The following is a 72,089-nucleotide window of genomic DNA, read 5'->3' as shown; positions in this document are numbered from 1 at the left end:
GCTGGTTGCGTGTGTGTCACTCCCTCACGTTGTGTGTATGTGTCTCTCTCTCGCTCTGTATGTGCATGTCCCCCCTCGCTGTGTGTGTGTGTGTGTGTAAAAGTGTGTCTCCCTCCCACGCTGTGAGTGTGCGGGTCCTCCTCGCTGTGTGTGTGTGTATCCCCCTTCGTTGTATCTGTGTGTGTGTGTCCGTCCCTCCCTCGCTGTGTGTGTGTGTGTACGTGCCCCCCTCACAGTATCTGTGTGTGTGTGTGTTCGTCCCTCCCACGCTCTGTGTGTGTGTGTGTGTGTGTGTGTTGCAGTGTATGCGCATGTCCCACCTTCGCTTTGTGTGTGTGCGTCCCTCTGGCTGTGTGTGCGCGTGTCACTCCCTCGCTCTTTGTGTGTGTGTGCATCCCTTGTGTATGTGTGTGTGTCCCTCCATTGCACTTTGTGTATATCCGCCTCACTGTGTGAGTGCATGTCCCCTCTTGCTGTGTGTGCGTGTCCCCTCTCAATTCCTGTATACATGCCCTCCCCCTCGCTGTGTGTGTGCTTGTCCCTCCTTCCGTGTGTGTGTGTGTAAAAGTGTGTCTCCCTCTCACGCTGTGAGTGTGCGCGTCCTCCTCGCTGTGTGTGTGCATATCCCCCTTTGCTGTATCTGTGTGTGTGTGTTCGTCCCTCCCTCGCTCTGTGTGTGTGTGTGTGTGTGTGTCCCTCCCTCGCTCTGTGTATGTGTGAGTTTCCCCTACTTGCTGTGTGTGGGTGGGTGTGTGTCCCTCTTGCTGTTCGTGGCCCTCCCTCGCTGCATGTGCATGTGTCTCCACCTCGTTGTGTGTGCGTGTAGCCCTCTCTTCCTCTGTGTGTGTGTTTGTGTCTAATTCTCCCTCGCTGTGTGTGCATGTCCCTCCCTGGCTGTGTTGCGCGTGTCCCTCTCTTGCTGTGTGTGTGTGTGTGTGTGTGTGTGTGTGTCCCTCCCTCGCTGTGTGTGCATGTCCCTCCCTGGCTGTGTGCGCGCGTGTCTCTCTCTCTCACTGTGTGTGTGTGTCTCTCTCTCGCTGTGTGTGTTTCTGTTTGTGTGCCTGCGCATGTGTGTGTGTGTGTCCCTCTTGCAGTGTATGTGCATGTCCCACCCTCGCTTTGTGTGTGTGTGTCCTTCTGGCTGTGTGCACGCGTGTCACTCCCTTGCTCTTTGTGTCAGTGTGCATCTCTTGTGTATGTGTGTGTGTGCCCCTCCATTGCACTTTGTGTATATCCTCCTCACTGTGTGAGTGCATGTCCCCTTTCGCTGTGTGTGCGTGTCCCCTCTCAATTCCTGTATACGTGCCCTCCCCCTCGCCGTGTGTGTGCTTGTCCCTCCTTCCCTTTGTGTGTGTGTGTGTGTGTCTCCCTTGCTGTGTATGAGCGTGTCCCTCCCTCGCTTTGTGTGTTTGTGTATGTTCCTCCCTTGCTGTGTGTGCATGTCCTTCCCTCATTGGGTTTGCGTGTCTCTCCCTCGCTCTGAGTGTTTGTATGTGTATGTGTGCGCGCGCGTGTACCTCCCTTGCTGTGTGTCTCTCGCTCGCTGTGTGTGTGTGCGCGTGTGTGTGTCTTCCTCGCTGTGTGTGCGTGTTCTTTCCTCAGTGAGTGTGTGTGTGTGTGCGCACGCGTGTGTCCCTCCTCGCTGTGTCTGTGTGTGTGTGTGTCCCTCCCTCGCAGTGTGTGTGTGTGTGTGTGTGTGTGTGTCCCTCCATCGCTCTGTGTGTGTGTGTGTGCGCGTGTCCCTCCATCGCTGTGTATGTTCCCTCTTGCTGTGCATTTGTGTGTATGGCCCTCCCTCGCTGTGTGTGCATGTGTCTCTTCCTCGCTGTGTGTGCGTGTGTCCCTCTCTTGCTCTGTGTGTGTGTGTGTCCCTCTCACTGTGTGTGTCTGTGTTTGTGTGCTTCCTCATGCGCGTGCCACTCCCTCACTGTGTGCGCGTGTCCCTCCCTCGCTGTCGGTGTGTGTGTGTGTCCCTCCCTCGCTCTGTGTATGTGTATGTGTGTCCCTCCCTCGCTCTGTGTGTGTGTTTGTGTGTCCTTCCCTCGCTGTCGGTGTGTGTATGTGTGTCCCTCCCTCGCTCTGTGTGTGTGTGTGTGTCCCTCCCTCGCTCTGTGTGTGTGCATGTGTGTCCTTCCCTCGCTGTCTGTGTGTGTATGTGTGTCCTTCCGTCGCTGTCGGTGTGTGTATGTGTGTCCCTCCCTCGCTCTGTGTGTGTGTGTCCCTCCCTCGTTCTGTGTGTGTGTATGTGTGTCCTTCCCTCGCTGTCGGTGTGTGCATGTGTGTCCCTCCCTCGCTCTGTGTGTGTGCATGTGTGTCCCTCCCTCGCTGTCGGTGTGTGTATGTGTGTCCCTCCCTCGCTCTGTGTATGTGCATGTGTGTCCCTCCCTTGCTCTGTCTGTGTGCGTGTTCTTCCCTCGCTGTGTATGTGTGAGTTACCCCCTTGCTCTGTGTGTGTGTGTCTCTTGCTGTGCGTGTGTGTGTGGCCCTCCCTCGCTGTATGTGCATGTGTCTCCTCCTCGCTGTGTGTGCGCGTGTCCCTGTCTTGCTGTCTGTGTTTGTGTTTGTGTGTGTCCATGTCCCTCACTGGCTGTGTGTGTGCGTGCCCCTCTCTCGCTTTGTGTCTGTGTTTGTGTGCTTGCACATATGCGTGTTCTTCCCTCGCTGTGTGTACGTGTCCCCCTCTTGCTGTGAATATGTGTGTCCCTCTTGCAGTGTATGTGAGTGTCCTTCCCTCACGCTGTGTGTGTGTGTGTGTATATGCATGTGTGTCCCTCCCTCACTGTTTTTGTGTCAGTTTCCTTCCCTGTATGTGTGTGTGTGTGTATGTGTGCGAGTCTTGCTGTGCGTGTGTGTGTGTGGCCCTCCCTTGCTGTGTGTGCATGTGTCTCCCCCTCGCTGTTTGTGCGCATGTCCCTCTCTTGCTGTGTGTGTGTGTGTGTGTGTGTTTTTGCGTGTGTTCATGTCCCTCCCTGGCTATGTGTGTGCGTGTCCCTCTATCGCTGTATCTGTGTTTGTGTGCTTGAGCATGCGCGTGTCCATCTCTCGCTGTGTGTGCGTGTCCCCTCTTGCTGTGAGTTTGTGTGACCCTTTTACAGTGTATGTGAGTGTCCTTCCTTCGCTGCGTGTGTGTGTATACGTGTGTCACTCCCACACTGTGTGTGTCTGCGTGTATTTGTGCGTGTGCCCCTCCCTCGCCATGTGTGTGCGTGCCCCCTCTCAATTTCTGTGCACATGCCCTCCCCCTCGCCGTGTGTCTGCGTGTCTCTCCTTCCCTGTGTGTGTACATATCCCTCCCTTGCTGTTTATGTGCGTGGCCCTCTCTCGCTCTGTGTGTTTGTGTATATCCCTCCCTCGCTGTGTGTGTGTGTCCGTCCCTTGAGTGTGTGATTGCGTGACCACCTTGCTGGGTGCGTGTGTCCCACCCTTGCCATGTCTGTGTGTCCCCTCTCGCTGTGTGTGTGTGTCACCTCTCAATTTCTGTACACATGCCCTCCCCCTCGACATGTGTGTGTTTGTCCCTCCTTCGCGGTGTGTACATGTCCCTCCCTTAAAGTGTATGTGCGTGTTCCTCCCTCACTGTGTGTCTGCGTGTATTCCCCTCACCGTAAGTGTGTGTGTTTGTCCCTCCCTCGCTGTGTCTGTCTGTGTGTGTGTGTGTCTTCCCTGCGTGTCTGTGCGTGTCCCTCCCTCGCTGTGTGTCCCTTCACTGCATGTCTGTGCGTGTCCCTCCCTTGCTGTGTGTGTGTGTCTCCCTCGCTGTGTGTGCGCGTGTCCCTTCCTCGTTGTCTGTGTGTTCCCCTTCGCTGCGTGTCTGTGCGTGTCCCTTCCTCGTTGTGTGTGTGTGTCCCTCCCTTGCTGGGTGTGCGCGTGTCCCTCCCTCGCTGTGTCTGTGTGTTCCCCTTCGCTGCGTGTCTGTGCGTGTCCCTCACTCACTGTGTGTGTGTCCTTCCCTCGCTGTGTGTCTGCGTGTATCCCCCTCACTGTGTGCGTATGCATGCCCCCCTTTGCTGTGTGTGTGTGTGACCCTTCCTCGCTGTGTGTGTGTGTCCCTCCCTCGCTGCGTGAGTGTGTGTCCCTCCCTCGCTGTGTGTGTGTGTCCCTCCCTCGCTGTGTGTGTGCGTGTCCCTCCCTCGCTGTGTGTGTGCGTGTCCCTCCCTCGCTGTGTGTGTGCGTGTCCCTCCCTTGCTGCGTGAGTGCGTTTCCCTCCCTTGCTGCGTGAGTGCGTGTCCCTCCCTCGCTGCGTGAGTGCGTGTCCCTCCCTCGCTGCGTGAGTGCGTGTCCCTCCCTCGCTGTGTGTGTGCGCGTGTCCCTCCCTCGCTGCGTGAGTGCGTGTCCCTCCCTCGCTGCGTGAGTGCGTGTCCCTCCCTCGCTCTGTGTGTGTGTGTGTGTGTCCCCCTCCCTCGCTCTGTGTGTGTGTGTGTGTGTGTGTCCCTCCCTCGCTGTGTGTGTGTCCCAGCCTTGCTGCGTGTGTGCGTGTCCCTCCCTCGCTTCATGTGAGCGTGTCCCTCCCTCACTGCGTGAGTCCCTCCCTCGATTTGCGTGTGTGTGTCCCTCGCTCTCTGTGTGTCTGCGTGTATCCCCCTCACTGTGTGTGAGTGCATGTCCTTTCCTCACTGTGTGTCTGCGTATATCCCCCTCACTGTGTGTGTGTATGTCCTTCCCTCGCTGTGTGTCTGTGGGTATCTCCCTCACTGTGTGTTTGTGTGTCGCTCCCTTGCTCTGTTTGTGTGTCCAATATTTGCACCATCAGTGGATTGGCGATCATAAATTGACTGTGGTATTCAGGAATGTGTGGTTTAAGTAAGTTCATCACGAGAAATGCAGGGTTTAATGTACAGGTCAAGGGGTGGGTCTGGGTAGGATGCTCTTCAGAGGTTTGGAATGGACTGGTTGGGCCGAATGGCCTGGTTGCACACTATGGCGATTCTGTTCAGGTTATTGTCCAGCCCTGTCAACCATCCCCGTCTCTTACACCTTGCCTTATCCCCAATATTCTCCTTAACACTGTCATCTCCTCCAGACTCTAAAACACTCCTTGGCGATGTAAGCTTCTCCAGTCCTTGCAAAGAACGATATGTCTGTCACCTCTTCCTGCGTTTAGAACCCTCGCTATAACTATTACCATTTGGTACAGCACTCCCAATCATTGTTCCCTCTTGAAACTCCCATACACATTTGTATCTCTGAAAACTCATCTGGACTGTCTCAACTTTATGGGCGGCACGGTGGCACAGTGGTTAGCACTGCTGCTTCACAGTGCCAGAGACCCGGGTTCAATACCCGCCTCAGGCGACTGACCGTGTGGAGTTTGCACATTCTCCCCGTGTCTGCATGGGTTTCCTCCGGGTGCTCCGGTTTCCTCCCACAGTCCAAAGATGTGCAGGTCAGCTGAATTGGCCATGCTAAATTGCTCGTAAGGGGTAAATATAGGTGGGTTGCGCTTCGGCGGGGCGGTGTGGACTTGTTGGGCCAAAGGGCCTGTTTCCACACTGTAAGTAATCTAATCTAATCTAAAACTTCCCTTTGACAGTTACGTGCTCAGACCTGCTCTATATCAGTGAAGTAATTAAGTCTTGGCAACACTCACTGTTATAACCTCCCTCCAGCTTTACAGCACTGAGGATCTGTAGAAACTCTTTTCAACCCGACAGCCATTTCTGTAATCTCCTCCACTCCCCATAATACATTCTCTCTGAGCTCCTCTGTAGTCCAGGAAACACTCCCTCACACTGTCTGTATCATTGTAACCTTCTCCAAAAACACAACCTTCTCTATCTGTGTAAATCCCTACACCGGTCCCTATCCCTCTCTGCTCCGTCTAACAATACAACCCTCCATGTCTGTGTATTCACCTTCAGTCCCTACTCACCTCCCTATCAGTGTAACCTTCTCCATGCATTTTTGCTTCAGTCTCTTCAACTGTCCCTGTCAGTGTAACCTCTTCCAGACGCGAAAACGCTCCTCTTTTTGACTTACTCAGACCACACAACCCTCACTATCTATAACCTACTCCTGTCTGAGAAACCTACCTCTGCAAATTGCTCCAACTCTTCCACTCTCCATAAGCTCTTACATCCCTCCCTATCTACCAAGTCTCTTCCAGTCCCTAAACACCAACAGTCTGTGGAGACCCGACCACATCCCTATCAGTGTAATCCTCTCAGGTCTCTGCAGTATTCCTGATCTGTCGAACTCACTCCATGCCTGTGCCTCTCCCAATCCAGTCTCTACAAATCCTACTATCTATTTAACACCTTCCTGTCACTATCACCCCCATGTCAATGTACGCTCCTCCTGTGTCTCCACCATCTACCCACCTTCATAACCTTGTCCAGCTCTTACACCACTATCTGTTTAAACGTCACCCTCCCCTACAACTTCTTCCTGTTTGTGCTATGCTCCGTTATCTGTGAAACTGTTTCTGACCAAAATTGTTATCCCAGTCTCTGAAAAGTAATCCAGATTCCACAGCCTCCATAACCCCCAGAACCTAAGCCTTCCTATGTCTATAAACATCTTCAGTCATGACTACCCTGCATATCTCTGTTTGTTCTTCCAGTCGATACAAACAACTTTATCTCTGTAATCTGCTCAGCTCCCTAAAACAGTCCCTGTCTGTGATCCAGCCCTGGCCTACAAACATCCTTATCCCTGTAAACTTCTCCATCCCTCACAACATTCCCATCTCCATGAGCCCGTCAGCCCTACAGCTCTCTACATTTCTGTAACCTCCTGTGGGTCTATGGTCCTCCCTCCCTGTGAAACCACCTCCAGTCCCCACATCCCTCCCAATCTGGGTCCTCTGCTCCAGATCAGACCAGCGCTGTCTCTGTAAACACCTCCACTCCTGACAACTCTTCCCATTTGTGTAACCTCGTTCAGATCCCATACTCTCCAGCTTCCTGAATCCTCTTCCTGCATTGCAACCAAAACCACGTGTTTATGTAATATCCACCAGTGCTGTACACCCTCCCCAACTCAGTAACCACTTGCAGCCCTAACAAAACACCTAAACTGTGAAACCTCTCATTTCCATAGAATCCTCCCTCCCTCCTCAAATGCCTTCATCACCATGAAACCTCCCAATTACTGAAGCCTCCTTTTGGCACTGCAAACCTCCTAATGTCTGCAAAATCCTCCTGTCCTGATATTCCTCTCTATCTCTCTAATCCCCACCACCCTCCAGTGCCCTTCTGGGGAACATGGCAGAGGAGGGAAGATTTGTAAAGTCCGAGCCATGTTACAGAGATAGAATTCTTTGAATTACAGATTTGGTCGAATGTCTGTGGTGTGCAGATTATTTGCGAGGACTCTAAAGACAGGATTTATGACTACTTGGAAAACCATTGTTAAATTAGCCACAGTCAGTATGGGTTTGTGAGGGGTCAGGTCATGCCTCACAAACCTTATTGAATTCTTTGAGGATATGGCAGAATATGTTGATGGTTCATTCAGAAAAGAAGGAAAATTGGGATACAGGAAAGTCTGTCTGTCTGGATACAGGATTGGATGGCCCAGAGAAGACAGAGGGTGGCAGCAGATGGACAATATTGAGCCTGGAGCTCAGTGACCAGTGGTGTTCTGTAACAATCGGCTCCGGGACTCTGCTCTTTGATTTTTGTAAATGACTTGGATGTGAATGTTGGAGAGTGGGTTAGTAAGTTTGCCAATCGCCTGAAGGTTGGTGGAGTGATGGGTAATGTGGAGGGCTGTTGTAGGTTGCAATGGGACATTGACAGAACGTAGAGCTGGGCTGGAAGTGGCAGATGGAGTCCAATCTGGAAAAGTGTGAAGTGATTCATTCTGGAAGGTCGAATTTGAATGCAGGGTGAAAGGCAGAATACTTGGCAGTGCGGAGGAACAGAGAGATCATGGGGTCCGTGTCCATAGATCCCTCAAAATCACCACGCACGTTGGTAGGGTTGTTAAAAAGGCATATGTTGCATTGGCTCCCCTTAGAAGGGGATTGACTGTAAGAGCCGTGAGGTTTCACTGCATCTTTATAGCGTCCTGGTGAGACCACACTTGGAATATTGTGTTCAGTTCTGGTCCCCTGTTTACAGGAAGGCTGTGAAAGTTTTAGAGAGCGTACACAGGAGATTTACCAAGATGCTGCCTGTAATGGAGGGCAGTTCTTACGAAGAAAGGTTAAGGGAGCGAAGGTTTTTTTCTTTGGAGTGAAGAAGGGGGTGGGGTGACTTTGTGGAGGTGAACAAGATGATGCGAGGCACAGAGTGAGTGAATAGTGAGAGATTTTACCTCCTATGGCATAAATGGCTATTACAAAGGGGTGTAATTTTAAGGTGAATGGAGGATGGATAAGAGGATAGAGAATGGTAGGTGGTTGGATGGACTGCCAATGATGGTAGTAAAATTAGACACATCTGGGACATTTAATAGACTCTTGGACAGACACATGGATAATAGTAAAACGAAGGGTATGTAAGTTAGTTTGATCTTACAGTCGGATAAAAGGTTGGCATAGCATCATGGCCGAAGGGCCTTGGGCTGAACTGTTCTGCGTTCTGTGTTATGTCTGGTAAACTGAGTAATAAGCTCAGATCAGTGTAAAAAGGATATGGCATTCAGGAGGAGCTAGTGAACTGGATACAAAATTTGCTTGATGGTTGTAGACAGAGGGTGGTGGGAGACATGTTGTTTTTCTGACTGGAGGCATGTGACCAGCGGTGTAGTGGGTCCCCTGTTGTTTGTCATTTGGATAAATGGTTTGGATGGGAATATTGGTTTCCAGGTAAGTAATTGTTTTGGGTGACACTGAAATTGGTGGTAATGTGGACAGTGAAGAAGGTTATATATGATACAACAGGATGAACAGTACTGCTGGGATAGTGGGCTGAAGAATAGCAGATGGAGTTTAATTAGATAAATGTGAAGTGTTCCATTTTGGTGAAACAAACCAGGGTGGGACTTGTACAGTTAATGTTCGGGCCCTGGATAGTGTTGTCAGTCAGTGACCCAGTGATGCAGGTACACAGTTCTTTGAATGTGGTGTCACAGGTAGACAGGCTGGTGAAGCAGGCGTTTGGGATGGTTACCTTCACTGGGGAGAGCATTAAGAGTAAGATTTGGGATGTCATGTTGTGGCTGTAAAAGACATTGGTGGGGCCACCATAAAAACATTGTTGATCAGTAGGAAGAACTCATCTAGTTCACTAACCTCCTTTAGGGAAGGACATCAAATATTCTAACCTGGTCTGGCCAACGTTTGACTCTAAACCCACGAAATATGGCTGACTCTGAGCTGCCCTCTGGGAAATTATCAGTTGGGTCAAAGAATGTTAGTCCAGGCAGTGACACCCACATCCCATGAATGAATAAATAAAAATACCTTTGTCCCTCCCTACCTCTGCAAACCCCTCCAGCTGCAGCAATCCGTCCTGGCTTTGTAACACCCTGACCACTCTCTGTAACACTCTCACCACCTCCAGCACCTTCAGCTCTCCCTGTTCCTATCGTGTCAATGAACCCTGACCGTGGCTTCCCTTCCCACAGCCCTCCTCCTGTGAGCAGACCCAATGCAATCCATTAACATTTACTCCTAAAACTCTCTCTGACGTCAGGATTTTAAGTATTTTTTGGGGATCTTCTCAGCCCATAATCTAGTATGATCCCTTTTGTCCTGCGTGCGGGATCAGTGGAGATTTCTTGCTGAGGTTTATACTATTTCAATGGAATGTCCTTCTGTTGAGTGTTTTAAACTGTTCCTTCAAATATTTTCTGCTGTCCATTTACAGACACATGTCTCAGTCTGTTTAGCCTGTTTACCTTGGTCAGGTCTCCTCTCACACACATGTAACTGGCTATTTTTGATTCTAGTTGTAGCTTGTCCTCTGTGAATCACTTTAAAACTTTATATTTATTTAAACTGCACTTTATCACAATTCCCCGAAGGATCTTTCCCGGTGACATTACTCATTCACTAAGTTTCATCACATGGTCGCTCTGCGATAGTTATGTCCCTTAACAGTTGCACAATTTGTTTTTCAAAGAAACACTGAAAAGAAAATTAACCGAAGTCCTCTTCCAATATCACTGTTGACCGTGTGTTGTCCCAGATTATATAAATATTGAAGTTTTCCAAAATTATCACAATGCCTTTGTTAAAAAGTTCCAATGAGTCCCTGTGTAATGCAATGATAAGCAATGGAATACGGTTCAGTGGCTAAAACTGTTCTGCTGCTTGTGTCTTTGGCAAGTAGTAATTTACATTCAGACTGACTCCACTTCATGATGTGCAGCCAAATGCTTTCTCTGTAATGCCTTTGTTATCCATTATTGTTAGCGTTGCCCATTTTGCCTGAGTTTGCACTGAATATTTTTGTTCACCCTGTATCCATGTCTCCCTGGTGTCTAAATCTCTTTTATCTCTGTGTCACAAATCCATCTACCTTATGACAGTGACGTTGTCCATTTAAAAAAAAAACATAACTTACTCTTTCCCACAATTTTCTGTCACAAATCTTTTCGCTGATGTACAATTTTAGTTAAACTCTGTCCCATCCGGTACCTTTCTGCTTGTCTTCAGCCTCATCCCCATGCTGTTCCATTGCTTCACCTTTTCTCTTTGGATTTGGAAAGTGCCTTTCACCTGGACCCTGTCGCTGCATCATCTCTGTCAGTTTAAAGCCCTGTCCATAAACCTACCGACATGATCGGCCAGGACCCTGGTCCCAGCACGGTTCCAGTGGGACCATCCTAATGGATTATTTATTAAATCAGGTATGGGATGTGGGTGTCTCTGGCTGACCAGCCTTTCCTGCCCAGTCCTAGCTGCCCTTGAACTGAGTAACTTGCTTGGCCTTTGAAGAGGGTAATTGGGAGGCAAATACTTTGCTGTGGCTATGTCGTGCAGACCACGTGAGGATGGGTAGATTTCCTTCTCTGAATGACATAGCAGCCTGAGATACCTGCAGCGGTGTTTGTGCAGTCTGTCCAGGAAGCTTTTCTAACTCAATATGTAGATTGCCCGACCAGAGGGGAGGCCATATTGGATTTGGTACTTGGTAACAAACCAGGACAAGTGATGGGCTTGTTAGTGGGTGAACATTTTGGTGATCGTGACCACAATTCTGTGAATTTCATCTAGGTTATGGAGAGAGATAGGTGCGTGCAACAGGGTAGGTTTTACAATTGGTGGAAGGGTAAATACGATGCTGTAAGACAGGGTCTGAGGAGCATAAGTTGGGAGCACAGGCTGTCAGGGAAGGAGTTCATGGAAATGTGAAACTTTTGCAAGAAACAGATATGACATGTCCTTGATATGTATGTACCTGTCAGGCAGGAAAGAAATGGTCGTGTGAGGGAACCTTGGTTGACGAGGGAGGTTGAATGTCTTGTAAAGAGGAAGAAGGAGGCTTACATAAGGTTCAGGAAACAAGGTTCAGACAGAGCATTGGAGGGATACAGAATAGCCAGAAGGAAGCTGAAGAAAGGGATTAGGAGAGCCAAGAGTGGGCATGAAAAATCTTTGGCGGGTAGGATCAAGGATAACCCCAAGCTATTTTATGCGTATGTGAGAAACATGAGAATGATGAGAACGAGGGTAGGTTCGATCAAGGACAGTAGTGGGAAACTGTGTATTGAGTAGGAAGAGATAGGAGAGGTCTTGAATGAGTACTTTTCTTCAGTATTTACAAATGAGAGGGACCGTATTGTTGAAGAGGAGAGTGTAAAACAGACTGGAAAGCAAGAAGAGATACTTGTTAGGAAGGAAGATGTGTTGGGGGGCATTTTGAAAAACTTGAGAATAGACAAGTCCCCCAGGCCTGACGGGATATATCCTAGGATTATGTGGGAAGCAAGAGAGGAAATTGCAGTACCGTTGGCAATGATCTTTTCGTCTTCACAGTCAACGGGGGTGGTACCAGGGGGCTGGAGAGTGGCGAATGTTGTGCCCCTGTTCAAAAAAGGGAATAGGGATAACCCCGGGAATTACAGGCCAGTTAGCCTTACTCCGGTGGTAGGCAAAGTAATGGAAAGGGTACTGAGGAATAGGATTTATGAGTATCTGGAAAGACACTGCTTGATTAGGGACAGCCAGCATGGATTTGTGCAGGGTAGGCCTTGCCTTACAAGTCTTACTGAATTCTTTGAGGAGGTGACCAAGCATGTGGATGAGGGTAGAACAATGGATGTAGTATACATGGATTTTAGTAAGGCATTTGATAAGGTTCCCCATGGTAGGCTCATGCGGAAAGTCAGGAGGCATGGGATAGAGGGAAATTTGGCCAGTTGGATAGAAAACCGGCTAACCAGTTGAAGTCAGAGAGTGGTGGTAGATGGTAAATATTCAGCTTGGAGCCCAGTTACAAGTGGAGTTCCACAGGGATCAGTTCTGGGTCCTCTGCTGTTTGTAATTTTTCTTAATGAATTGGAAGAGGGAGTCGAAGGGTGGGTCAATAAATTTGCAGATAATACGAAGATTGGTGGAGTTGTGGATAGTGAGGAGGGCTGTTGTCGGCTGCAAAGGGACTTAGATATGATGCAGAGCTGGGCTCAGGAGTAGCAGATGGAGTTCAACCCTGCCAAGTGTGAGGTTGTCCATTTTGGAAGGACAAATAAGAATGCGGAATACAGGGTTAATGGTAGGGTTCTTAGTAAGGTGGAGGAGCAGAGGGATCTTGCGGTTTATGTACATAGATCTTTGAAAGTTACCACTCAGGTGAATAGAGCTTGTAAGAAGGCCTATGGTGTATTAGCGTTCATTAGCAGAGGGATTGAATTCAAGAGTCGTGAAGTGATGTTGCAGCTGTACAGGACCTTGGTTAGGCCACATTTGGAGTATTTTGTGCAGTTCTGGTCGCCTCACTTTCGGAAAGTTGTGGAAGCATTGGAGAGGGTGCAGAGAAGATTTACCAGGATGTTGCCTGGAATGGAGAATAGGTCGTATGAGGATAGGTTGAGAGTGCTAGGCCTTTTCTCATTGGAACGGCGAAGGATGAGGGGTGACTTGATAGAGGTTTATAAGATGATCAGAGGAATAGATAGACTAGACAGTCAGAAACTTTTTCCCCGGGTGAAACCGAGTTTTACAAGGGGACATAAATTTAAGGTGAAGGGTGGAAGGTATAGGGGGCATGTCAGGCGTAGGTTCTTTACCCAGAGAGTGGTGGGGACATGGAATGTGCTGCCTGTGGGAGTGGCAGAGTCAGAATCATTGGTGACCTTTAAGTGGCAATTGGATAGGTACATGGATGGGTGCTTAAGCTAGGACAAATGTTCGGCACAACATCGTGGGCCGAAGGGCCTGTTCTGTGCTGTATTGATCTATGTTCTATCTATGTTCTATACATTTCATTGAGTACTGGAGATTTCTCCACATTTATGCCTGTGAAAACATTTAATACCTCCTCTTTATGGATCTGAACATGTTCTGGAACCTCAGCATCCCAACTGAAATCCCCGGCTACAATGCCTTTCTCCTGTGTGAATACAGATGGGAAGTATTCATTGAAGACCTCACCTGCTTTCTCTGGCTCCATGTACCGATTGTCCCTTTGATTTCTCACAGGCCTCCCTCTTTCGCTGGGAATCCTCTTACTCTCATGATGCTGATAAAATACCTGTGGCTTTTCCACAATCGTATCTGCCAAATATATTTCATGACCATTGTTTGTCCCTCATTTTCCACAATCCCCTTGCACTCTCTATACTTGTGAAGGGCTTCACCTGATTTTATTGCACTGTATTTTCTTTATCAAACTCACGATATCACTTGTTCAGTATTCCCTGGACTTGCTGCCTTTAAGGAGCACACTGGCCCTGCGTTCTCACTGCATCACTTTAAAATACTCCACTTTCCTAACATGGACCCAACTGCAGGGAGTTCCTCCCAGTCTCTGTTTACCAGATCCTCTGTAATGATTGTGATACTGATAGGAGACTCAGTTGTGAGGGGGACAGACAGGAGACTGTGTGGCTGCAGAAGAGACTCCAGGATGATGTTCTGCCTCCCAGGTACCAGGGTGAAGGGTGTCTCTGAGCGGTTACTGAACATTCTGAAGGGGAGGGTGAACAGCCAGAGGTCATTGTGCACATCCGTCCATATGTCAGAGGTAGACAAAGGGATGGGGTCCTGTGAAATGAGTACAGGGAGTTAGGTGAGAAGTTAACAAAGCAGGATATTGACATTAATGATCTCCAGATTACTCCCAATGTCAAGTGCCAGTGAGGATATAAATAGAAAGATAGGCCGGATGGATGTGTGTCTGAGGAGCTGGTATAGGGGGCAGGGTTTTCAGTTCTTGGGTCATTGGGATCTCTTCTGGGGTAGAGGTGACCTGTACAAAGGGGATGGTTTGCACTTGAAGCAGAGGGGCACCAGTATCCCACGGAGGAGATTTCCTAGCGTTACCCAGGAGGATTTAAACTAGTTTGGCAGGGAGTTGTGACTCTGAGTAAGAGAGGGACCATCGAAAAGTCAGGGGAAATACATCATCCATCAAGAGCAAGTTATCTATTCAGGATATCTGGGGCACAGTCAAGGGAGGGAAAGATATCTGGTTTAAAGGGCATTTATTTCAACACACGAGCCCTGACTGGTAAGGCAGACGAGCTCAGAGCATGGATTAGCTCTGGGGACTGGGATATTATAACCATAACAGAAACATGTCCGAGAGAAGGGCAGGACTGGCAGCTCAGTGTTCCAGGCTACAGAAAGTACAGGCGTGACAGAAGGACAAGTAAGTGACGAGGGGGAGTTGTCCTTTTGATTAGGAAGGACATAACAACAGTGCTTCCAATCAATACTGTTAAGCAGTCATCAAATGAGGCCATATATATAAAAGTTAGAAACAAAAAGGGGATGGTCAGTCTGCTGGGATCATGTTCTAGACCCTCAACTAGCCAGTGGATATGAGAAGAGAAAATGTGTAGTGAGTTTGCAGGTACCTATAAAAATAATGGATTAGGATTGGTTGGAGATTTTAACTTCCCCTGTATTGCCTGGGCCACACAGAGTGTAAAAGGCCCGAATTTGTCCAATGTGTTCCAGAAAGTTTCCTAAATTAAGACGTAGAGGGCTCTATGCTACTCAGGCGGATGCAACACGAAACCTCTCCTCAGAAACCGAGGTCAGACAACTGACTGAAGTATCAGTCGGAGAGCACATTGCGTCCAGTGACCATAACTGTCTTTGTTTTAACATAGTTATGGAAAAAGATCTGATGGGTTGACAGATTTAGGTCTTAAACTGGAACTGGGCCAAAATTGGGGCCATTCAGCGAAGGTAAAAATCACACAACACCAGGCTATAGTCCTGATGGTTTACAGAGGAACCTCGATTATCTGAACGAGATGGGCGGGCACTATTTCGTTCGGATAATTGATTATTCGGTTAATCGATTCAATGCCTTTGCTCTGGGGCTCGGAGTTTTCAGTCCAGTCTGCTCCCTGTTCAGGTGATTAGACAGCAGCAAGCTTTGAGCAAGCCCCCACACCCTGACAGCCCCCCAAAACACATCCCGCTCGACTCCAAACCCATCCAATTCTGTCCCCACCCGACCCTCAACGTTGCCCCCCATCTGCCGCAAACTCACCCAACAGCGACCCCCAAAACCGTCCGATGCAACCTTCCACCCGCCGCCTGCCCCCACCTCCCAAACACGTCCGACATCACCCTCAGCCCGTCCCCAAACCCCTCCAATACCGCCCCCCCACCACACCCACCGTCTAATCCATGTCCACGCCCATGCCCCCGTAAGTGTTACACATTTAAGCGGATAGTGAAGAAGATGATTGGTGTTCTTTCCTTTATTGGTCAGAGCATTGATTATTGGAGATTGGAGGTCATGTTGCAGCTGTACAGCACACTGGTTAGGCCACTTTTGGAATATTCCATGCAGTTCTGGTCTTTTTCCTATTGGAAGGATGTTGTGAAGTTGGAAAGTGTTTAGAAAAGTTTTACAAGGATGTTGCCCGGGTTGGAGGATTTGAGCTATCGGGAGAGGCTGAAACGATGGGAACTGTTTTCCTGGGAGCGTCAAAGGCTAAGGGGTGACATTCTTGAGGTTTATAAATCATGAGGGGCATGGATAGGATAAACAGACAAGGTCTTTTCCCTGGGATGGTGGAGACCAGAGCTGGAGGGTACAGGTTTAGGGAGAGAGATGAAAGATTTAAAAGGGACCTAAGGGGCTACATTTTCACGCAGAGTGTGGTTATGTATGGAATGTACTGCCAGAGGAAGTGTTGGAGGCTGGTACAATTGAAGAATTCAAAAGGCATCTGGATTGGTCTATGAATAAAAAGGGTTTAGTGGGATATGGGCCAAGTGCTGGCAGACGGAACGAGATTAGGAAAGGATATCTGGACGGCGTGGACGAGTTGGACCGAAGGGTCCGTTTATGTGTTGTATGTCTCCAGCACTCTCTAGCTCTAAATGCTTTCCACTGTTCATTTACAGACTGACATTTCAGTCTGTTTCCCCTGTTTATCTTGGTCAGTTCTCTCTCAAAATCATATAATGGGCTTTGTTACTGATGCTCGGGTGCATTCTGGTCACTTTAAAATGTCATAATCATTTTGAATTCCGGTATAATTTCTTGGAGGATCTCGATGTGATGTTACTCATTCACTCAGCTTCATCACCCAACAGTCGATCTGAGGTAGTTACATCCCTAGCCATTTGCACAATGTGTCATTCAAAGAAACACTGACTAAAACATTCAAGGAGGATCTTGGATAATATCACTCTTGCCAATGTGTCTGTCCCAAATTAGACAAAGATTGAAGTCTCCAAAAATTATCACACCACCTTTGCTACAATTTCTCATTAATTCCTGTTTAATGCCGAGATGAGCAATGAAATACTGCAAGGCAGCATAAAAAAACTATTGTCCTGTTTGTGGTTTTGACACATAGCACCCAGAATTTACATTCAGGCTGAGTCAGCTGCATAATCCGAGACCAAATGTTTTCTCTGTAATGCCTTTTTTATCCATTAGTATCAGGGTTCCCATCTTGCTTTTCCATTCTCCCTGAGATCCTGTAAGGTTGTTTACTGTTGAATATTTATGTTCCACCTTTTGTTCAACTTGTAATCGCGTCTGTCTGGTGACTAAGTCTCATTTATCTCTGTGTCACAAGTCTATTAACTTATTGTAGATACTTTGTCCATTCCGAAAAAAAGTAACATTATAATTTCCTCTACCCCACAATGTCCTGTCACAAACCGATTCATTGATGTACAGTTTTAGTTAAACTTTGTCCCATCCTGTTCTTTTCTGCTTGTCTCAGTCACATTCCCATGCTGTTCCGAGGCTTCACATTTTCTCTTTGGATTTGGAAAGCTCCTTTCACCTGAACCCTGTCCCTGCATCCTCCATGTCAGCTTAAAGCCCTGTCCATAAACCTACCGACATGACTGGCCAGGACACTGCTCCCAACAGTGTTGATTTTAAATCACTCGTGAGATATTGCTGTCTCTGGCTGGCCAGCATCGCATGCCCACCCTGACCAGCCTTAGAGCTGAGTGGCTTGACAGAACATTACAGACGGTATTTGAGAGTCAATCCCATTGCTCTGGGTCTGGATTCATATGTCGGCCAGACCGGCAGCCTATAACAAATTTCCTGACTGAGAGGGTATTAAGCAGTTAGATGGGTATCCCTGACACCGGCATTAAATTCTGGATGAACAGTCTAGTGAGAGTAACACGAGGCCATTGCCTGGCCCACTGATGGCTCCCTCATCCCTGAGTACTGATCCCAGTGCACCTTCTTCCTGACCGTGGTTTGATCGTGATGCCTTCCTGCACTCTGGTGATATCACTCAGTATCTCTCCATGTGTTATGTGTCACTGTGAGGGTTTAATTGCTGCCAGTGACTGCACCTTTTGCCGCTACTCCAGATCCTGAGCCAACAGAATTCTCCAATCCAGAGAGACACAGCAGCACAGGCCAGGGATGGAGACTGGGATTTTCCAGATCTCTATGGGACTCAGTGCCATTCTCCATGTTTAACACTTGATGCATCAGTCTAGTTTCCCATTCTGCCTGTTTCTCTGTCTCCTGTAGGTACTCAGGATGCTCCAAACTCTGCAGAATTCCCAGTTCCTGTTTCATTCATCACCACATTGAAGAGAGTTGGTCAGCCAGAGAGATGGAGAGTGAGATCTGGAGCCTTCACTAAATCCTGCAGTGAGGTAACATCACTCACAGTGAACAGAGCAGAGTGTATTTAAGGGATCGAACTTTGGTCCGGAAGACATGACATAGATACAGTGTTGAAGTACGAACACACAGCATGATGGTCCCAGGCTGAAACCCCACCGTCTTGTTTACTTTCATCTCTGCTGTACTGAGCCTTCCTCTGTCAGTATAGGAAGTTGACAGTTATCAATCCAGGCCTGTGCTGTCTTAGTGAGGATCAGTACAACAGAGGGGAAAGCAGGTCTCCCTCAAGGAGATTGCATTGAAACCTGGGATCTTTCTGTTCTATATTCACCCCTCACGCTGTCTGCTGTGTGATACAGACAAACAGCAAGGAAACATGTCTTTTGGTCCAACTCATTTGTGCCAGTGAATGCTTGTAATTCCCAGAAAAGTTTATATTTCTATAACCTCCACCCCTCCCATATTCCCGCTGTATATTTGAAACCTACTCCGATGCTGACGACTCTCCCTGTGTGTAGATTGCTCCAGTTTCGATAACATGCCCAATCTCAATAATCTCATCCTGCACCCAGTACAATAATTCATATTTCTGTAGTCTTCCACAATACTTACAGTGCCCCCATCTCTGTAAAAGCATCCACCCTGGAGCAAAATACCCACCTGTGTACCTTCCTCAAGCCCCAGGAGAACATGTAACCTTCTGCAGGCCCTATAACACACCTGCCTCCTGGCCGAAAGCACCACACGACCTCAATAACCTTCTCCCATCCCGACCGACCTTCTTATCTGTATGATCACCTCCAGACCCTTTTCAAACCACAACAGCACTCCACATCTCTATTTGCTCCTCCACTCTCTACAGTCCTCCCAGCACCTCAAATATTCTCTCTCTGCGTAATTCTGCAATTTGGGGCAGCACGGTGGCTCAGTGGTGAGCAATGGTGCCGCACCGCACCAGGGACCCAGGTTCGATTCCAGCGTTAGGTGATTGTCTGTGTGGAGTTTGCACTTTGTCCCTGTTTCTGCGTGGGTTTCCTCCGGGTTCTTCGGTTTCCTCCGACAGTCCAAAGATGTGCAGGTCAGGTGAATTGGCCGTGCTAAATTGTCCATAGTGTTACATGCATTGTCAGAGAGAAGTGGGTCTAGGTGGATTACTCTTTGGAGAGTTGGTGTGGCCTTGTTGGGCCGAAGTACCTGTTCCCATGCTCTAGGGAATCTAATCTAAACTCTCCCTCTGCATTCCATATTACTGTCCCTAAATATATCCCTCTATCCATAAACAGCCCCAAACCCTTCAAACCTCCAAGTCCCTGTGAACTCCCACTGCTTCAACATCCCGCCTTAACTGTGTAACCTCTTCCAGTCCTGAAACACTAAAAATGTGGACATCCTACAATCCTCCCGATCTGCGTAATCCTCTCAGGTCCCTGCAACACCATCGATCTGTGGAACCAGCTCCAATGCCTGTGACTCTCCCAATCAGTTTCTACAAGACTGGCTATCTATGTAACATCCTCCTGTCGCTATCACCCACCCTGTCAATGTAAGCTCCTCCAGTCTCCCCACCAATCTAACCTTCTCCAGCTCTTACACCCCTATCTGTGTTAACGTTACACTCCCCTACAACCATCACTAAAGCATAAACCTCCTCGAGTGAGTGCAATGCTTCCTATCTGAGTTTGTGTCTCCAGGCTCTATTGCTGTTCCTGTGTCTGTAAGTTCTGACAGATTGTCCAGCTTTCCGGTCCATATAATTTCCAGAACCTCAACATCCGACATCAACAAATGTCTTCATTAACTACAGCCTTCCTTATCTCTGTTCATTCCTCAATTCTATACAAGTTCATAATCTCATAAATTAGCAACATTCCACAAAATTCTCCCTGTCTGCGTAAACTGCCCCAATCCTACACTGAGAAGCCTCACTGTCCTTTTGATCATCTGTAGTCCCTTCAGATCGCCCTGTATCTTTCCTGACTCCATTGAATACAGCTCATCTCATGTTATAACTCCTCTAACTCATACGTTACTCCCCATCTCTGTGATATTCTTCAGTTGCTGCAATTCTCTTTCTTTATCTCCAGATCTTCCAATCCTCCTGATCGATGTAAGGTTATTGATCCTTGCAGCATGTTTAATACCTATAGCAGCCTCCAACTCCTCAATGCATCCTGTCGCTGTAACCTCCTCAAATACTACAGCTCACTGTCTTTGTAATATCTTCCAGTATCTGCAACCCTGTTGATTTCTGTAACCTCTTCCAGAACAGCACTCCACATCCCTGTGTAACTGATGGGAATGCTGCCAACCTCCCTTCACAGTCCTCACTAACTCTCTGAACTCCTGCAGCCCTACAACCCTCAGTATCTCTGGTCCCTCCAATCCCTACACTTCTCCCTGGCTGTATGAACTGATCCAGCCCCATCAACCCTCCCTATCTCACTCACTCCTGCAGCTCCAACTGTTGTGCATGTCAGTGTAATCCCCAACACCAATAATCATCCATTTCTCTATAAACTCCTGTAGCTCCAAATACCACCCAATCTGTCTAATCTCCAGTGCCTACAACCTTCCCTTTCTTTAAAAGCTTCTTTAGCTCAAACTACTACCAATATCTGTGTAATCTTCAGTCCCCACAACCCTCCCAGTCTCTGTATCTCCTGAATATCCAGTGACCACCCCTATCTGAGTAATCTCTAGTCCCTGTATTCCTCCTGATCTCTGTAACTCCTTCAGGACTGATAACCCTGTAACTCTCCTTGACATCTTTCAGCCCGACAACCATCTGATCTCTAACCACCAACAGTGATCTCAAACCACCCAAACTCTGTAACATTCTCCAGTCTCTACAACCCAGCTTTTCTCTGTTAGCTTCGCTGGTGTCTGTATTCCCCTTTATCTTCAGTTACAGATCCTTGCTCAGGAGAAAATGTCTCAGTACCGAATCTGTAAGAACACAAGAATCTTTGGTGTATCAATAAATTTGCCTCATTTTCTAAATTGTAACGACTGCAAGTTCAACCTTCTCCACCTCTTCTCATCAATATCCCTCCATTTTGAAGAACAGCCTGGTGAACCTTCTCTGGGCTGCCTCCAATGCAAGGACATTTTCCCTCCAGATAGGGGACCAACCTGTTCACAGTATTCTCAGTGCGAGCTGACAGGAATCCTTTATAGTTGTGATAAGCCTTCCCTATTTTTATTCTCCATTCCCTTTGGAATCAATGCCAGCATTCCATTTGCCTTCTCTATATCCTGCTTGCCCTGTATGCTACCTTTCTGAGATTTATACACAAGGATTTCCAAGTTACTCTGTGGTGTAGCTCTCTGCAGTTTATCTGAAACCAAGAAGTGACATCAATAATCAGGAAGGTGCTGGAATGTATGGTAAACGATATGCCAGAAATGATAACTGCACACTTAGAAACCTAGGGAAAAAGTGCAGTCCATACGACCATCATTTATAGGAGTAGAATTAGGCTATTCGGTCCATCGGGTCTATTCCACTATTCGATTATGGTTGAATTGTTTCTCAACCTCGTTCTCTCACTTACTCCCTGTAACCCTTGATCTCCTTACTCATCCAGAACCTAGCTATCTCTGAATCACTTCGCACCCACAGCCTCATGAGGTAGTGAGTTCAACAGATCCATTACCCTCTGGCTGAATAAATCCCTCCACATCTGTATTCGAAAGGGTCGTCCCTTCACTCTGAAGCTGTGCCCTTGGCCTCTAGTCTCTCCTGCTCATGGAAACATCTTGCCCACGTTCACACCATCCAGGCCCCTCAGTATTCTGTAAGTTTGAATGAGATTCTGCCGCCGCCTCTGAAACTTCATCAAGTGCAGACCCAGAGACTTCACCTGGTCCTCTTTAGACAAGCATTTAGTCACTGGGATCTTTCTTGGAAACCCATTTCTCGTACCCCTTCACATCCTTTGTCCAGACTCTGAATGAATAACGTGTAGAGTGTAGTCCCAACACTGACCCCTGCGGAGCTCCCCTCATCACCAGTTCCCATCGTGAAAAAGACCCCTTTCTTCACACTCTCTGTCTTGTGCCAATCAGACAAATCCTCTATCCATGCTAAGCATGTTGTTCTGAAACGGAAATTTCATTTCACACCCACTGCAGGATTTATTTTTCTGTCTGGCTGTAAACGGCAGAGTTTCACCATTACATTCCCATCTGTAATTCCCTGGAGAAGGTGGTGGTGAGCTGCCTTCCTGACCCATTGCAGTCCTTTGGGTGTAGGGACAGACACAGTGCTGGGAGGATGGAGCGTGGCTTGAAGGGCACCTTGGAAATGCTGGTGTTCCCGTGCAGCTGGATCTCCTGTCCTTCCAGGGTATAGTGGTTGCGGGTTTGGGAAGTGCTGTTGAAAAGGCTTGCCTGAGTGACCTCAGTGCTACTTGTAGATCTTTTATTCCTTCATTCATTCACGGACATGAACTTTGATGGCTGCGTCAGCAGTTCTTGTTGATTTTGTGTTGTTCCTGAGAAGGTGGTGAGCTGCCTTCCTGAGTCACTGCATCAGCCGTTGGAAATTCTGATCACCTAAAATCTCTCCCTTTTTAAATTTGTCACCCCTTCAGCTTCTGTAACTCTCCATATAACTGTAATCAATGACAGCACAGATTCCCTTCCTAAATCTCTATAATTACAATGGTAGTGTGTGCTAAATTGGCACTTTTCGTCCTCTTTATCCATCTCATGACTTCCAGCCCCTACCATCCCACTATTTGGAATGCTTCCATTCTCTGCACCTCTTCATGTCCTGAGGGACCTTGAACACCACCAGTGCTTGAAAGTTTATATTCCGCCCAGTTACTGCGAGTCTTCTAACTCTGTAACATCCAACAGTTTCCAGTACCATACAACACTTACTGGCTCTCAATTTGCATTTGTTGAAGTCTGCACATCTCTGTAAGCAGCTCAGAAAAAGCCCTTTAGACTCTACAAAGCTCCATCATGAACAAGCCACAATCTTTCTATTTCCTTTGACTTCTTCTGTGTCTTCAACTCTCACTCTATCTTCCAGTAAACCTCTTTAGTTGCTGCAGGTCTCCCTAGCTCCCCAGATAACCTGTTCCATCCCATACAGCTCCCTCAATCACTGTAACACCCTCTGCTCTGTCTAATCCTCCTCTTTCCCACTGTCTTTCAGGCACAACAGCGATCCAGTAAGAGTGCAGTGCGGAACGGGCTGTTATAAATCTCAGCTGAGGCTTGAGACCTACCATTACCTGGGAGTCACAAGGGGAGAGACCCTGAGAGAGAGCAGTAGAATATGAATCAGCATCGAGGATTGAGGCCAACTGGGACTTGGAGTTGGAGAAACAGCAGAGCAGGAGGCTCGAAATCAACAGCGAGTCACAGAGGGAGTGACCATGTGAGGGAGCAACATGGAGCCAGAGCTTGAGGCTCACTCACGTCTCGGAGGTGAATGCACCAACATGGGACGATATAAATCAGCACTGAGGATCGAGGCCTAGTCATGCCTGGGATTCACAGAGACGATGACGCTGTGAGTGAGCAGACTGGAGGGGGAGCTGGAGGTTTGCACGCCCCTGGCAGTCACAGAGATGGTGACACTGTGAGGGAGCAGAATGGAGTGGGAGCTGGAGAATTACACGTATCTGGGAGTCACGGAGAAAACCTTCTGCTGCTGGGACCTGCCTGCACCGAGTTTGAATGAAGTGCAAGAGCCATCACAGAAAAGGCTGTATGTTCATTGGCTGATAAAATACACCGCTATTAGTGACTGTCCGTTAATTGCTGTAAGTCAGCAAATTTATTTTTTAACTTCTGAAGTAAAGATTGATCTCAGAAATATGAGGGGGATGTGAAATTCTGAGCCAGTATAATAAATTACGCTCAGTAAGCCACAGTGGAATAAGGGACTTAACCATATTATGATGTCCCTGATGTTAACTTAATTCTAAGTAATTAAGTAAGTTACTCTAGACATGTTGCATTTTAAGACATGGCAAGGCATGTTTGTCAAATGGAAAAAGTGTTCTGTTACATTGGGAAGTCAGAGCGCCTGCTCGTGTCCTCGATGAACACTGGGTCGTGGAGCTCAGACAGTGACTAGAGACTCTGCCATGCTGAGAGTTATGGGTATAGCACACACACAGAACAGACCACCCTGCAGACATGAGAGCCTGGAATAAGTAAGGGATGGGGTCTAGGCAATCTAAGAGAAACAGCCAGGGAATCCATGTATAGCCTGACGTCTCCCTCCCAATTCAGTTTACCATTTCGGAAGCTGATAAAGGTGCAGTCAGACCCATGTCTGTGGCCCCACAAGCAGCCTGACTGTACAGGAGAGGAGGGAGAAGGAAGGAGGAGCAATAGTCACAGAGGAGTCAGGAAAGTGAATAAGGTGTCAGCGTGTCTGTAATTCCAGGATAGTGGGGTTAAGAACGTTACTGTGTCTGCACGACAATCGTCTGGTGGCCAGTTAGCAGTCAAAGGTCATGTCCACGTTGGTAGGGATGGCATGGGTAGGAAGAGTGAAGTGGTCTGGGAGTCAGAATTTAGGGAGCTAGGTGGATGGTTAGCAAATGGGAACTCAAATATATCAATCCCTGGAATACTCGCAGGGTCGTGTACAAGTGAGAACAGGACTCGGAGTTTTAGGTAGATGAGTGTGTGACTGGAACGATGGTGTAGCAGGAAGGGCTTCAGATTCCTGGGTCATTGGGACTGATTCTGGGGAAGGCAGAAACTCTACAAACTGGATGGGCTAACGTGACTGAGCTGGGACTAATTCCTTCTGGGGTGTGTGGGTGGAATTGAAAATAACTTGGCGTGTGTATGGGATCCAAAAAGGAATAGTGGAGGAGACTACCAGGATTCTCAAAATAATGGGAGATATAGTTGGTACTAATTTACAACAACAAGTTTATCAGTGGAAGATGGAGTGAGAAAGAAAGCCTTAATTTGAGGTATTCTGCATGGACATGAATACTCGGAATGTGGGGAGTTCCAGATGCAGATTGGTGTGTGGAAATCTGATATACTGATCACCGAGAGCTGGCTCAAGGAATAGCAGGACTGGGTGTTAAATATTGCTGGGGATAAAGGATTCCAAAATGATAGAAGGGAAGAGAAAGGATGAAGGTAGAAGTACTGGTTGAGATTAGCGTTAGTTAAGGAGTCCAAGAGACAGAGGATCCATCCAAGGACAGAATGAATTTGGCTGGAGCTACAGAACAACAAGTGTACAATGACACTGTGAGGTACAGTCTGTCAGCCAGCAACCATTGGAATTGATGGAGAGAATAAATATTCAGGGGCATTTGAGAGCGATGACAATACTACAGATTAGTTATACTGAGAAACTTAATTTATCCAAATATTGACTGGGTTATTGGTGGTGCAGGGTCATGAGGGGCAAGTATCCCTGGATTATATGGAGGAGAGCACACTTCAGGTGTATGTGTCCAGCCCAAGAGAGCACGTACTGTTGGACCTGGTCCTTGGGAAAGAGATGGGGCAAGTGGATCCAGTGTCAGTAGGGGAACGTTTTGGGGGTGCAGCGATCATTTTTTTTGTAAAGTTCAGAATGATGGTAGAGAATGATATGCAATAATTGAGAGTGAGAAATATCAGTTGACTGAGAGCAGCCTTCAATAAGGCAAGAATGAAGCTGGGAACTTGTCAACAAGGCCAGTGAAATTGTAGCTGTAAATAGCTAGGTCAGATGGAGCTGGGATTGTGGAGATGTGGCTGCAGTGTGACCACGACTGGGAACTGGATAATCAAAGGTTTCCCCATTTCTACAGGAAGGATAAATAGGCCAACACAGTGAAGTAGTATTGTGTATAAAGGATGGGATCAGTATTATTGTGAGGCTAATCAATTCACACACTGCTCCTCCCTGTCGTCATCCCTCATCAATGCGTATTAACCTTTGAAAACTTCAGAAAATAGCACAGTATAGAGGAGATGACTCTGTCCACTGTCTGCATTGGACAAGATGTAACGTTTGTTAAAGCCCTAGTTCTGTCTCCCCGGACAGTGTAGGACTTCAGGTGCAGATGACGGCACCTTTTTAAAATGGTTTGAGGATTTCTGCATGTACTCCGCTTCCATGTGTGACTCCCAGGCCCCTACCATACTCTGGGTGAAATAACAACTTTCCTCACCACTTCTCTAATATTACATCCAATTACATTAAAGATTCACCGCTGGTAATTGAGCTCTCTAACAGCAACAAGATGTTGTCTCCCTTTCTACCCATGTCCCTGACAATATGTGCACCCCAATCAAATCTCCTCTCAGCATCCTCCGTTCCTATCTTTCTTCATAACTGCACTTCCCTGTTCACAGGGTGGAGAATCTCCTCTGTTCCCTCTCCAGTCCAATTCCATCCTTCCATGTGATGGAGGGACCAGAAGTACACACAGTCCCCAAGCTGTGACTGAACTCATTATTTATACAGTTCCTGCATAAGCGTCCCGCTCTGAAGTTCATTATTTTGTCTGATAGAGGAAATAATGCCATTTGCTACATTAACGAGATTATTGATGCTTCAGCTACCTTCGTTTATCTGCCCACACTGACCATATTCTCATTTTGTTGTACATTCCTCTCTATTGTCGATGTCCCCAAATGCCTTGCCTTGCACTTCTCTGGGTTGTTCGCTCCATTCACCTGGACCCCGTACTTTCTGTTTTTAAACAGTCTACCATGGGCTCTCTCGTTAAATCCAAGTAAGTAACATGCAGTTACAGGCTAGTGCCTCAAACCAACACACTCAGATTAATTACACACGATCTTCCTTGAATAAATCCAGACTGACTGTGCTGGAGTCCCTGGGACTTCCTCAGTGACCATTTATCCACTGTCTCAGAATTCCAGCCTCGATATTTTCAGTCAGTCCCTTGCTCCACTTTAAACAAAGCCGTTAGCCGTTCTCCAGTCCTCCGGCACCATCCCTGTATCCAGCGAGGATTGGATAATGTGGGTAACGATAAGGAAGCAAATTTTCCCCGGCTTCTTTTAACAGTCTGGAACATTGTGTTACCCCATTTTAAGGATTTGAATGTCCTATATAATTCTCCGCTCCAAGTTTGTCGCTCCCAATGTTTCACACTGCACTCCCTATTTTGATTCAGACAGACAGAGGCCTAAACCATTTTATGATTTGGTCAAGTCTCATTTTAGTCCAGGTTCATAGAGAGTTTCTCTCCACAAGGTGAAGTGCATTTTCTCATGATACAATCCGCAATCTGCCTCAGTAACTACCCGCGTGGTTATCCTCTCAACTGACACTAACACGATGATTTTCCCCTTCGTCATAACAACTGCCCACTGCCTGGATATCCCAGAATGCACCAGCCTCCCTGTCCTAGGTGCCATTATTAAAATGACAGTACAATCTTAGATTGGCAAGCCAAAACTGGCTTGGACATGGCAGACACGGTAAACCTGGGGCCCCACTTTGTGGCCAAGTCCCTGAGGTCCTGGCTGATTGCATGGTGCAGAAGAGGGACATTCTCTTCCTCCAGGACTGGCAGGGGAGGCCACAACACCAGACCCTGCCTGCTTGGTCCGAAGCTGACCCCTGGGTCAGTGAGGTGCCAGCCTTCTGGGTGAATGCCCAGCAGAGTAGGAAGGAGGTCAGTGACCTTCTCCCCTCCACCAGGGTAAGTGCAACCATCTGCACTTCGTGCCCTCTCCCTCACTCTCTCTCTGTTACTGCACCCACCTCCCACCAAGGTGCATGTTCTCCCACTCTCCCTAAATGCAGCACCTTCTGTCGGTCTCTCTCTAACCTCTTCTCTGTCTCTCTGCCCAACTCTGCCGGTGTCTGTGCTGCCCACTCACTCACTCAGGGCACCTCCCCACCTTTCCCTCAGCTGTCCCAGCACTAACAGCTGTACCAAACTTTTCCATCTCCCTTAATACCTCTTGCTAATTTTCACATTCCAGATGGAACCATCCCACAATAGGAGAGAAAGAGCCAAGAGGATTAAGGGTCTCTCCAATATTCAGCTCCTCACCCCCTCACAGGGGATGTATCCTGACCCTAACAACCACGACAGGCTGACTGACCGTGTCCAAGCTCCCGGACTGGGATCTGAGATCTCCCCTGACTCACTGTGCTGGGCACCGTGACTGACTGTGGACATCGATATCAAGCTTCCTGGTTTGTGTCTGTGCTAAACACCAAGACAATACAGCAGGCGGGTGAGCCTGGTAGCTCTGGCTGAGGGGAAACACTACTGAGAGCAGCGTAAGGCAAGGCAATAATTCCGTGAGTATTCAAGTCAGCTCAAAGTGAATATGAACGAACAAGAACTGAGCAGCCCATGAGCTGGGCGTGTGTCCCTGAGCACAGTGTCCTTGCAGCAGTATTGAGTGTGTACAAATACTGAGTGAGCAGCCCAGAGGGCCAGCCCATGAGCTGGGTGTGTGTCCCTGAGCACAGTGTCCTTGCAGCAGTGTTGAGTGTGTACAAACACTGAGTGAGCAGCCCAGAGGGACAGCCCATGAGCTGGGTGTGTGTCCCTGAGCACAGTGTCTTTGCAGCAGCATTGCAATGAGAGTTGTCAGTGCACCCTGAGCTGCAGCATTGAAGTACACGTGTACTGTCAGTGGGTCGGAGATGTGCTGAAATGGCATGGTGAGGCTGGCATGTGTCAGATGCCAACGTCGGGGATGTGGCATATGTGCAGCTTCTGTTAGTAGAGTGTCCCTTCAGACGTTGGTGCCCAAGATAGAAGACCGTAGGAGCGAGGCGAGAGATGGAATCACCAGTTACCAGCTCGGACTTTCACGTCAAATTCTCCGTATTGAGTTTCCCGAAAGTGGAAGGGAGGACATAAACCTGCAAGCTGATGAGGAGAGATCAACAATATTGTGGTTATTGATCATCAGTAATCATTCACTGAGCATCTCGCCACTGCTGCACACAAATCTTGACTTAACGAACAGTCCAGCACAGGAACAGGCCCTTTAGCTCAGCAAGCTTATACTGACACATGATGCCCTTCTAAAGTTAAAACGAAAGATTTTGCTTCTACACATACTATGTAATTCTATTCGTTGCTGTTTCTATTCTGTGTCAAGGTGCCTCTTAAACCTTGCTATATTAGCTTCTTCCCCTCTTATCAGTGTATTCCAGGCACTTTCACATTCTATCTGGAAAAGCAAAAAAAAAACTTGCCGAGTATATTTCCTGAACTTTCTCCTTCACTAAAACCTACGGTCCTGAGTAATTGATATTTCTACTCTGGGAAAAAGTCTTTAACTGTCCTTCTCTCTGTCTCTGATAATTTTGTAAATCTCCATCACGTAGCCCCATAGCCAATGATGCCCAGCTGCACACAAACCATGTTTGTTCAATTTCTCCTTCTGGCTAGTACCCTCCAAACCAGACAACATCCTGGTAAAACCTTTCCATACCCTCTCCAATACTTCCACATCGTTCTGCTGGTGTGGCAACCAGTACTGTACACAATATTCTAAATGTTCCCGAACTAAGTTTCTCAACAGCTGCAATGTGACCTGCTAATTTCCATATTGTATGCTCTGATGCTTGTCTGCAAGTTTGCCATCAGACTTCTTGATCACCCTATCCATCCGTGTTGCCACTTTCTGGGAACTGTGGAGCTGTACACCTCGGTCCCTTTGGATGTTGATGCAGCCAGTAGTTTTTCCATCCACTTTATACTTCTCTCCTGATTTAGACCTTCTAAAATGCATCACGTCACAACTGTCCAGATAAAGTTACATCTGTGTTTTCTCTGTCCAAGTCTGCAGCTGACCTATATCCTGCTGTATTCTCTGGCAATCATCCTCACAATCTGCAACTCCACCAATCTATTTACAGATCTCCAGTCACAAAAACACTGTTCCACCACGACACTGTCTTCTATGACCAAGCAGTTCTCTATCCATCTTACTAACTGACCGCTGATCCCATTTCACTTCACCTTCTGTATGAGCCTGCCATAAGGAACCATATCAAAGGCCCCATGCCCTCATCAATCGATTGTCTCACTTCCCAAAAATAATCAGGTTTGTAAGACAGGATATTCCCCACAAAACTGTGTTGCCTGTTGCGAGTAAGTCCATTTTAGAGTACTGTTGGAGCTGCACTCATTCAGACAGGTGTTTATTCCATCACATTCCTGACTTGAACCTTGGAGATTAGATTAGATTCCCTACAGTGTGAAAACAGGCCCTTCAGCCCAACCAGTCCACACCAACCCTCAGAAGAGTAACCCATCCAGACCCATTCCCCTGCACGATATTGAACCCTGACTAATGCACCAAACACTATGGGCAGTTTAGAATAGCCAATTCACCTGACCTGCACATCTTTGGACTGTGGGAGGAAACCGGAGCACCCGGAGGAAACCCATGCAGACACGGGGTAAATGTAAAAACTCCACACAGACAGTCATCCAAGGCCAGAATTGAACCCAGGACTTAGGTGAGGCAGCAGTGCAAAGCACTGAGTTCTTGATGTTTACTGTACAGTGGGAGGAATGCCGGGCCGTGATGGTTACTGTACAGTGGGAGGTATGTCGGGCCGTGATGGTTACTGTACAGTGGGAGGTATGTCGGACCATGATGGTTACTGTACAGTGGGAGGTATGCCGGGCCGTGATGGTTACTGTACAGTGGGAGGTATGTCGGACCGTGATGGTTACTGTACAGTGGGAGGTGTGTCGGGCCGTGATGGTGACTGTACAGTGGGAGGTATGTCGGACCGTGATGGTTACTGTACAGTGGGAGGTGTGTCGGGCTGTGATGGTTACTGTACAGTGGGAGGTGTGTCGGGCCGTGATGGTTACTGTTCAGTGGGAGGTGTGTCGGGCCGTGATGGTTACTGTACAGTGGGAGGTGTGTCGGGCTGTGATGGTTACTGTACAGTGGGAGGTGTGTCGGGCCGTGATGGTTACTGTTCAGTGGAAGGTATGTCTGGCTGTGAGTTTGCAGGCTGTATGAGCTGTGCAGAGTATGATTCTAGTCCTGCCGATGGCCTACTGCACCTCAAGGATGCATCATTATTTGTTTCTCAATCGGTTTTAAGTCTGTACAATTCACTGCCCGGGGGCTACATATCATGGTGAGGGGAGTCTGGACAATGTGAAGGTAGCCCTTGCTCCCCATAAGGACTGTGCAGTGACCATTCTTACTGATGTATGAAATGGAGTGGTGTATCTGCAGCAGGCAGATCGGTGAAGATGTGGTCAATTATATGTTTCCCTTTTATTGATTCCCCATAACTTGCCACAGAGCAGTCTCGCAGGCACAGGATCCAGCATCAATGCTGAGCACTGTATTGACTATATACCAAGGAGCTGCCCCCTCAGCCTGGCTGTGTCCTGTCAGTGGGACAGACCCCACCAGAGAGGGTGGTGATGTTGCCTGGGACATATCCTGTTCACAGAATCCTGCTTTACAGACAATATCTGACTGTTGCTTGATGAGTTTGTGGCAAAAATACAACAGGTCACTTTTTCTTTTTGTACAATGAAGAGTTAATATCATGTTGTTTCTTACATATTTTAAAATAAACCAAACATCATTATTTTTCAGTTGAAAACAATTGAAGTGAACAATAATTGAAATACCAGAGCGCACACCTAACAATTCGGTAACTGTAGTAAACAGCTGATTGATGTACAGATCAGTGAACACACCATCTTGCAGGCAGCAAAGCTGTTGAAAAAGACTTTGAGAAAAAGCCTGAATTCAGACACAGTGTTACTGGGCCTCACCATGACATCCAAAACACTGGCCATCTCCAAAATCTGTCCAGAGAGCTTGCAAACTGGAGCTGGACATTTACTGACATAATCCCTCACAATGGACTGGTTAGAGACATACCTGAACATCGGGGAGATGTGATTGGGGAAAACTGGTCAATGGACTAGGAAATGGCGCTGGTCTAGACCCAGTTCAACATTTGTAACAATGACCTGTAAACAGCCATGTCTTGCAGGTATATCTCTTCTGGTATGGCACCTAAACTCTGTAGTTCTGTACCTTGGACCTGATCCTGAATGAAGGTGTTTTACAGGTGCTGGGCTCCTGCAGCACATTGCACCTTACATTGGATCCCTCATAAACCATATCCAGTGTTATAATATCCAATATCCAAACAGAATTGTGCAGCTCCATTGACGGCCAGTATTATCTCAACCCACCGACGTTGTGTGTGACTTAAGCTGGAAATTTCTGTGTAAATGTTTACAGCATTGTTCTAACCATTAACAGCAAAGACTCTTTACTGAATGTACGATAACCTTTCATAATACCAACTTTTAGATTGTCCAATAAGCACAAAATCGCCCCATTTATTCTGTTCACTTTTATAACAACAATATGATGAAAACAGTGCCCAACTCATAGTAAGGAGCATTGAAATGTTGAGGCTCATTACCACACCCAAGACCAAATGATTATTAAGTGCAAGAACTTTGAAAGAATGCAATTATTTTCCCTTGTATTAATATTGTGAACTAATAGTCGACTTTCCTGCTCCTCAGATGCTGCCTGAATGGCTGTGTTTTTCCAGAACCACACTTTTTGGCTCTGATCTCCAGCATCTGCTCTCCTCACTTTCATCCTGCACGCATAATAATTTTCGTAGCAACAATATCACTGTGTTTAAACATGTTACAGTCAGATATGAGGATATTTTCAATTGCTTCTGTCTATCTCAGAGCTCAGTAATGTGTGGTGTGATTGTCAGTGTCTGTGTGATGCTCGGTATGTAGGCCATGCGTCTGAAAGACTGACAGATTATTCCAAACAACATATCCCTTCAGCTGTTCACAACAAGCAAGGGTCTGTCTGGACCCAACCAGCCTGAGCTCCAAAGCCCAAAACTCAGGGTCCAGCATTGGGCAGGTCTGGACAATATTTTTCATTTTAATTTCTGCATGGAATATGATTGTGACGGTATTTATTGCCTGTCTCGTATTGCCCTTGAGAAGGTGGTGTTGAGCTGTCACAATGACCCGTTGCAGTCCATGTGCGTTAGGGAGGGTCATTGAAACAGTGACACTGAATGAACAGCAATATACTTCCCGATCAGGATGGTGGGCGGCTTGGATCGGAACGTGAACATGATGGGGGTCCCATGTATCCGTTTCCCTTGTCTCTCTTGATGGTCGTGGTTTCAGAGGAATGTTGTAAGGAGCCTTGGTAAATTTCTGCAGAGCACCGTGCAGATGGCAGATATTGATGCTACTGAGTGTCAGTGGGTGAGGGGAGAAGCTACACTCACACAGGCAAATGGAAGTATTTAATCACACACACATTCAACATGTGTCTTATAGATGGAAGACAGGCTTTCGGAACTTTTCAGGTATGTTATTTCTGCAGGATTCCACCCCCCGACATACTCTTGTAGCCAATGAGTTAATATGTGTCAAGGTGTGGCGCTGGAAAAGCACAACAGGTCAGGCAGCACCTGAGGTACAGGAGAGTCGACATTTCAGCATAAGCCCTTCACAGGAATGGGTAATGTAATTATATGGTCAGTCCAGTTCTGGTTAACGGTAATGCCCGGGATATTGCTAGGTGGGTGTTCAGTGATGTTGGTGGCATTGAACATTAAATGATATGGTACACTTTTCTATTGTTAGAGGTAATCGTTGTCTGGCACGTGTGTAATGGAAATGGTACTTGTCACTGTTAAGCACACACCTGCATAGTTCCAGGAACTTGTTGCATTTGGACAAGGACTACTTCAGTATCTGAGTTAATCACGAATGGTGTTGAACATTGTCCAATCATTGGCAAACATCTCCACTTGTGACTTTAATGTACAGGGAGGGCCATTAATGATTGGTCCTAGGGCAGAGAGCACTCTTACAGCTCACTGATGCTTTCCCTCTCTCTGAGTTAAGAAGCTGGCTTCTAGTTCAACCTGCTCCAGAGGTGTTTAGCAACATATCTGAACGGATTAATATTACAATATTTATCCCAAAGAGCAGAGCGAGGACTTGGTTAGCTCAATCAGTTGGAAGGTTAGTTATTAATGCCAACAGTGTGGGTTCAATTCCTGAACTGACTTGGGTGACTAACGGACTGTCCTACTCAACCTCTCCCTTACTTGAGGCATGATGACTGTCCAGTTAAATTGCCACCAGTCGTCTCTGTCAAACAAGAGAGCTTCCCTATTATTCTGTAGGAGTATGGTGGCTTACTCTTCCATTTCTGATCTACATGCTTACCCAGAAACTCTTTCCTGGAGAACTGCTGCAGAGCTGTCCTGGAGCGGAGATGGTTGCTCTCCACCAACCCCAGCCACCTTCCTTTGTACCAGGTATAACTTCAGCCAGTGCAGACGATTCCTATTTGTGGGCGGCACGGTGGCACAGTGGTTAGCACTGCTGCTTCACAGCGCCAGAGACCCGGGTTCAATTCCCGCCTCAGGCGACTGACTGTGTGGAGTTTGCACATTCTCCCCGTGTCTGCGTGGGTTTCCTCCGGGTGCTCCGGTTTCCTCCCACAATCCTAAAGATGTGCAGGTCAGGTGAATTGGCCATGCTAAATTGCCCGTAATGTTAGGTAAGGGGTAAATGTAGGGGTAGGGGTATGGGTGGGTTGCGCTTTGGCGGGGTGGTGTGGACTTGTTGGGCCGAAGGGCCTGTTTCCACACTGTACGTAATCTAATCTAGTCTAATTTGCTCCAGGTTTGCCGTTAAGCCTGGATACGACGCTTGGTCAAATGCAGTTATGATCATGTTAACTGAAACTGTCACCTTACCTCTAGAATTCAGCACTGTGTTTTCTTGTTGGACATCGTTAACCAAGGCTTCAATGAGCACAAGGGATGAGAGACAAACTGAGCTTCAGTGAGCAGGTTGGTGCTGAGGAAGTGCTGCTTGATCCAACTGTGAGTGACATCTTCCACCACTTTATTAATGATAGGGATTAGAGCAATGGGGCAGTCATTGATTGTCTGATGTTTTGTCTGTGTGTACAGGACACACCCGGATAGTTTCCCACATTGTCAGGTAGGGTCCAGTGCAATATCCCTGCAGGAATAATTTGAATGGAATGTTATCAGGGCCCACATCCTTTGCATTATCCCATCCCATCAGCCGTTTGGATTTACCACACACCGTGTATCAAATTAGCTGATGACTCCCATCTGGAGAAGACTAAAATAGATCATCCCATCGACACTTCGGTCTGAACATTGTTGTGAATGTTTCTTCCTTAGCTTTTCTATTGTTGTGCTGGGCCCTTCCATCGTTGAGGAAGGTGATATTTGTGGATCCTACTCTTCCAGTGAGTTGTTTAATTGACCACACAATTTACGCTGATTGCATATGACAGAATTGCAGAAATTAGGTCTGATTTGTTAGTTAGATCTGTCTGTCATTGGCTGTTTATGCTATTTGGTGAGTAACTGGTCCTGTTTGGTAATGTCACCTCATTGTGAGGTATACCTGGTGCTGCTCTTGACTGGCCATCCTGTGTTCCTCTTTGAATAAGGCGTTATCCCCTGGCCTGATGGTCAGGATATTGTGCAGCACATGCCAGCCAGTGACAGTGAAAATTGTGCTGGAGTACAATTCTGCTGCTGTTGGTAGTGACCCGAATCACCTCACACAGGCCAGTGTTGAGTTTTAGGTCTCTTTGAAATTTGTTCCATTGAGCATGGTGATAGTATCTCTCACATGTGCTCATGCGTATACACACTCTCTCACACTCACTCTCTCACACTCACACTCGCACACTCTCACTCTCTCACTCTCACTGTCACTCTCACTCACACTCTCACTCTCTCACTCAGACATCACACACTCACACACTCACACAATTCACACACACACACTCACACAATTCACACACCACACTCACACACTCACGCACTCACGCAATTCACACAATTCTCACAATTCACAATGTAAAAGTGGGACTTTGTCGATAGAAATACTGTGTGTGGTAGTCACCTTTCCCAATACGGTCATTGATCAATGTGCCTGCAGCCGGGAGGTTGGTGAAGATAAGGTCAAGAATGTTTCTCCCTCTCAGTCGTTCCCTTCCCACTCCGTGCAGTCCCAGTCTTGCAGCTATGTCTGTTTGGACCCTACCGTCTTGATGAGCAATGCTGCTGCTGAGCCCCTCTGGGAGGTGGTTTTGAAATGGCCCACCCAGTATACCTTCTCCAGCTTTGTCACTCTCGGCTTCCATCAGAGGGACACTGATCCATCAGCTGAGGGAAGGGAGTCAGCAGGAGGTTTCCGTGTCAGTGTTTGATCTGACACAATGAGGTTTCGTTATGACACATTGTTGCTTGAGGAGGCTATTGGTGCCTCTCCCACATCTAGCCCTAGCCCCCAGATGTTAGGAAGGAGGGATTTCCAGGGTCTACAGGGCTTTTATTTTTTGTCACGATCAATCGAAGGGCCTCTTCTGTGCTGTATGACACCCACTCTATGACTCTTGTGATTGGACAGTCCAAGGTCTCACTCCTTCAGTTCCTCCAAGTGCCTTGTCTATTCCACAGATTTCTACAATATTTTCTCCATAAAGACATTGCATAATTCCGTTTTTAGACTATCTACGTGTATTTCTGTATCTTTCCCTGTCATCTCCTCCAGCCGCAACATCCATTTGTATCTCAGTAACCCTCCGTATCACTACAATCTTTATCTAATACTCCAGTCCCATCTATCGCTGTAAATTCCGCCAACCCCTACACTCCTCCCTGTCTCTCTAATCTTCAGCTGCTTCATCTTTCCCATATTCTGTAAATGAATTTAAAAATATCCCGCTAACCTATTCTAGCATGCACAGGCCACGCTATCTCTGTAACATCTCCAGCCTTGCTTTCCTATCTCTCTAACATCTCCAGCCTTGCTTTCCTCTCTCTGTAACATCTCCAGCCTTGCTTTCCGCTCTCTGTGTAACACCTCCAGCCTTGCTTTCCTCTCTCTGTAACATCTCCAGCCTTGCTTTCCGCTCTCTGTGTAACGCCTCCAGCCTTGCTTTCCTATCTCTGTAACGTCTCCAGCCTTGCTTTCCGCTCTCTGTGTAACGCCTCCAGCCTTGCTTTCCTATCTCTGTAACGTCTCCAGCCTTGCTTTTCTATCTCTGTAATATCTCCAGCCTTGCTTTCCTATCTCAGATTTCCTTCACACCTCAGTGATTTGGTTTTTACGCACCTTGGTGAATTGGTTATATATCTGCCCCTGTACTTTCATCTTCCTGGGGCTCTATAAAATATCCCCAGCAGTGTGTCTGTCATCATTTGGGCACTAACCTCGACCCTATAAAGCCTCATTTGAAGACACGCCCAAGATATCGTCCCTCCTTACTGCAGTAACTGTTCCTTAATTAATAACGCAATACCACCTCTCTTCAACACCCTCTCCTGTCCTGCCTATTGTTCCAGTACAACAGAATATTGAGTTGTTAGCCCTGACCTCCCACAAACATGTCTCTGTGATGGCAAAAATGTTCCTCCTCTATATGTCAGCTCATGCCATTGTCACACCAGTCTGTCCGATAATACACCCTGCATAATCGTAAGGTGGAATATAACACCTGGAGTACTCTGTACCTCGGACTTCCTCAATCATTCACTATTTGTAATCAGGCTGCCCAAACCATGAACCAAAATTGTAACTCTGGGACCGAAAGGCTATTTGTTGAATTGTAATTTCTTTTTTTAAAAATGTGTTTATCAAGTGCATCTTTCCAGACCTGAGCAGTCAGCTCCACATACAATGAGTCCTGATGGTTAATTTCCTGCTCAGTGTGTAGAGGGGACAGCCCTCAGTAATGGAGAAAGTGAGGACTGCAGTTGATAGAGATCAGAGTCGAAAAGTGTAGTACTGGAAAAGCACAACAGGTCAGGCAGCATCCGAGGAGCAGGAGAATCGATGTTTTGGTCGTATGCTCTTTATCAGGAAGGCATTGGTGCCTTCTTTTCTTTTAATTCTGTGATTCGCAGGACGTTGTGAACCATACTTGCTCAGGACGGAAGCACTGTCTATTGCACTGAAATGGAAAGCAGTCAATCAGTTGGTTGGACAGGGTGTAGACAAATTGAGGGGAAGTACAGACTGATTGAAGTACAAACATAAGGATAGATAAATCCCGTAGGCCAGATGGGGTATACATGAGGTTACTCCAGGAAGTGATGGAAGAGATTGGTGTGCCTTTGGTGATGATCGTTGTGTCTTCACTGCCACTAGAATGGTGCCAGCTGATTGGAGTGTGCCAAATGTTATTCCCTTGTTCAGGGAAGGGAATTTGGATAACCCTGGTAATGACCGAACAGTCAGTTTTACATCAGCGGTGGGAAAAGTATTGGAGACGCTTCTGAGAGACAGGATTTACAATTACTTAGAAAACGATAATTTGATTAGAGATAGTCAGCATGGTTTTTGAGAAGCTGGTCATGCCTCACAAACCTTATTGAGTTATTTGAAGATGTGAAAAAAACATGTTGATGAAGGTAGACCTGTAGATGTGGTGAACACGAATTTTAGCAAGGCGATGGATAAGGTTCCCCATTGTAGGCTCATTCAGAAGGTAAGGAAGAATGGGATGCAGGGAAATTTGGCTCTCCAGATACGGGCATGGCTGGCCCATAGAAGACAGACGATGGTAGCAGATGGAAAGTATCCAGCCTGGAGCTCGGTCACCTGTGGTGTTCCACAGGGATCGGCTCTGGGACGTGTGCTGTTTGTGATTTTTATAAATGACTTTAATGAGGAAGTGGAACGGTGTGCTAGTAAGTTTACCGAAGACATGTAGGTTGATGGAGTTATGTATAGTATGGAAGGCTGTTGTAGGTTGCAACAGAACATTGACAGGATGCAGCGCTGGACTAATAAGTGGCAGATAATGTTCCACCTTAAAAAAGTGTGAAGTGATTTGTTTTAGAAGGTTGCATTTGAATACAGAATACAGGGTAAAAGGCAGAATTCTTAGCAATGGGAAGAAACAGAGGGATCTTGGGGTCCATGTCCATAGATCCCACAAAATTGTCACCCAAGTTGATAGAGTTGTTAAGAAGGTGTATGCTGTGTTGGCTTTCATGAGCAGGGAGATTGAATGTTAGAGCGGAGAGGTTAATGCTTAGCTCTAAAAAGCTATGGTTCAAACACACTTGGAATATTGTGTTCAGTTCTGGTTGCCTCTTTATAGGAAATATGTGAAAGCCTCAGAGAGTGTGCAGAGGAGATTTACCAGGATGCTGCCTGGTCTGGAGGGCATCTCTTTGTGCAAACTTTGAAAATCTTAGGAAGAAAATTTGAGGGAGCTAGGGATTTTCTCCCTGGAGTGAAGGAGAATAACAGCTGACTTGATAGAGATGTACAAATGTTGAGAGACAAAGATTGGATAGCCAGAGTCTTTTCCCATGGCAGAAATGGCTATCCACAAGGAGCGTAATTTTAAGGTTGCGGAGGTGGGGTGAGGTGGTTGGAGGAAAGTTTCGGGGGGCTGTCAGAGATAGCTGCTTTACAGAGTATGGTGGGGTTGGAATGCACCGCCAGTGATAGAAAGAGAGTCAGATACATTAGCGATAATTAAGAAGACTCTTGAATAGGCACATGGAAGCTAGTGCATTGAAGGTTATGTAGGTTAGTCTGATCTTAGAGCAGGATAAAAGGTCGGCAAAACATTGAGGGCTGAAGGGCCCTTATTGTGCTGTACTGTTCCATGTTCCAAGTTTCTCTCAGCTGGTGGATTCACAACAGTTGGTGAATGTGTGAGGGAGTGAGGTGTGTGAGGTCAGGAAGCTGGAAGGGGCGTGAGGCCAAGACTTCCAGTTATGGTATGCATGGTTACAGTCAACTGAGTGCCAGCGCAATATGTGTGGTTACCTAGACCAGACAAAATACACCAAGTTTAGTTAGTAAACGGATTTTTGGTTTGTCATTAGCTCCTGGTTTCTTCAGATACATTCTGTTGGGTGACCAATATATTAATATCTGACCATCCACAGACATGTACAATTTTATTTTCATACTGGTAAATGTGAAGGTACATTTAGTGGATATAATTTCAGAGGATTCACTGTGAGGCACAAGATGCTGCTGAAAGCTGTCAATTGTGAACATTTTCACACAGCTTCTGGACCAAGGAGCAGATGTAGGAGGTATGGGAAACATGCCAGTTGTCAGCACCGTAAGCAATACCATGTGCTTCTGACACTCCATGTCCAGACAATGCTCTCTGGGTCATGCTCTGACTGAAGATGAATTTGTAAGACCTATTTCCTGATCAAACATTGCTATCTAATTTAGACAGTATTTGTAACTACACTGAGAGCATTGATAGGTAAAAACAAGGACTGCAGATGCTGGAAACCAGAGTATAGATTAGAGCGGTGCTGGAAGAGCACAGCAGGTCAGGCAGCATCCGAGGTGCAGGAAAGTCGACGTTTCAGGCAAAAGCCCTTCATCAGGAATGATGACTGATAGCCTGTTGGATAGGTTCCTCCTGCCAAGGTGGAATTCAAATGATTTCCTTTGAAGGAATGTTTGAATGATTGCCCTGAGGAGAAAGTGAGGACTGCAGCTGCTGGAGATCAGAGCTGAAAAATGTGTTGCTGGAAAAGCGTAGCAGGTTAGACAGCAGCCAAGGAGCAGGAGAGTCGACGTTTCATGCGTCTCCGCCTCCACGCCGACCTCCTGATTGTCCTGACCCAGTTTGGAATCTTTCGGTCAGATTCTGGAGCAGGCCAGTATCTCACTCAGTGTCACAGGCAGCTGTGCGGTCCAGTAGCACGGTGCCTGAATTCAGGCCTTTTGTAATCCATTTTTAATGTCGGTCATTATTGCAACGTGGTGGGTTTACTGACCTGAACAATGATCAGGAGTTAGCCATGTTTGTGAATTTGGCAATATTGAGATATGAACTACAATTATTCAACTGAACAATAATTGCATCATCTCTGAAAACAATTAAGTTTGTTCTATATTGATGAAAGTAAAATGCAATCACCTAACAACATTTTATGATGAAAAGTAAAGAGTGGGCATTTTGTTTTATACCAGAAAGAAAATGTTGTCTGATTATTCTTGCGATCACAATTACACATTGAATGCCAGTATTCAAATGCATACATTGTCGCTATATCATTTGCAAAGTGGTTGACCTCTGACTGATTGCATATTCAGACTGAGCAAACGATTGAACAATCGATAGAATTATCATTCTGACACATTTATATATAATCAACCGATTTAATTCTCACTGAAGTGTGTGAGCTTCAGCTATTTGCCAACAATTCTATTAGTTTTAAAATAGTGATGGAAAATGATAGAACAGATCTAAAAGTTGAGGTTCTAAATTGGTGTAAAGCTAATTTCGATGATATTAGGCAAGAACTTTCAAAAGCTGACTGGAGGCAGATGTTCGCAGATAAAAGGGCAGATGGAAAGTGGGAAGCATTCAGAAATTAGGCAACGTGAGTCCAGAGACAGTATATTCCTGTTACGGTAAAAGGAAATGCTGGTACGTACAGGGAATGGTGGATGACTAAAGAAATTGAGGGTCTGGTTCAGAAAAAGAAGGGAGCATATATCAGATCCAGGCAAAGTAGATCGAGTGAGCCCTTAGAAGAGTACAAAAGGCAATATGAGTATATGCAAGGTTTGTGAAGGTTTGTAGCTAAGGTTGAGGTTTAGGGTGTAGTTTTGCTCACTGACGTGTAGGTTTGATATCCAGATGTTTCATTACCTGTCTCGCTAGTTTCATTACCAAGTGGCGACCTCCAAATGAAGTGAAGCTGTTGTCTCCTGCTTTCTATTTACATCTTTCTCCTGGATGAGGTTCCTGGAGTTTGTGGTGCTGTCATTTCCTGTTCGTTTTCAGAGGTGTTGATAGATGGCATCTAGATCTATGTGTTTGTGTATGGCGTGTGGTTGGAGTGCTAGGCCTCTAGGAATTCTCTGGCATATCTTTGCTTATCCTGTCCGAGGATAGATGTGTTGTCCCAGTCGAAATGGTGTTTTTTTTTCATTCGTGTGTAGGGCTACGAGGGAGAGAGTGTTGTGTCTTTTTGAGGCTAGGTGGTGTCGTGTATCCTGGTGGCTAACTTTCTTCCTGTTTGTCCTATGTTGTGTTTGTGGCAGTCCTTGCATGGAATTTTGTAGATGACGTTGGTTTTGTCTTTGGGTTGTACTGGGTCTTTTACGTTTGTTAGTTATTGTTTGAGAGTTTTGGTGGGTTTGTGTGCTACTAGGATTCCGAGGGGTCTTAGTAGTCTGCCTGTCATTACTGAAACTTCTTTGATGTATGGTAATGTGGTTAGGGTTTCTGGCTGTGTTTGGTCTGCTTGTCGTGGCTTGTTCTTGAGGAATCTGCGCACTGTATTTTGTGAGTATCCGTTCTTCTTGAATACGTTGAGTATAATATGAGTATACTTAAGAGCGAAATCAGGAGGGCAAAAAGAGGACATGAGATAACATTGGCAAATAGAATTAAGGAAAATCCAAAAGGATTTTACAAAGACATTAAGGACAAAAGGGTAAATAGGAAAAGTATAGCGCCCCTCAATGATCAGCTTGGAGGCCTTTGTGTGGAACGCAGGAGTTGGGGGCGATATTAAATGAGTATTTTGCATCAATGTTTATAGTTGGAAATGACATGGAAGATATAGAATGTAGGGAAATAAATGGTGACATCTTCAAAAATGTTCATATTACAGAGGAGGATGTGCTGGATGTCTTGAAACATATAAAAGTGGATAAATCCTCGGAACCTAATCAGGTGTACAGAGAACTCTGTGGGAAGCCAGGGAATGGATTGCTGGGCCTGTTACTGAGATATTTGTATAATCGATTGTCATAGGTGAGTTGCCAGAAGACTGGAAGTTGGCAAATGTGGTGCCAATGTTTAAGAAAGTTGACAAGGACAAGCCAGGGAACTATAGACCAGTGAGCCTGACAGCGGTGGTGGAAACGTTGTTGGATGGAATCCTGAGGGTCAGGATGTACATGTATTTGGAAAGGCAAGGACTGAGTAGGGATAGTCAGCATGGCTTTGTGAGTGGAAAGTCATGTCTCAAAACCTTCTTTTGCAGAAGTAACAATGATCATTGATGAGGGCAGAGTGGTGGACGTGATTTATTTGAACTTCAGTAAGTCGTTCGACAAGGTTCCCCATGAGAGACTGGTTAGTCAGGTTTGATGTCATGGCATAGAGGGAGAACTAGCCATTTGGATCCAGAACTAGCTGGTAGAAGGCAGAGGTTGGTGGCATAGTGTTGTTTTACAGACTGGAGGCCTGTGACCAGTGGAGTGCCACAAGGACTGGTGCTGGGTCCAATACTTATCGTCATTTATGTAAATGATTTGAAAGTGAGCATAAGAGGTATAGTTAGTAAGTTTGCAGATAACACCAAAATTGGAGGTGTAGAGAACAGCAAAGAAGATTACCTCGGATTGCAACAGGATCAGGTGGGCCAATGGGCTTAGGAGTGGCAGATGGAGTTTAATTTACATAAATGTGAGGTGTTGAATTTTGGGAAAGCAAATCTTAGCAGGAGTTTTACTCCTAATAGTGATGTCCTAGGGAGTGTTGCTGACCAAAGAGACCTTGGAGTAAAGGTTCATTGAAAGTAGAGTCATAGATAGATAAGATAGTGAAAAAGACATTCGTATGCTTTCCTTTATTGGTCAGAGTATTGAGTATAGGAGTTGGAAGGTCATGTTGTGGCTGTACAGGAAGTTGGTGAGGACTCGTTTGGAACATTGAGTGCAATTCTGGTCTCCTTCCTATCGGAAATAAATTGTGAAACTTGAAAAGGATCAGAAAGGATTTACAAGTATGTTGCCAGGGTTAGAGCCTCTGAGCTACAGGGAGAGGCTGAATAGGCTAGGGCAGTTTCCACTGGAGTGTCGGAGACTGAGGGGTGACCTTATCGATTTTTATAAAATCATGAGAGGCATGGATAAGGTAAATAGACAAGGTGTTCTCCCTGGGGTGGGGGATTCCAGAACTAGAGAGCAGAGGTTGAGTGTGAAAGGGGAAAGATACAAAAGAGACCGAAGGGGCAAAAGTTTCACGCAGAGGGTGGTACGTGTATGGAATGAGCTGCCAGAGCAAATGATGGAGGTTGGTACAATTGCAACATTCAAAAGGCATCTGGATGGGTATATAAATAGGAAGGGCTTGGAGGGATATGGCCCGGGTGCTGGCAGGTGAGAGTAGATTGGGTTGTGATATCGGGTCGGCATGGCCGAGTTGGACCAAAGGGTCTGTTTTCATGCTGTACATTTCTATGACTCTCTGACTCTAATTTAGAAATGACAATAATTTAACATGCACTGTCAAATAAATAAATGATTATAGGTATTAAATTGTAACATACAATAAGTTGAAAACTTGCAATTTTTAGAATGAAATGTAAAGAACGAAGAACAAAGAAAATTCCAGCACAGGAGAAGGCCCTTTTGCCCTCAAAGCCTGCACGGAGCCAGATCCTCTGTTTAAATCTGTCGCATATTTTCTGAGGGTGTGTATCCCTTTCATGTATCTGTCTATATATATCTTAAATGATGATATTGCAAAATACTCCAAATATGGTCTGATCAGAGCCTTGTAAAACCTCATAAATCCTTCCCTGCTTTATTATTCAAGTCATCTCAAAATATATGCCATCGCTGTATTTGTCTTTCTGACCGGATAGGCCACCAGCAACAATGAACACATGATGGACATTAATAAACTCATCCCAGAGTTCTAAAAATGAACAATGATTAAAGCATGCTGGGAAATGGATCCTAGCCTTAATAAACTCTCTGCTTATCCATATGCTGCAGAACCCAGACAGGCTGCAGCTCCCCACAGACGGTTTGCAAAAAAAGAAAAACCCTGACAGCTACAGACCCTGCAATACCCACCTAAAATTGGACTTGAATGGTGGAATGGAATGTCGCCCTTGGGCCATCAATATGCCAACCCCTGGTTGAGTCTGATTGATCTGGGTAAATGAACTTGATCATTCCTTTGGAAGATCACACACACCCTCCCAAGGGCCTGAAGACTTAGAAGGATAAGAATCACCTCAAAACCCCACAGAGTGTGGCAACTGGAGAATAACCACTGAGAAAGAAGACAACTCCGAGACCACCAGAAGAATAAGAAGGCATCACCACGTGGAGCCGGGCCAAGTTCTAGTGTGGTGGTACACGATCAGCCAAAGTTAAGTTAAAACATAAGACAGTTTGCAGTATTTTTCATTACTTTATTGTACAAACATTGAGTGTTCTCAATAAACAAATATTATTGTTTGTAAGAGTTGACTCAGTTCCTTTGCTGAATGGAAGAATTTAAGCAAACTGTGCAGCAGGTGCAATACCTTCCTAACTGTTGACTCAACGTGCAAGTTTACCTTGAGGCAATCCTGTACGAGAACTCACAACTTTCTTTGCATTTCAGACTTCTAAATTTTCTCTCCATTTATAAAATAGTCAATGCCTCTCCCCCTCCTCACAAAGTGCATCAGTTCAGGTTTTCCAAGATGAACTCCATCTGCCACTTCTTTGCCCACTCTCCTATCCTGTCTAAAACATTCTGCAGCCTCCTTGCCTTCTCAATGCTGCCTGTCCCTCTACCTACCTTTGTATCATCTGAAAACCTAGCCAGAATACCAACAGTTTCTTAATGTAGATCGTTAATGCACAAAGTAAAAAGTTGTGATCCCAACACTAAGCCATGTGGAACACAAGTTGTCATCGGCTGCTATCCCAAGAAGTACGTTTTTATCCCCACTCTGTACTTGCTGCCAGGCAGCCAAGCTTCTGCACACACTAGTAAATTACCTCGAACAAAATGGGGCCTTATTTTACTCAGCAGCCTCCTGTGCGGCACCTTGCCAAAGTCCTTCTTGAAGTCATGGTGGATAATATTAACTGGCTTTCCTTTGTCTCACTTGCTTGTTGCATCCTCAAATAACTTTTACAGATTTCTGAGGCATGACGTCTTCTTGATGACACCATACTGACTTTGCCCAATTTTACATTTCACTTGCAAGTATTCAGAATCTCATCCTTCACAATGGATTCTAGGATCTTACACATGACTGAGGTTAGGTTAATCGGTCTGTCACTTTCTGCCTTTTGCCTTATTCCCTTTTTGAAGAGGCTGTCACATTTGCAACTTTCTAGTCTTTTGAACCTCTCCCTGATTCTAGAAATTCATGAAAGATCACCACAAATGTCTCCATTATTTCTTCAGCTAACTCCCTTGGAACTCTGGAATATTTTCCAGTAGGTCCAGTTTATTTACCCATTTAGTTGTTCGAGCAACTTCTCCTAATTAGCTCTGTCCCCTCGCTATCTTTAATTTGTGGGATACTATTCGTGTTTTTCGCTGTGAAGAGTGACGTGAAATAAATGTTCAGTTTCTCAGCCATTATTTGTTCCCCATTACTATATCTCCAGCGTCGTATTCCGCGACCAACGTCCATTTCTGCCTCTCTTTTGCCCTTTACATATCTAAAGAATCTCTTACAGTATTTTATATTACTGGCGAGCTGACCCTCATATTTAATCTTCTTCCTCCTATTTCTTATTTTGTTGCCCTCTATTGGTATTTGTAAGCTTCCAAATCCTTTGGTTTCCCACTGCCATTTGCCATGTTATTTGATTTCTCTTGCTTTTACCCTATCCCTGATTTTCCCTGTCAGCCATTGTTGCCTCATCCTCCCTATACCATGCTTCTTTTAGCTTGGGATGAATTTCTGCTCTGTCTCCTGAATTACTCTCAGAAACTCCCGCCGTTACTGTTCCACTGTCTTTCTTGCTAGCCTACTCGCCTAGTCAATTTAACCCAGTTCCTCTCTCATGCCTTTGTAGTTGCTTTTATTCAGCGGTAATATTGTGAACTCTGATTCCACCTTCACCCTCTCAAATTGAAGAGTAGGTTCAATGATATTATGATTACTGCCTCATAAAGGTTTCTTTACCTTAAGCTCCCTTATCAAGTCTGCCTCATTGCACAACACTAAATCCAATATTGCCCGTTCCCTCGTTGCCTGCACCATAAGCTGCTCCAAAAAGCCATCTCGTAGACATTCTCCAAATTCCTTTACTGCAAACCACTGCCAACCTGAATTTCCCAGTACAGCTGCATATTGAATTCCTCCCAATCACTGTAACTTTGCCTTTCCGACACATCTTTTCTACCTCCTGATGTGACGTCCGAACCAGCTCCTAACTACGGTTTGTGGACCTGTACATAACTCCAACTATGGTTTTTCATCTTTGCCTTTCCTCAATTCTAACCACACAGATTTTACACCATCTGTCCCTACTTTGAGTTTTGGGAACTGAGTGATGGGACTGCAAAACACTTTAGCATTGTCATAAGTTCATAGTTTAGACATTAATTAAAAATATTACATTGTCAATTCCTTCAGAATGTGGCCACAATATATTTCTTTGACCAAATATTCTGTGTGCGCTATGGAAGAATGCAGACTTTTGAAACTGTTAGGAAAGCAACATATGAAGAGGACTTGAGTCTATAAAGAGATTAAGGTGGGTCAAGTGAACAGAAAAATATTGTTGTATGGAGCATCGTAGGATGTATTGTCTGTGAGCTCAAAGATGTTGAATCGAAAGGCAGTGTATTATTTCAATGGACAGATTTGGCTTGAGGCGCAGAAGAACGGGGCACCTGGATTACAAAATAAAAAGTTTATGTGTGCGTAAAGTTTTGAGGGAGGTAAGATAAATGTAGACATTTTCTGAAACAGAATGCATTCAAAATTAGGGAAGATTTTCTACAGTTTTGCAGAGTAGTGGCGAGGCCACATCGAGAGAACAATGGTCATACTGACATGCAAATCAGTCCAGAGAAGATTCACTCAACTGACTCCTGTGTGGAACATTTATTACAGGTGGAAATCTTGAACTGACTGACTGTGGATCTGATGGAGCTTAGGCGAACAACATGATCTTGGTGACCCCAGAATATTCCAAGTATTCTTTTCAAGTTGAATTCTGAAACAATATTTCAGCTTGTGAGAGATTACCAGGAGTGGATGGCCTATGAAACTGAAGGTTATCTCAGTTAAGAAAATGTTGGATGTTTTAATCCTCTCAAAGTTTCGAGTATTTGTGAACTCCCTTCCCAGATAGCAATGGAGGATAAAATATTGAATATTCCTAATGCAGAAGCAGTCAGATTCTTGACTAAGAGTAACACACAAACATTGTAAGGGCAAAGGAGGAATGTGTGATTGATGTCACAGTCAGTTCATTCACGATCTTATCGCATGACGCAGCTGTATTGGTGACTTACCCCTGATACTAGTTTTTGCACTTCTATTGAATTTAGATACAGAAAAAATTATGAGATGATTCTCATGAACATGGAGACATTTCCTTTCAGATTATTGGGCACAGTTTTCCATATGTGACTTTTAAACAGCACTCAAAAGCACTCAGGGAAGTTTCATGGTATTGGAGAAAGGTCAGGAGCATAGGGCAAAGTGAAAGCCTGCCTTGAAACTGCTTTAGAAATCACATTGGATCTAATGGATTACTTTAATTCTGCTCATTCCTTTCAGTTCTTGTTGTGAGGTGAATTTCATTAGCAAGGCCAGCATTCTGTTGCCTATGTGTAATTTCTATTCAGAATATGGTGATAGACCCCAGGGATTCTTGTCGTGCAGGAACACTAACAGGTATGTTACAAAGAGAGAAATGGGGTTCTGAACCATTTGACAGCTTCAATTCGGTGTGCTGCGTGACCTTGGAAATTGCATTCCTTACCACTTGATGCTCACAAGCTGTGGAAATAGTGAGACTACATTCTTTATTTTCAACAATTAAAGCGATAGTCATACAGCATATAAATAGGCCCTTCAGCCCAATAGGCCTGAAGTGCCCTGACCTTGTAGAGGCCATGGGGGGCATGGATATGGTTATTTTCCAAGGTCGGAGGGCTCCAAACCAGTGGGCATTGATTTAAGGTGAGAGGGGTAAGATTAAAAAGATACCTGAAGAGGTAAATTTTTTTCACAGAGGATAGTGTGTGTGTGGGACAAACTGGCAGCAAAAGTGATGGAGGCTGGTACAGTTACAACATTTAAGAGGCAATGGAGGGTATGTGAATAAGAACCGTTTAGAGGATTATGGGTCTAATGCTGGCAAAGATTACTACATCAGATTGGAATATCTGGTCGGTGCAGATAAGATGGACTGAAGGGTCTGTTTCCGTGCTGTATGACACTATGATTCCATCAGGCCTTCATTCTAGCAAAGAGTAAAGTAAAACATCAGTGAAAAGCTTCTAAAACCATTGCATATTTTCCTTTCAGTTTAGGGGTTCATTACGAGAGACAATACTTCAGATGTGGTCTCAGTATTGTCATGTACAAATGCAGTAATACATCCTAATGATTATAACTAATAGCCTTTGCATAAAACAGCAAGATTCTATACCCTTTTCTAATTATTGGCTGAATCTGCTGATTAGGTTTATGTGGCTCATGTACCGGACTGCACAAATCCTTCTATACCAATGAGTTCTGTGATTTTTAATCCATTTAAGTAGGTTACTGTTATTTTATCTTTTCAACACAACACTGACTTCTCTTAACCAACATTATACTGTTTTCTGCCAAAGTTTTGATCACTAACCTCCCCGTCTGTATCCCATTTCAGAGTCTCCATGTCCAGTTAAATGATTATCTTTGTGAATGAGCTAACTGAGCTCCAGGCCAATCAGTCCTCTCATCCAAGTCATTGGTATAGATTGTAAATAGTTGATAATCTCACACTGATCCCCTAGGAACTCCAACACAGTTACAACTTTACAACCTGAAAAACCCGAATGTTTATTCCCTGATAGTTAACCAGGTTGCTCCTGTTGCTGGGTAGCGGTCTAGAAAGGTTGGATGGCCTCATCCTACGCTGTGTAATGTACTTAAGGGAGTTGAATGACTTCAATCTATTCATGCGTAAATCCTTGAGGGCAGAAGGGTCTCCTCATAATGATGCTGACTGGCTAAATGGGATCTTTCTTTACCCATGTAACTTTACGGAGGGCTTGAGAGAACAACACATGGGTTGTTGCAGCTGGCCATTCAGACCCTTCAGCCTGCTGCACCATTCGGAATGTGCATTGGTGATGCGATTATAACTAAACATAATTTCCCTATCTGTTCCTAATAAACATGGATTCCCTAGTTCATCAGAGTTCTATGGAACTCAACCTTGAGTGTTTTCTGTCATCCAGTCTTCACTGCTCCCTAGGGATGAGAACACCACAGATTACACAACCCTAAAGAGAAAGGAGCATCCCTGTCTCAGTCTGAAATGGAACGGTCCTTATTCTCAAAATGTTTTCCCCTCAAACCAACCACCACTCCTTTGATATATAAGGAGTCGACAATTAGAAACAGATATCGACCACTCAGCCCCTCAAATCTGTCCACATTCCCATTAACTCTCCTAAACAAAATACTTATCAAATTCAGTCTCCACTGACCTCGTGGAAAGACAATTCCAGGAAAGATCATATAAGCAATGAACACTGGAGTATAATGAGGCCATTCAGCACAAGCTTTCTGCAATGACATTTGATCACTGCTAAAATATTTCTGAACTCCATTCTCCTGCCTTCTCCGACTAACCAATGATAACTTATTAATTAAAATATGTATATATCTCTGTATTAAAGATCGTGTGTGTCTGTATATTGGGTTATGTTTGTGTGTTTGTGTGTAAATGTCCATATCTACGTGCGTATCTCTGTGGGCATGTGTTATGTGTGTTAGTGTCAGTATCTCAGTCTGTGTGTACCTCTGTCTGCATCTCTGTGTAAAGTTGTTGTTGAAATAAATAGATTGAACTTGGAATCAAAGTCTTCCTCCTCCTCTCTCTACGTCTGTCCCTGTTGTTCATAGAGTTCATAGAATCGCTACAGTGTGGAAACAGGCCCTTCAACCCAACAGGTCCACACTGACCCTTCGAAGAATAACCCACCCAGACCCGTTCAAATGCTATCCTATGCTTACCCATGACTAATGCCCCTAACCTATCCATCCCTCGCCACTATGGACATTTTAGCATGTCAAATTCACCTAACATCCACAACGTTGGACTGTGGGTGTAAACCAGAGCACCCACGCAGACACGGTGAGAATGTGAAACTCCACACAGACAGTCGCCTGAGGGTGGACACGAGCGCGGGTGCCTGGTGCTGTGAGGCAGCAGTGGTCGCCTCTGAGTTCTTTGATTAGATTCATACAATACCTCCCTCTGCGGGACTGCGCACACCACTGCATCGGTGGCACAGTTTTTAACTCTGAGAAGATAACAAATCCTTTGGTGTAAATCTGTCAAATTGCATGGTCGTTTGATTTTTCAAATAATATCTTTGGAAGCACATAACAGTTTTGTCTGATACTAAGCGATCTTGTTCCTGCGTCATCACCACCACTAGTGAGCCTTTTTCAGGACTTCTCAATACTTTCTCACGTACCTTTTAAGCATTGCAAGTCACAGAATGAAAAGTAAATTCATCTACTCTCGTGACAAAATGGTTCACTCAGAGGTGAGCATTTCTATTCTGAAAGGCCCAAGTAAATTTGCAACCCTCCATATACCAGCATTGTGTGTGTGTGGGTTGTGTGTGTGTGTGTTGATGGTGCTGTCAGTTTGGATGGTGCTGTGAGCTGCTGCCCTCTCTCCATCCCAGACTGAATCCTCGAAGGTTATCATCCTGTGCCATTGTCACTGCAGTAGGTTGTGGAGGCCAGCTGAGGGAGAGATTGTGTCCTTTTAAACACCACAGAGACTGTCAGACCTGCACTCACGTATAGATATTCACAGAGTCAAATACAGACACACAGGTATGGAGTGTTGGGGTGAGGAGTGTAGATAGATATCGGACCACCACCCGGCTTGGCTCTTTCTGTCCTATTCCAAGCTGTTTCTCCTGGAATAGGAGACGGGGAAGGATGGAGTGAGAGTGGGATTGGGTGACCGTGCTGAAAGTGCTGGTGTAGGTGGGGGGGGGGGGGTGCGGTTGGAAGATGGTGACGTGTCCAGAGGGAGTCAGTCAACAGTGCTGTATCCATCGAGTGCTATTAGTGAGGGAGATATAGTAGGGGGGAAAGAGAGAGGGATGGTGCTTCATGCAGCAGTGAGAGTGTGGAGCATGAGCCTTGATCGGGGGTCGGTGCTATAACAGATATGCAGTGAGTGTGAGGGAGCAGAGAATATACGGTGACCCTTATCCTAACAGAGTGGGGAAGGTTATTGATGCTTGTCCTGTATTGCTGGACATTCCTTCAGACCACAAATACTGCACTGAGCTCAGACCATGCTTGGTGGGTCTGGTGGTGTGGCTCCCTCTGGGAAGAGAATGGTCCTCGTCTGTACTAGCCCATTCCTCGTCTGTACTAGGACCTCTGTGCCCCTGTCGACAAACCGTGGTGTAATTGCCCCTTATCTGCCATGCTCGGGGTAAACAGTACAGGTGTTGTCCAACCTGAGAAAGCTCATCCATGTGCCCATTGGCCTTTTAAAGGTGGCACCAGTGCCAGGGATCACGGAATATCCAGGGATATACGGACGATGCTGAGTACCTACTGCCATGATGGGTGGGAGAATCGGGCTGGCATTGAATGAGAGGGATAACATGGGGCGAGGTGGGTAAATGATTAGTTGATTTAGATAAGATAACACCAGGAAACTAGTTCAGCTTCGTGCAGAAAATCCCTATGTCACACTCACTGAAAATGTCACTGAGACAAATTATTGTTAGATTCAACCCAATGAATCGAAGACTCTGCCAACCCCCACCCCAGTTACAACGCTGCAGCAGCTTCACCAATGCTCTCCATCACAGACAAGGAGCTAAACGCCACCTTATCCTTGGGACATAAGGCAGTGGGGAGGGGGTGGTTGAGGTATCAGTGGGGACCACTTTATGGCAAGTCTTCAGAATTCTATTAGTTTTAAAACAGAGATGGAAAAGGATGAACCACGTCTAAAACTTAAAGTTCTAAATTGTTGAAAACCACTTTTGATGATATTAACTAAGAATTTTCCAAATTCGATTGGGACAGATATTCTCAGAAAAGGGGGTCAGTTGCGAAGTGGGAAGCCTTCAATAATGAGATATCAAGAGAACAGAGACATTATGGCCCTGTTAGGGTGAAGGGTAAGGATGGTACGTGTAAGGAATGCTGGAGGATTGGAGAAATTGGGGCTCTGGTCACGGATAAACAGGAAGCATATGTCAGATATAGACAGCAGGAATTGAGGGTTTTTCTTAATTCATTCACGGGATGAAGGCGTCCCTGGCTAGGCTAGCATCTATCACCCATACCTAATTGCCCAGAGGGCAGTTAGCAGTCAACCGCATTGCTGTGTGTCTGGAGTCACTTGTAGGCCAGACCAGGTAAGAATGGCAGTTTGTTTCCTTAAAGCGTGTCAGTGAACCAAATGGATTTTTCCGACAATCAAAATGGTCATCATTAGCTTCTTAATTCCTGATTTAAAGTGAATCACTCGAAGAGTCTGAAGGCAACAAGAGTATAGTTAAGAGGGAAATTGTGAGCATAAAAAGGGGACATGTGATAGCTTTGGCAAACAGAGTTAGGGAGAATCCAAAGAAATTCTACAAATATGTCAATGACAAAAGAGTAACTGTGGAGAGAATAGGACATCCTTAAAGATCAGCAAGGCTGCCCATGTGCAGAGCCACAGAAATTGAGGAGGTACTGAACGAATATTTTGTATCAGCATTTACTTCGCAGGAGGATATGGAAGTTAGAGAATTTGAAAATAAGTAGACATCTAGGAAAGTGTCACTATTACAGATGAGCTGCTGGAGGTCTTAAAACATGCAAAAGAAAGAAAATGACCCGGCTTTTATTAGAGGTACGCTAGAACTTTGTGGGAAGCTAGGGAAGTGATTGCTGGGCCCCTTCCTATCATCAATAATCACAGGTAAAGTGTCAGAAGACTGGAGGTTGGCTAACGTGGTGCCACTACTGAAAGGATTTAAGAAGGGTGATAAGGAAAAGCCAGTGAGCCTGACGTCAGTGGTGGGTAAGCTGTTGGAGGGGATTATGAGTCATCGGATTTTCACACATTTTGAAAGGTAACGACTGATTAAGGAAAGCTAACATGACTTTGTGCAAGGAATATTGTGTCTCACTGACGTGACTGAGATTTTTTTGAAGAAGCTACTAAAAAGAGTAATTGAGATAGAGTGGTGCACATTGTCGATATGGACATCAGTAAGGCGTTGAATAACATTGTGCATGGTCATCTGTTTAACAAGGTTTTTTTCATATGAAAGCCATTTGGATACAAAACTGGCTCAAAGGCAGGAGGCAGAGGGTGTTGTTAGAGGATTGCAATTTCCTGGCAAAGATTTGCAATGCTGCCCATGCTGTGCAGATAGTCCAGCTTATCGAGTTATCCACTAGCACGGCCTGCTGGTTCTCGAAGCAGATTCAGAATTTGAGGCAATGGACCATTCTAGCGGACCTGGCAATGTCTCCATTCAATGTTTGCTTTCTTGGGATTGGACCCACCATTGTCTCCCTTATCCCGTTATCCCAATCCCCCCATCTCCTTATCCATATTTTCAGCAAGTTATCAGTTAATAAATTATTTGTTTTTTTTAAATTATGTATCTTTCCCTGGCCTTAGTTTTTGACTCCCTCGTGCATCGAGTGCTGGCATGATGAAGCTCAGAAACATTGAAATGGTGTGTGTCAGGGTGTTGTTCACTTCCCGATGTGTCCCATGTGGTGCTTCATGGACAGCGGTGTTCCAGCAGCTCTGACTCACGTGTTTGAAACTTGGTATGCGCCTGCCCGCGGAATGCCTCTGTTTGTCTCTTTCAGTTGATTGTGCGGTCAGTGACACGAGGAAGCCCCTTGAGTATAATAGTAAAGGACCAGACATCTAACTTGTAGCTGAAGGGCTTGTAGCTGACTCCTGTTATTGAAAGGTTAGTGCAACTGCTGGCGATGGTTTGCTGGAGGTTGTGCTGTGAGCTGCCTCAGACATTCAGGGAGACCTGATGATTTGGTGACCCAACTCTCGATGGAGCATGGGGACTGTAGTTACAGCACCTGGGTCTGTAACATGAACAACAAATGCAGAGAGGGGAAGCTCTGAAACCACGGAGTGAGTGTGTGGGGAAAGTGATCAGCCGTATCTGTCTGCATCTTAGCCGGGACAATTACACATTCTCACTCTCCCTGTTACATACAATGATGCACACTCTCCCTATCTGCCCCTCATACACATTCACACACACCCTCTCTCACATTCCACACGCGCAGTCCACTCTGTCACACGCACGCATGCACACAGCCTCTCTTTCTCCCTCGCGCACTCACATACATATTCCCTCTCACTCTCTCTCACCTACACGCAGTGTCTCTCTCTCTCTCTCTTCTTCACACAGACACGCCCCCTCTCTCACACATACGTACACGCGCTACTCCTACTTTGCAAATAAAAAGAGTCTAACTCCAGATCAAGACACAGACAGATTCCAAACAAGGCCTCACGCTTAGAATACATTGTCTGACCACAAGTGTTACTTCATTTACATCGAGAGTACCTGAAGGTGTCTCCAGGCAGTGACTTGAAATAAATTCTGCGATTTGCATATTAATCAATCAAACTCACACCTACATTCTAACTGATTAAATAATTAAGAGTCATCTTAGGTGTGTGGACAATTCATGTGCATGAGTTGTACAACCCTTTGATCTTTTCCTTATAACTTCTATGTTTAAGGTCTTCCTTTCTCTTACACCTGATGAAGGAGCAGCGCAAGGAAACCTTGTGTTTACAAATAAACCTATTGTACTCTAACCGGGTGTCATTTGATTTTTGACCTTGTCCAACCCAGTCCAAAACCAGCGGCTCCATATTATATCTTTTACTGGTTAGCTAATCCTCACCCCTAGCAATTAAATTATTCCTAACCCCATGTGTTCTTGTCTTGCATATTAATCATTTGCGATTACGCACTCATGTCTGGAAGCCCAGATATAATACATCTATAAGATCCCCATTATCCATCTTTCTTGTTACGTTTCATTAAAGAAAATTAGTCACATCATTCAAACATGATTTATCCTTCATAAAACTATGTTGACTGTGCTGGATTGTGGCTTGGCTTTGGATATTTCCTGTTATTACTTCCTTCATAACGTATTCCAATACTTTGTCTTCAATCTCAACAGTTTTTTCACTACTTTTCATTTTCCAGTGAAGCTGGTTATTCGAAGTCCTTCCCTTTCTATAACCTCTACGTTCCCTTTCACAATTCCTGTGTAACAAGCACAAGGATGCAAAAGATCTGCCCCAGTTGCTGTATAAGAGGCATGAGTGACTAAATGGACCCATTCTATTCTGGCTTTACACACACGATGGGCTGAAAGTCCTCCTGGTGTTCTGACATTAGTCCTGATGGCCTAAATGTCCTGCACTGTTTCCGACCAGGCCGTTCAAGACCTCAATGTCCTCCTCCTGTTGCTCAATGACAGGTTTGGGGAGTTATGAAATCTCCCTGCTCAAATGTCACTTTTCAAGGACTGAACTGTGCAGGCAGGTTGTGTTGCCCACACTAGGTAGCATAGTGGTTAGCATTGCTGCCTCACAGCACTAGGGATTCAGATTCAATTTCAGTCTCCAGATTCCTCCCTCAGTCCCAAGGTGTGCATGCTAGGTGGATTGGCCACGCTAAATTACCCATAATGTTCGGGGATGTGGAGGCCATGGAAAATGCCAGTTTACAAGATTGGGTAGGGTGAGTGGTGGAATTGGATGGGATGGTCTTCGGAGGATGAGTGTGGAGTCGATGCGTCAAATGGCCTGGTTTCACACTGTAGAGATTTTATGATTAACACCTTCATTGCAGAAACCAGTAAAGGGAATAATCTCTGAGGTAATTCCAATATCTTTTCCACAGGAAGGAGATTAAACCCGTGCACAGTACTCCAGGTGTGATCTCACCAAGATCCAGTCCAGCAGCAACACTCTACCAGCCTGCTGTAAGGCTCCCACCCAGGTTAGAGCAGGTTCAGCTGTCTGAGGGAATACACAGCATTTTTGAAAGATCATTGCCCTTCCCTGCTTCACCAGCATAACGGGAGATCTGGAGAAAATCTCACAATGACACTTGAGAGGAACAGGTAAGGTGTGGTGAGATAATTTAAATGATGAGATATTCCTCGCCAAACATCTCGCCTGAATCTACCATTAGCCTCCCGAGAGCCCACGTCACTCCGATTCCACAGAATCTGGTGAGGTGGATCTCAGGAACAGCAAGGAGAAGCAACGTTCATGGGCGTTATGTATCAAAGTGAAAGCTGCAATACAAGTGTGAATATGTCATAAAACAGGAAATTAGACATACAAGTTTGTGGGTACTGCAGTAATAATGGACAGCTTGAAGTTACATCTAACCAGTGTTTACCCAAGTGAATGTTAATGTTGAGTGTGTATAAGATGGGTTGCTTTAGAAGTATGTTGAGAAACGAGCAGTTTATCAGGAAATTTTGGAGTTGGTGTTGTGCGATCAGAAGAGCAAATCGAAGAATTTGCTGTAAAGGAGCTTTTGGGAATAGTGATCTTAATACATTGAATTTTATATGTATTTTATAAAAACATTTTTTTTCTTATATTTCGGGTATATACCTGAGTCATGCAAGCCATTAAGATATGAGAATAACGTTGGCTTTAGTGAATTTGAAAAGTACATTAAATGAATTAATGAAAGACAGGCAATGTCTGTTATTTACAGAAACACTGTAAAGTCTACTTTATACATATATCCCTCCAAGGCATAAATCGCAAAAGTGAAAGGTGATTCAACGATAGTGAATAAAAGAAGTTAGGAATTGCATTAGATCAATGAAAGTGCCTTAGAAAGGAGTCATATATTGTGGATTCATTGAAATTTTGGATGCAGCGAAGGAAAACTGATAAACTGATAAGTAAATTAGAAAGAGAACAAGAATGCAAACTAACCAGAAACAAAAATACTGATGAAAAACTGCCATCAATAGTTGAAAGGAAACTAAAAGCAAAGTCAAATATGGAACAGTGAATGTGTGGACAGGACAATTTATTGTGGAGAACAGAAAAAAATGATAAGGAAACTAAACAGTTACTTTATGTCTGTCTTCACGGAGGTAGGTCCAGAAAATCTCCCAGAAATACCAAGTGGCCATGGGACTTGTGTAACTAAAGACTAAAATCATTCATATCAGTGACGAGGCAGCATTTGAAAACATAACTGTATGGCTGACAGAGCAAATGTACTTCATACCAGAATTTCAGAGAAAACAGAAATGGACTTAATAGTTGCATTGCGAATCACTGTATGTTTCCGTTTTCAGTTTGGAAGGTTATAAGTGCATTCCAAGGATTACAAAGTGCAGAAGAGGGAGAATGGTGAACTACAGACCAGTTATTGTTCACAGTGGGGAATCTGTTGGAATTTATTATAAAGAATGTCATATTGGACACTTGGAAAGTTATAGCAAACGTCTGGAGAATGATGCTAGATTTTTAAAAGGGAAGGCAACATTTACAAAATTTTTGCTTGATGATGGCCCTTGTCTATAGAAACAATGGAGAACCAGTAGATGTGGTATTGTTGAATATCAGGTGAATTTTTAAAGAATTCATTCAGTAAGTTAGCCCTAAAACAAAAATGCAACTTGTATTGGGAGGAACATACGCAAATGTGGGAAGGTAAAAGTTAAGTTTCCCTTTGTTTGAAGGGAATCAGAATATAGGCGATGAAAGGCTCTGTGCTCTGCCTCCAAGGATGATGTCTGAGTCCCTGCGATCTCCAGCATGTGTTGGTTTCAGTACAGATTCCAGCTTGTGAAGTAATTTGCTCCGACGAGGAGTAAAGATGTTCTGCACCAGTGACACAGAATATTGGTTAGTCTGTACCTGGAGTATTGTGTACAGCTTTGATCTCCTGATCCAAGTAAATCATACTGATCTCATATACTGAATTGACATTCTCCAGATTAATCCCTTGTATGGCAAGATTATCCGATGAGCGAACTCCACCTGTATTCTGTAGAGTTTCAGAGAATGAGAGATGATCGAAATGAAACTTTAAATATATCACATAGAGGGGAGAGACGAACATAGAGGCATTGAAAAGTGTGAGCAAGGTTAGCGAGAATTTCAAGATATTCCACAAGAACATCAAGCAGAACAGAATAACTAGGGAACAATCAGGGCCCATTAGACACCAAGGGGGCAATCTGTGTGCGAATCTGGAGAACATTGATAGATTGTGACATGAGAGCTTCCCATCTGTTTTACTTGGGAGAATGTGGAGGCAGGTACATAGTTCAAGAAGATGGAGTGGGAAGATCTTAAACGGATTGATATAAGTTGCGAGCAGGGAATGATGGTTTTGGCTGGTACAAAATTGGACAAATCCCCGGGGCTGGACGAGTTGTTTCACAGGCTGCTGTTGGAAACAAGGGAGGAAAGGCACTGACTCAAATGTTTAAGTAGGATCTGGTCACACTGGAGTCTTTAACAGAAGTGCGGGTGGAGATAGATCAGGGAACTGTAGATCAGTGAGTATCAGATCAGTGTCAAGGAAACTATTGGGGAAATTAGGGAAGGAGAATATTCATCTTCATTTCGAGAAGCAATATTTGATCAGGGATCGTCAGCATGAAGATATCTGAGGAAAGTCATGCCGAATAAATTTTATTGATTTTTTTTTGCGGAAAGGTCACTTATATGGTTCTTCAGCAAAACCTTTGTCAAAGCCCCGCATGGGAAACTAATAAAGAAAGTACAATCTCATGCTATTAAGTGTAACTTTGTAAATTATATTCAAGTTGTCTAACTGGCAGGAGACAGAGAGTGGTAGTAGAAAGCTGTTTGTGTGATTGGAGTCCAGTCACCCCGGTGTATCACAGGGATCAGTGCTGTATCCCTTATTATTCGTGGTACTCAGAAATGATGTAGATGCGAATGTGGAGGGAGATGGGGAGAGTGTGTTAAGGAAGTTTGCGTTTAGCACAAAGATTGTCTGGGTGGTTGGCAGTGATGAGAAAGGTCTTATGTTACAGAAAGATAAAGATAGAATTATCAGATCGGTGGATCAATGGCAGATGGAATGTAACCCTGATAAATATGAGGTGATGTACTTTGGAAGAAGGAACCAGACAGGGGAGGACTCAATGAATGACAGCACACTAGGAAGCTCAGAGGGTGCATCTCCACACATCCCTGAATGTCACTAGGCAGGGTAAGAGTTTAGTTCAGAAGGCACATGCGACTGTCAGCATAGCCTTTATGCATTGAGACATAGATTGCAAGAGTTATACAAAATTTTGATTCGGCCACAGATGGAATACTGTCTGGAGTTCTGGGAGTCACATTGTGGAAGGATGTGATTGCACTGCGGCGGGTGCAGAGGAGATTAACCAGGATGTTCCCTGGAATGGAGCATATCAGCTACGGAGAGAGGATAGATAAGCTCGGGTTGTTTACGTTGGAGCAGAGAAGGCTGAGGGGGACGTGATTCAGAAGGATAAGATTACGAGGGGCTTCGAGATGGTTGGTAGACAGCAGCTGTTTCTTTTAGTAAAAGGGACATGAACAAGGGATAACACTTTTAAACTGAAGGGGTTGAGGTTTAGAGAAGATATGAGGATTGTTTTTCACCCAGACGGTGCTGGGGTCAGGATTAAACTTCCTGAGAGGATAGTTGTGATGGGTAATCTCACAACGATTAAAATGTACTTGAAGTATCATAACATTTATGGCTACAGATCTCATGTAAGAAAGTGGGATTAATGTAGATCGTACTGCTTTTCTGACAATACACAGTCTAAGCTCCTCTGAATGTTTGATTCTGGACAGTTAAGAAGATAAGTGGTGCGTTGACCATCATTTGAGTACAGGGGCAAGCGTGTCTTACTGCAGTTGTACAGGCCTTTGGTGAGACCCCATCTCGAACATTGTGCAGTATTGTGTACAGTTTTGCTCTCCTTCCCAAATAAAGCACAATCCTGACATTGAGGGAGAGCAGTGAAGGATGACCAGTCTTGTCTCTGGGTTGACAGGCTTGTTGTAGGAGCAGAGTTTGGGATGACTGGGCCTGTATTCCATGAGCTTTAGGAAAATGAGTGAAATATATAAAACTCTGACAGGGGAGACAGCATGGAAGCAGGGATGATAATTCCCCTGGTTGGAACGTCTCAAACAGGCGCCCACAGTATTAGGTACAGACAAGCCACACTGCACTCAGATAAGAATAAATGTCTGCACTCAGAGACTGGTGAACATGGGGAATTCTCTCCCAGATCAGGCTGTGGAAGACAAGGCACTGAATATAAATAATGCATTTAGACAGGAAAGGGATGGGAAGAGTGCAGGAGTATGGTGTGAAGATAGAGGGATAGCGATCATTGCACGTTGTTCTCTGATAACGCGGCAGCTGTGTTTCTGTGGAACATTATTATAGAAAGCAGAGCAATATAAATAATGGGGGCTGTGGGAAAAAGAGGGTAAGGGGCGAACGCCCAATAATGTCAGGAAACATCTAAACAAAAATAATAGTCAACGTAACACAAACAACAAAACAGTCTACATAGATCTTAAAACAATATATTGTCATGAAATAGTGCTGTAAATGCCACACTTCCACAAAACAGTTACTAAATAAAGCACTGTACCTTTCACCAAGCTCTTCGCCAGAAAGCACGCGAGCTGACTGACCACATGACTCTACTGCGGGATTCCAGTTGGATTAGATGCCCAACAGTATGAAAACAGGCCCTTCGGCGCAACAAGTCCACACCACCCTCCGAATATTAACCCACCCAGACCCATTCCCCGACCTTATGTTTACCTCTGACGAGTACACATAACACTATAGCCAATTTAGCATGGCCAAATCACCTGACCAGCACATTGTTGTGGGAGGAAACTGGAGCATCTGGAGGAAACCCACGCAGACACGGGGAAAACGAGCAAACTGCACACAGGCAGTCACCCAATGCGGAAATTGAACCCGGGTCCCTGATGATAATCACTTACCCACTCTGCCGTCCCAAGATTTATCCCTCAGATTCTTCCCTTGGTTTGAAATAAAGTTTCTTCTAAATGTCGACTACAATTCCCAGTTCTGGATACAAGTTTGCTCGTTGAGCTGGAAGGTTCATATATCTATAACCTCAAACTGAGCTACAAATCTTCTCAAAACTCGCAAACAATTCCCAGTTTCAGGCTCAGTTTCAAGGCTTGCAGAGCGGATTACATTCCTGCTTTAGCTGAACACAGTGAGGGTGCATTTAGCAGACAGAGGATCCTGAGGCTGGGTTTTGCTGTTCAGCTGGGACCGGGAATGGAATCACGTCACAGTGAACAGGAGCTCACTTTATAAAGAAAGGTGCACAATTCATAATCGTGTTGCAGCCAAATAGTTTTTAATAAACTGCCTGTATATTGAATGGAGGAGCAAAATGGATGGACCAAATGGACTACAATAATTCTTATTTGATGTGTCCCGATGTTTAAACATACTAAGGGTAATGACCACTGTGTGGGGAAAACTGCATTGAGGAAATTTTCACCATGAACTAGAATGGAGAAAGCTCAATGTGTCTAAAGACCTGCTCCTTTCCCGATGTTTCTGTGCAGTCTCTGGGAAAGCTCTATACCTGTTGTCACAAGCTCTCAGATGTTAGGAAGGAGATCTCTGCAGGATGACAGGACTGTGTTTCCCATTCCCCTTTCTAATGCCGAGGCTGTGGCCGGGTGTTCTGTCCAAGTTTATCCTTTACCACCCGGAGCAGCTTGATACAATTGAGTGCCTTGCTTGGCCGATTCAGAGACCATTGAAGAGTTTATCACATGTCTGTGTGTCTGGGGTCACTTTTAGGCCAGACCAAGAAAGCACGGGAAATTCACTTCCTGAAAGTACACTGGGGAAGAATATTGGTGTTTACAATCGACATTGGCTTCAAGGTCACTGTTACCGACGCCAGAGTTTGCATCTGGATATTTTATTAATTGTTATTAACTTCCACCAGCTGCCAGAGCATTAGTCTGGCCTGGATTAGTAATCCAGTGTCATTTCCACCACAGCACCATCTCCGCATGGGGACCCATCGGAAACCACACTGAGCAGATTATTTTTATGCTGCTGGACTGCTCTGTCAAAAAAGAGCTCTCACCAACGTGACTATCGCGACGGGACTGAGGACGTGGTAAATCGTCAGACTGTAGTCATTCCCTTGTTATGGGACTGGATATAGTTGAGTAATTTTCCACGAGGCCAGGCATATGTCAGAGTTAGAGCTGGAATGAAACAGCTTCCCCAGGGACACGGATTGTTGTGCAGCACAAGGCTTCAGTCCTATTGCAGGAACGGTGTCAGGGCCCATTGCCCTTGTCGTATCTACTGTGTCCAGCTGTTTCTTCATTTCACGTGCAGCGAATCGAATTGGTTAAAGGCTGTCATATGTGATTCTGTGATCATCATGGTGAGGGTGAGTTGGATCATCCACTCAACACTTCTGGCTGTGGATGGTGCAGACACTACATCCTTGTATTTTGCACTGATGTACAGGGCTGTTCCGTTATTTAGGATGGGGATATTTGTGGAGTCCTCTCCTCCAGTAAGTTGTTTAATAGTACATCGACAATGATGACTGAATGTGGCAGGAGTGCAGAGTTTCGATCTTAGCTTTTTGTCTTGGGATCATTTCCCGCTCTCTATCAGATAGTAGTTCTGCTGGTTGCAATGTAACCGGTCAAGTGCGGTAGCTTTGATGGGTTGTCATCAGGTTTCGGCACACATGGTTCTGACTCTGGCATGTTCACCCAAACTCGCCACTGAATCATCACTCGGCTTGATCATCATGGTACAGTGATGGATTATCCTGGGGGAAACGTTATGGATGGTGATTGAATGCAATTCTGCTGCGGCTGCTGCTGTAATCTACACCATCACATGATAACCCTGTGTGAGCTGCAATATCTGCAAATCAATTCTACTGACTTTCCCCCTGTTCACACCGAGACCCGTTCACCCAACAGCCCTGTACTCAGTGACCTCACCTGGTTTCCACTTTCATATTCTCATTCTGCTGAGGGCCCTGATGTCACGCCTCTAATTTGTTACATTTCTCAGAAACTTTAGCATATTAATCTGAATCGTTTTCTTTCCCGTAATACCATCTGCTGTGTTTGAAGTGAATGTTTTTTTCCTCTGATTTTCTCCCTGACCATGATTAAGACCTCGGTCGTGTCAGTGATGCTAGCCTTATGTCGTTTCAGAGACAATGAACTTGTGCACGTTGCGTTTTTGTTCCCTTCCCAATGTACAGCACTCTCTGCTGGACAGGGCGTTTGAGCATATTCGACACACGTCTTTGAAAAATGTTCAAAAACAGAAATTGCTGAATAAACTAAGCAGGTCTGGCTGCATTTTGTGGAGTGAAAGCTGAGTTCATCTTTTCGGTCCAGTGACCCTTCGACAAAGCTCCCAGTTTCTACAGCAATTTGTGCATTTTCATTTTCAGCATCCATAGTTATTTATTTAATTGAAAATTTGTGCTGTGCCTATTTATTTCTGGAGAAACCCAGCGGGTCTTTTAGCATCTGCAGAGATAGACAAACAGAGTTAGCATTTCAAGTCCAGTGCGACACTTCGTCAGAACTGAAAAAAGATCGGAAACTGGGCATTTTTAGTTCCTTGCCAGAGGTGGGGGTATGTGACAGGGAAAGAGGATGTGACAACAGATAAACAGGCTTTTAGCAGTTGTGAACGAGAAGATGATACAAAATGAATTTAAATTAAGATGTGAATGGGGAAAGGGGTACTCTCTATTGAGTGCAAGCTGAAGAAGACACAACCACATAAGGTCATAGGGAGGCCAAGAGGGAGAATGTTGAATATGTGGAATTACATAGATATGGCCAGAGACACAATTTGACTGTCGAGATCATCACCACCATCAGACAAAGGAATACAGGTGCTTGACGGCTTATTGGCACTAGTAAGATTTTCATGATTACTTCGTATTGTAACATAAATAAGAAAGCAAATAACAGTATGAAGCTTGGGCTGAGTGCTGTTTACCTGTCACTTTTAATATTGTTTCAAATTTACAGTGCTTATCTTTAAACGCTTGTTCTTGAAATTAATATCAGATGGAGTGTAGGAGGTTGAGGGGTGACATTATAGAAATTTATAAAATCAGGGGAGGCATGGACAGGGTGAAAAGCCAAGGTCTTTTCATCAGGATAGGAAAATTAAACCATAGAGCCATAGGTTTATGGTGGAATAGGGAAGATTTAAAAGGGAGGAAGAGGGAATTTTTTTTTACACAGAGGGTGACGTGTTTACGAAATGATCTGCCAGAGGAACTGGCAGATGCAAGTACAGCTCCAACATGTAAAAGACATTTGGCCAAACATATGAATGGGAACCATTTAGAGGCATATGGGCCAAATGCAAGCAGATGTGAATAGTTTAGTTTGGAAAACCTGGCCGGCATGGACAAGTTGGACGAAAGGTTGTGTTTGTGCGTGATACGACTGTATAAATATAGGAAGTGAAGAAAAGGGAAGAAAAGATGTGATGTAAGCAAATTGTTCGAAATAAAAACACAAACGAGCTTTTCCATGTATGTAAGAAGAGTTCAAGAGGTGTGTGTGATCTTTGGAAGAAAGAAAGTCAGGGAAGTATATTGAGGACATTTGGAGGGTGTGACTGGGGAACTGGATACAGGGAACAGACAGATAATTTATACCAGTATTTTACATCGTTCCTCAAGGTGAAGGTGCTGTAAATATTTCAATGGTATAAACAAAATGGTAATAGGAGGGAAGATCTAGAACTGTCTCTAACAGAAGGAACAAGGCAATTCTCAAACAGATAAGACCAAGGGTAAACAGGTCATCAACAATTCATAGCTGGCTTTGAAAGAAGTGGTCGCAGAGTGGCTGGTGGCACTGTGTGAAATATTCCATAACTCCCTGGATGAAAGGAGTGACCCAGTGAAACTGGAGACCCACCAATTTGGCTCCTGTCTTCAAGAAACGAGTGAGACTGAAAGCAGGAACCACTTAGCCTCACCATTATTGCTGGGAATCTGTGAGAGTCTGTTATTAAGGACGGGACTGCAGAGCATTTAGGAAAGCTTCACACAGAGTCAGCCTGGTCTTGTTAAAGGCGAACTATATTTTGCCTGTAAAATCATGCAACTTTTTTTTCTGTAAATCCATGAGAATGTAACAAGTGGCCTTGATAAAGGGGGATTGATAGACATGAAGCTTTCCAGAGATTTTCCACAAAGTATCACAAAATAAAGGTTCTTACGCAAGACGGAAGCTCATAGTCTGATGGATAATGCATTAGCATGGGATGACACTTGGTAAACACTTAGCAATCGGAGAGTCATGATTCATCGATCTTTATGAAAAAAATGTATCTGCGGGAGTACCACAAATATCAGTCCGATGGTAAGAGCTGCTTACAAGACCTGCACTTAGCTCCTGATGGCGGGAGCTGAGTGCAATATACATCCGAGTTTGAGGATGACACTGACGCCAAAAGGCAGGCTTTTTTAAAAATGGAGAGGACTCCCAAAAAAAGGAGCAGTACAACGGAGTGGCCTGTTCTTGTATATGAAACATAACGTCAGCATGCTGATGCAGAAATGTTGGTTCATTAGACTGGTTCCTGGGATCAAAGGGTTGAATTATTGATTACATCAAAAATGCTGAGGCGATTATTCATTGTGGTTTAAATGAATGAGGGTGTCATTACTAAAACGGACAAGATACAGAGGGGCTTGACAAGGTTGGTGTTCAGAATATGGTTTTACTCCAGGACAGAGTCTCGAAGTCAGGGATATAGATACAGAATAAGGAATATCGATTTGAAACTGAGATGTAAAGAAATGTATTCGTTCAGCAGGTAGTGAATAGCTGGAATTTCCTAACCCCAAGAGTTGTGGAGGCTGGGTCACTGATTGTATTTACAGATGGGTGGATTGGTTTGTGACATTTCAGCGAGTTGAGGGATGCAAAGGGTTAGTAGGAAAGTGGAGTTGAACCGTGGAGTAGATCAGCCATGTTCTTATTGAATGACAGCGCAGGTATAAGGGGCCGAATAGCCTGGTCCTGTTCCTATTTCTTACGTTCTTATTTATATTTTTAGAAAATACTTTGATTATTTTCCTGGAAGTCATAATGTAAAATGTTGCATTCAGAGACAGCAGAAGACTTGTCTGAGTTGACCTTGTGTGGGGCATGGGGGCTGTATTCAAGGCGAATCTGGGCCTGTAACATGACCTACACCAGGAGCAGAAGTTTAAGAGAGGGGAAGCCTGGAAAGAGGGATTGGACTTTCCGATGCATTTGCCATACTACACAAAACGATTGGAGTGGCCTCAATCTTGTCCTATACAGCAGGACCGAAGGGCTGAGTGGAACATCAGAACATAGGGCCGATAGACAAGGGCTTATGCCCGAAACGTCGATTCTCCTGTTCCCTGGATGCTGCCTGACCTGCTGCGCTTTGAAGATTCAGCCCTCCCAAACGTCTGGCTGAGAGAATTCCCACTTGAATGAATTCCCACTTTGTGACTTTCTCCTCACTGCGGTTCTGACTGAGGTTGGAGGGTGTCACTCTTTCCATTTCTAATCCCACTCCTCCACTGCTCACAACAAATTTTAAATGTAACCAGGTTGGCGATATGGCCATTGATAAAGGTCTCAGACTCTGTCAGGTTCAGTTATCAGAATAAGTCAGTTGGATTTCTTTTGTCAGCTACAAGTAATTAACAGAATTAACTGAAGTGTATGATGGATATGTGGTTAGCTCTGCTGCCTCACATCACCAAGGAACTGCGTTCACTTCCAAACTCAGGTGAGTTTGAACATTCTCCACGTATTTGTGTGGGTTCCCTCCCAATTCTCCAGTTTCCTCCCAGAGTACACAGATGTGCAACTTACAGTGGTTTGGCCATACTAGATTGCCCATTGTTGAGAGAGCGTCCGCTTCATGGTATCCTCTGTCAGCGTAAGGGAATTGAACCTGCGCTGCTGGCCTCCCTCTGCATCATAAATCAGCCGTCCAGCCAACTGAGTGGGAGACAGTGTAACTGCTACAGACAGAAACAGGCACAGAGAAAATGCAAGATAAACTTTCATAACAAGGAAAATGGTACAAATCAGATAACGGTCAAGATAACAGCTGAGGATAAAATGTTCTCTGCGCAAAATTGTATTTCATAATGGGACAGTGCTTAGAAGCATTGTTTGGCTGAATATAATAAAGTGAGACAAAGTGAAATAGCCAGAATTACTGATTGTGATTGGATATAAAATAAGTGCAGATGTTTGCAGGAACCCAGGGAGTTGAAAGATTGAAAGTTCCTGTATCTGAAAATGGGACTTCTTTGGAACACTATCTGGAATTTTCCATATTCAAAGTGTGTGTGTGTGTGTGTGTGTGTGTGTGTGTGTGTGTGTGTGTGTGTGTGTGTGTGTGTGTGTGTGTGTGTGTGTGTGTGTGTGTGTGTGTGTGTGTGTGTGTGTGTGTGTGTGTGTGTGTGTGTGTGTGTGTGTGTGTGTGTGAGAGAGAGAGAGAGAGACCGCAGATACTGCAGTGAGCTGGGTGGTAGGTCAGACCATGCTTGGTGGGGCTGGTGGTGAGGTCTCCTCTGGGAAGATAATGGACCCCCTATACTAGCCCATTCACTAGTACCTCTGTGTCCCTTTTGAAAAATCGTGGTGTTAGTTCCCCTTACCTTCCATGCTCGGGATCAACTGTGCACGTGACTCCAAATTGAGGAAGTACAACAGTGTGCCCATTGGTCTTTGAAAGATGGCACCAGTGTCAGTGATCATAGAATATCCAGGGACATCAGTGCGATGGTGAGTCCCTCCACCCATGTTGGGTTGGAGAATTGAGGTGGCATTGAATGCGAGGAACACTATGAGATTGAATGGGTAGTTAATGTGGTGAGTTCGATAAGATAGCACCATGAAACTAGTTCAGTCTCGTACAGACAATCCCTCTGTCACACTCAGTAAAAATGTCACTGAGACTAACTATTGTTAGATTCAGCCCAATGAGTCGAAGTCTCTGCTGACCCCACACCCAGTTACAAAGTTGCAGAACAAATTTTCATCTAAAACACTCTATCATCTTTTTTGACGCCAAACTCGCTTTCACCTATCATCCTGGGAATACTGGCTCATGTTGTAGGATGCTGTCGAAATGCCTTCATTTCAGCATTCTGAAACCTGTGATCTTATATGAAATTGTCTCTCAATCTCCCTATCTCTTTTTTCCCAAAATCCTTTTGATTGTTGGCAGTTAAACTAATTTCACCGTCATCTCTCTCTGGCAGGGGCTAGGGAATACGGACTAGGAAATAAGGGCTCTGTATCAGAGTGATCATATAACTGGACGGTTAATTCAGAGGCACGGGCTGTGACTCCATGGCAGTGTTTAACATCCTACCACAGCCGATGACAGAGCTTAAATTCGAATGACAGAAATTGGAATTAAACCTAATTTCACTCATGGAAACCAGAAACCGTTAAGATTTATTTTTATTATTTTACTGATAGTCTTTGGTAAAGAAACTTAACATTATTACCCAATCTGAGCTCAGTGTAACTTCAGACCCACTGCAACATTGTTGGCTCCATTTTGTCTTGACAAATGGCCGCGTGGTCAAGGACAATTAGGTGATGGACAACAAATGCTGCCCTTGCCTGTGATGTTGGTATCCCGTGAAACAACAACATTAAAGGTGAAATAACCCAAAGAACGGTGGGTGCTAGAGATCGAAAATAAAATTCTCCAGCGTCTGAAAGTGTTGGATAATCTCGCAGGTATGGCAGCCTCTGTCAGGAGAAATGCAGATAACGGTTTGACCCTACTTCACAAGTGAAAGCAAACTGGGAAATAATATTATTTATCCAGGTATCATGGATGGTTGGGGTGGAGAGAGAGGTGGGGGCCAGGTTTAAATTGAATGGATGGAGAAATGGCCAGAAAAAGAGAGGAAAAGAAATGAAAAGTGAGCACAGGGATTGCTGATGAAAAACTGAAAGGAAAACAAAATGGCAAATTATTCTCACATTTCCCCATTCCCCATATTCCTGAATATCACATCCATTAAGACATGTCCCTGCTTGAAGTGAATTAGGTTCCCTTTATCTCTCTTCTCTGAGTGTGATGACATCCATTAGCAATACTGGTGCTGCCCTTATAGTTGCTGATATATAGAGGAAGTTAATGCTACATTGTCAACTGCTTCTTTGGAGAGAGAACCTCTTACTGTGGGACTGTGCAGAGACGCAACGGCTTTCTCAGGAGTGGAAATAGTTTTCAACAATGAGCGTGTGCACCTTCCGAGTGGGGAATTGACTTGTTCCTGTCATTGGAAAAATCAGTGGAGTTTCTGTGGATGCTTATCTCGGGTTTGTATTGTCAGCTGCTGGGTCTGGTGACCCCACTCTACACACTGCATTTACAGAGTGTCTGGGTCCATGGTAAACAAATGGAGATGAGGCTCCACGGAAGGAAAGCTCTATAAATAGGGAGGTGCAGGACAGTGCGTTATCTTTCCTGGGATTTCCCGGGACATTTGTCTAAGCTGGACCAGGTGTCAGGTATGAAACCAGTTTGTTTCAAAATTGAGCTGGTCACTGAGCTGTGTCCCCTCCTTCAATATACTGTGTAGTCTCACAACAGTGACAGGACTGTGCTAATGCTCACCATAAATTAAACTGGATTAATTCTGGAACTTTCCAGGCAGGGGTGAGTAACATATCCATCATCACCGGAGTGCAGTCCTCCGATATATTCACTGGCTGACAGCACCCATCTGTCTGCTGAGAGCAATATATTGTGCCTATCTCCCTGAGAAAGATACAGAAATAAACTTCCAGGAATACAAGGGAACAGAGTGACTGGTGAAAATGAGGAACAGCAGGAAATTAGAATTAATAAAAGGTATGTCTTTCAAAATCTCATTGAATTTCAGGTTGGTATATTGCTGCATCTGATGAGCTACATCACCGAGTATTGAGGAGGTGGCAGTAGAGCTAGTGAAAGAATTACTGATTATTCCTCAAAGCTGTTTAGATTCTGGAAAGGATCCTCCAGACTTGAAAGCAGCTATTGTAAACCTAAATATTTAAAAGAGGACGGAGAGAGCAAACAGCAAACTAAACAGTGGTTAGCTTGATGTAAGCTGTGAGAAAAACATTGGAACCTTTTGTGAGGAATGTGACAACTAGACACTTGGAAAATAATGTCATGATTCGGGAGAGTCAATCTAGTTTCAGGAAGGGGAAATGATCTTGATCATTGATAAAACTGCTGGACTTTGTGGAGATTGTCCGTTGTGAAATCGACAATTGAGAACCAGTAGGAATGAAGTATTTGAATTTTCAGCAGACGTTTGACATGGTTGAATACAGGTGAGTGGGGAATGTTAGAGTCCATGGGTAGGTAGGGGTGGAATACACCGAATGTATTAAAATTTGGATAATCGAGAGAATGAAGAGAGTAGTATAATTATTTGGAGTGAAGACTTTGGGGTATCAGAAGGATCAGTGTTTGGGCAATAGCTCTTCACAAGATATAAATATTTGAGATATGAACAACAAATATCATCATTCACATTTATGTTCATTAAATAGTGAGAGGTTGGGAAGTGCTGTTGTTGAAACAGACCTGGATGTGCTTGGTCATCAGTCATAAACAGAATGTTTACGCAGTAGGAAGTAAATGATATGTGGCTGGTCATGCAAAATGGTTAAAGTACCAGAGTAAATGTATCTTTCCAAATGGTAGTGCTTTGTTGAGAAACTGTTGGTGTATTGTGTACAGGTTGAATCAGCTTTATAAATAATAATCTTGTAAGCGATTCAGTCCAAAGCGGCTACACCAGACTAAACCCTG

Source organism: Chiloscyllium plagiosum, unplaced genomic scaffold, assembly GCF_037043375.1.
Source record: "Chiloscyllium plagiosum isolate Xiang-an unplaced genomic scaffold, Cpla_swu_hap1 HiC_scaffold_29, whole genome shotgun sequence".
Lineage (NCBI taxonomy): Eukaryota > Metazoa > Chordata > Chondrichthyes > Orectolobiformes > Hemiscylliidae > Chiloscyllium > Chiloscyllium plagiosum.
This window is presented reverse-complemented; position numbering follows the sequence as displayed.